This window comes from Melospiza melodia (genome assembly GCF_035770615.1).
Source record: "Melospiza melodia melodia isolate bMelMel2 chromosome 7 unlocalized genomic scaffold, bMelMel2.pri SUPER_7_unloc_1, whole genome shotgun sequence".
Classification (NCBI taxonomy): domain Eukaryota; kingdom Metazoa; phylum Chordata; class Aves; order Passeriformes; family Passerellidae; genus Melospiza; species Melospiza melodia.
The window spans coordinates 10,438,480-10,510,568 of record NW_026948497.1 but is presented as its reverse complement, the minus strand read 5'-3'; the positions used below and the strand labels follow the sequence as shown (position 1 = coordinate 10,510,568).

Here is a 72,089-nt window from a genome sequence, read left to right as displayed (position 1 = left end):
TATTATCTGACTCACTTGAAGAACTTTTAGGAGATGGTATATTTTTCCACAAGGAACACGAATTTTCTGGATCTACTGGATTCTTGTACTGATTCCAGGAAAAAATATCAGACTTCTTCTCTATGTTAGTCACCAACATTTAGTCTAATATTTCATGATCCTCTTCCTTCCAGTGTTTCCAGCTCTCATGTTTAAATGGCCACATCTAAGGACATCTCTTCACTTGACCAGCCTGATCTATGACCTTCCCATTGATCACAGATTTCCTTCTTCAGATGCTCTCTGGTCATTCAAGCGCCTCTCAACTGAATGGCTTCATGCTTTGAACTTTAGGGAATTGTCCAGACATTCTGATTTTCAAATATATATCACATTAGACAACAACCTAATTGTCATTATATCTATCACAGAATTACATTTTTTATGTCTCTGTCTAAAACTGTTCCAGAACAGAGATCTCCTGGGGATGGTGGACATGTCAGATGCTGCTGGGACATCACAAAGAGCTGAAGTAAGAGCTGTGATGGTTATTAAACTGTTCAAATGTTCAACTTGTATTTGTTGACAAGAAACCTTCCTGTGCCTCTGAGTGTCACCAGACCCTGAGCCCAAAGGACACAAACCTGATGAGTTGTGGTTCCCACTGCAGGGGCTGCACTTGGACCTTGGCTCTGCACAGGAGAGCTCTTCATCCCCTTTCTCTCTTTTCCTCCCTCTGGTCATGGAGGGAGCTCCTGAATTCAGCCTGTGACTCGTGTGTGCAAAGAGCAAATCTGGGCAGAATTGGAGGAGGGAGGGTTTGGGGGGAATTTGGGATCTGTGCTGGGCACAGAAGGTGTTTTCCATTCCTTTGAGAGTGTCTTCTGTGCAAAGTGGATTTAATATCCAGCAGAGGAATGGCTTTTGCATTTGATGGAGCTGTGCCTTCCCTTGGCTTTGTTGGCTGACAAGAAATGAACATCCCTCTGTGTCTTGGGCAGCTCCTTCTCCAAGGAAAGCAGGTGGGAGTTGGAGCCAAGGAGCTGAAAGCTGCAGGTGCAGCCTGGGCTGGAGGGAGCTCAGATTTGCACAAGGCTGCTCTGAGTGCCAGGGCTGGGATGGGGTAAATGGTGGGGTGGGAGCACGGACAGAGTCACATTGATTGTCAGCCATGGAGGGTCTTGATTTTCGTATCTATTCAGACTGCATGAAGAGGTACTTAGATTCAGTGTCAGCTGGAGATTACACGTATCAATAAATTAACAGGAAGAAGAAACCTAAATTAGACCTAGGAAATCTTTTCTCACTGTCTCTTTAAATAGAATCTATTCAACTTGAATACACTACTGGAATTCGTTTAATTAACCACAAATATTTGAAAATTAAATCAAATTACCCCCAGAGGCTTGGCTTGTTCAGGTGTTCTGAATGTTAATGAGCCCTGGGACACTGAATTCCTGCACCCAAGAGCTGAAGGCTGAACAAGTCTCTGGAGCAGGAAAATTCAGCAGCAGCCTCCAAGGTGCTGAGGATGTCAGCAGCCCCCACTGAGGCCATCCCTGCCCAGAGACCGTGGGGGAATGGGCAGACAAGGAGAGCGTCCCTGAGCCTGGGGCAGCACAACTCAGAGGCAGCAGCGGCTCCAGCTGGGCAATGGAGTGTGGAATGTGGCTGGGAAAGCCCTGCCTGGGCTGTGCCAATCAGGACACACAAGCCCTGACTCCCATCCCCCAAAGCATTCTCTCAAGGAGACATTTAAAGGAATTACAGTTGTTTGTGTATTCTGAGTTGGACTCACTGGAGAAATACCAACAAGAGATTCTCAAGAGCTGAAAAATATCTAACAGGCTTTACTGACAACTTCAGAAAATCAGAGAAACTTTCGCAAATGGTTTATTATGACATTGTAGTGGTTTTTGTTTGTTAATTGAAGATTTTTCTAAACTTGAGATTTCTTAATTAGTGGACTGATGAGTGTTGTGGGTTTTAGGGTCAGTTAATTATATATGGGTTTTTTTTGTTGTTGTTGTGTGTTAGGATTACAGGAAAGGTAAAGTAGGCCTAAAATTTTCAGAGTAGAAAGACAATTTTGTTATAAAGAATTTTTAAAAGAAAAAAGATTGTAAGAATTAAAATAAACTCTTCCGAATATTTTTTTTTCTTTACAACTTTGTCTTTTTTATGACAATGGAAACAATGTAAACTTAAAATTTCTAATTAGTTTACTATCTCTAGAATAGTCTTTTTAGTTTACTTAGGGAGAGAAATTTTTCTTGTTAAGTTTATGAAGAGTTTTTATAAGGGGAAAAATTAGTTTTTTTGTGGTTCTTAATTCTCTCATGCATAACAGCTGTCTGGGGAAATTTGTTATTATGAATCTATTTTTATAATTGCTTCAAGCTTTTTTACAGCTTGTTGATGGGCCATGTAGACCTATTGTGTTTTGTTTTAAAGATGAGTTATTTAAAGGAAAATGTTTTCATAATTTACTTTTAAAAGTATTTTTAACTCTGGAAATGAAATTACATTTATTTTAACATTTGTTTTTTTAATAAAGAGTTTTTTGTTTGATATTGTTTTGACTATTTTAATTTTTTATCGTTTTATGTGTAATAAAGAAAAAGAGTTTTTTCTTTATAGTTTAAAAGCAGATTTTACTTTTAGGTTCAAGGTATATTTTTCTGTTTTATTTGGGATTTAATTTCTTCTTTACTGACTTTGATGCTTTTATCTTTTTTTTTTTTTTAATGTTTGTATTATGTTTCTTCCCTTACTTGAGTGACGATTGAAGTATTGATAGGATTAACACCGGACCAGCCAGTAACTTTTGGTGGAAGTTGTGTTCGGATTAGTTTTATGGTTGGTTTTTTGGTTTTCATGTGTTTAATTTTAGTGGTAGGGTTATTTTGTATGGGTTGAAGGTTGTAGGAGTTTTTAGTTTTAATTGTGTTGGGGGGGTGGGGAGAGACTTGACAGTAAGATTTTAATAGCTGTGGGTTCCTTTGTGCTGCTTGGGGTTTGTGGCCTCTTCTGTTTTCCTGTTTGTTAGTTGTTGGGGTTTAGTTTGGTTTGAATGGGGCCGATGGGGAGGGGACAGCCTGGTGAGGGGAGAAGGGGCTCAGCCCATGGCAGGGCTGCTTGGTTTGGTTTGGTTTGGTTTGGTTTGGTTTGGTTTGGTTTGGTTTGGTTTGGTTTGGTTTGGTTTGGTTTGGTTTGGTTTGGTTTGGTTTGGTTTGGTTTGGTTTGGTTGAGATGCGGGCCGGGGCCAGGGCCCACTGCTTCTTTGTTGACTGAAAAAGAAAGAGGAGGTTCCTGGATTTTTTTGTCTTTAACATATGTGTTTTACAGAGGCGTGTTCAGTATCTTAGTGGTTTAACAGGTTGTCAGTTACACAAAAACTTTTGTACTACTTTTAAAAATTCTTCTCATGTCAGACTATGACAGATATTCAGTCAACAAAAAACACTTCTCAAGGCATTGACTCGGCCCTTTCAACTTCACAAACTCTAAGCCCATTCATATACTTGTTAATCAAAATTTGCAGGAGCACAGAAACAGAAGAAGAAGACACAGAAAGAGAGAAAAACATAAAAGATTTAGGGAAGCACACACAGAGCTACCAACTCCTGCATTCCAGCAGTGGTCAGATGGAAATTCCAAGAGGAGGTAGGGTCAAGATGTATGCTTGCCTTGTGGCCAGTCTTCAATTCCCCTTGATCTTGCTGGGCCCTTCACCCAGGTGGGACTTGGGCTCATTTGGTCCCTCAGGAGCTGGGCTGGGGGCTGCAGAGGTGGCTGTGGAGCATTGCCTGTGCTGTGCCAGGGACTGGCAGACACTGCTGGGCTGGGATAGAGGCTCTGGGGGGATTGGGGTTCCAGGGCAAGGCAGTGCTTGGGTTCCAGGGCGGGGCAAGGGTGGACCTGCCCCTTCCTCCCCTCACATGCAGTGTTTCCAGCCAACAATCTCCTCCAGTCTGTCACAATGGAAAATATTCGAGGTGAAATCCCAATTCTGGCCATGGGCACCTGGATGAGAAGGAAAGTTCTATTCCATAGCCTTGAGCCCCAGTGTTTGGAAGGCAGGTGTGAGCCTCACTAGGTCATGGCCAGCCAGACTTGTCATGAATGGCAGATTTTGTCTGGAAGCATTCTTTGGACATAGGGAATTTTAGATGTGGAAGCCCAATCTTGGCCATGAGTGCCTAGAGAAGCAGAACAGTTCTTTCCCATAGGAAGGAAAGCACACAGCCTTCCCCAGTGTTTCGAGGACCAATGAGAGGTGATCCTTGTGAAACCATTGCCAGCCAGACTTGTCCTGACCATATTCCTATGGGAACAATCTCTGGATATAAGGAAATTTGGAGGTGAAATCCCAATTTTGGACACAGGTTCCTGGAGGAGGGGGAGAGTTCTTTTCCATGGCAAGAAAAGCATGGAATCCCAGTGTTACAGCAGCAGAAGATAAGAGACCCTCAACATGCCAAGGTCAGCTGGACCAGTCAGGTGGCCCCTGGGAGGCTGAACCAGCGAGACCTGTTCTGTGTTCCTTGGTTTTGTGGGCCCCCATAGAGCCAAAATGGATTAATGCAGCCCCACAGTGCCAAAATGGGGACTTGTTTCCATAGAGTCCCACAGTGTCACAATGGTCCCTTTGATTACGAGAAGTCCTGTAGTGTCAAAACGGACTCTTGGTTCAACGTGGTCCCACAGTGTCACAGCGGTCCCTGGGTTCCAGAAGGCTCTGCAGTGTCACAATGGTCCAAATGATTCCATGAGGCCTTGCAGTGTCACAATGGTGTCCATGGTTCCCCAGGCCCCACAATGTCACATGACTCCTCTATTCCATAAGCCCTGCAATGTCACAATGAGCCTTTGGACCCTGGGGGTTTGCAGTGTCACAATGGTCTCCTTTGGCTACACAGTCTCACAATGGATCATTGATGACATCAGGCCCTGCAATGTCACCATGGCCCTTTGGTTCCATGCAGGCCTGCAGTTTCACAAAGGTCTCTTGGTTTCACTAGGCCCCAGAGTATCACAATGATGCTTTTGGTTCTGTGCGGACCCCCAGGGTCACAATGGTCTCACTGGTTCCACAAGGCCTCACAGTATCACAATTCTGTGCTTATTCCATGGGGATTCATAGTGTCACAATGGTCTCCATGATCCCATGAGTCTCCTCAGTGTAGCAATGGTCTACTTGGTGCCATGGTGCCCCACAGTGTCACAATGGCCCCTTGGGTCCATGAGGCTGTAAACTCACTTAATAGTGTCTCCATTGTTCCATGGGGCCTTGCAATGTCACAAGTTACCTTCAGTTCCATGGAGTCTTGCAGCGTCACAATGGCCCCTTGGTTCCATCACACCCTAAAGTGTCATAATGGTCTCCACAGTTCCATGAGGCCTCGTGGTGTCACAAATGGACCCTTGGTTTGCTGGGGTCTCACAGCGACACAATGATCCCTACATTCCATAGAGCCACACAGTGTCAGTACAGGCCCCTTTGTTCCATGAAGACCAGCAATGTCACAGTGGTCTCCACGATTCTGTGAGGCCCCACAGTATCACAATGGTCCCTTGGTCTCACAGGGCCCCGCAGTGTCACACTGGTCCCTTGGTCTCACAGGGCCCCACAGTGTCACAATGGTCCCTTGGTTCCATGGCCCTCTGCTGCTGCATTCCCCCCTCCCCTTCTCAGGCTGCCCTGCCAGCTGAGAAATGCTCCTTGGGGCTCAGCCTTGGCCAACAGCCCCTGGGCTCAGCTCCTCTGCAGCTCATCACAAACACTGTCTGCTCCAGGCACTGCTGCTGCCCAGCCAGCTCCTGCTTTCTGTAGGAGCAGCCCTGGGAACTGTTTTTGTTCCCTCAGCGGCACAACATCCCTGTTCTCACATTGCCAAAGAAATCTGTTGATGCCAAGTGCAGCCAGGATGAACCATTGCTGGGACTGAAGCCCCTCTCTTGGGGCCCTACAAACACTGTCAGGACCAGAGTGACTCTTGCCAATGAACTTTGTGCTGCTGTCCCTTAATATTAAATCTAGTTTTTGCTGATCCCTTGCTGGGGATTTTTTAAGCACTCTCAAGGCCTTGTTCATAACAGGGTGGACGAGCCCTGGCCCAGGCCCTGGCCCTGGGGGACACAGGGACGCTGCCAGGGGCTCCCTGTCCCCCTCTGCCACCCCCAGGGCCCTGGCCCCCCGTCCCCATGTCAGGCTCTGGGGTCAATCTTGTAATGAATATCTCTGTTCACTAAACCCCAATATGGGCAACCATGTGATTGAGAAATATATGGGCAACTATGTGATTAAGAAATATATGGGCAACCATGTGATTAAGAAATACATAACCCAAAATAATATATCAGCTATTGCCTGTGTAGACATTACCCACGCATTGCGCAAATATTAACCATGCGAAAAGCTAAGTTTTAGGAACTAAGAAGAGCCAGCCGAGAAATAGAAATCAGCCAAACACCACCACTATATAAGGAAGGTGAGAGTTCCGAGGTCAAGAGTACAGGCTTGAGGAAGACTTTGAGCCTTTATCCAGCGACCAGCAGGGGATAGAAGAAGACCCTCTAGCAACAATTGGAGCATGTGCCAAGGGAAGAACACGTATACGGAAATGGACTAGTATAAGAAGGGGTCTTGTTAGATACTGGGTGCGGCTGTTGGTGGAGCGAAGACTACCCAGTCGCCCAGCGCTGCTTTGCTTATTACCTTTGCTTGCTATAATTAATAAATTCCAATTGGACAACTTGACTCGTTGCAGAGTTAAATTTATACCAGATCTCATTGAACATCCTCTGGGGGAGGCTGCGGGGCCGGGGGCGGAGGGACCCAGGGGGACAGGCGACCCCGCTGTGCACGAGCAGGGTTGGACTGCTCTGGGGGAAGCTGTGAGGGACCCCGGGGCAGAGTGACCTCCCCAGTGACCTCACACAGCCCCTGTGATGTCACACAGCCCCTGTGGTGTCACACAGCATCCTGTGATGACACAGAAAATGCTGATGTCAAAAAATCACAATGTGATGTCACTGTCTGTTCTGTGATGTCACAGCCTGTTTTATGATTTTACACAGCTACCCAGTGATGTCACAACCCACTCTCTGACGTCACAGAGGCACCCTCCATAATGGTAGGATCTTCTCTATGGCCTCACACCCTACTCTGTGATGTCACAGCCAACTTTGTCATGTCACAACCCTCTCAGTGATGCCACAAAAGCCTCTCTGTAATGTCATTCTGCCACTCTGTAATGTCACAGCACACACTTTGACCTCAAAGCCCACTCTTTAATGTCACACAGTCATACCATGATCTCACACAACCCACTCTGTGCTGTCACACAGCCCCTTGCTGACATCACAGCTGCTCTGTGCCTCTATGACACAGCCACAGAGGTGCTGCTGTGACACAGCCCCCTCTGGGCCATCCCACCGCCCCTGCCAATGCTGAGCCCCTGTGAGCTCTCTCTGTGCCCTGCTGGTGTCCCTGAGAGGCCCCAGCAGTGCCCCAGCCCTGCTGGGCTGTGCACAGGAGCTGCTCCTGGCCAGAGCTGTCTCTCTGCAGCGCTGCCCTTGCCAGGAGCTGCCTCTGGGCCAGGAGCCCGGCCCAGCTCAGTAGCACAGACACAGCTCAGGGACTTTAATCACCCTCTGGGGCTTTGGTGCTCTTTGCATCAGACCCAGTCCCTCAGAGAGGGCTCAAAAGTTTTTTCAAGAACTCAAAGTGAGATTGAAACACTGAAGATTCTTGTTCTTTAAAAAGATCCTTGTGAGGCACAAGACTGACAAAGTGTCCCCAGGTTCCAGTTAGAGCAGAACACTGGAAGCAGTGGTGACAGCTGGGGATGAACAAGGGAAAGGTGTCTCTGGTACTAAGCAAAGCTGGATGTGTTTCAGGAATGCAAAGGGGCCAAGTCCTGAGCCCCAGCCCCTGGCCAGGCAGATCCTGTCCCTCCCTACTTGCTTAGGGCTCTTCCTGGGATGGGCACTGGCATGTGGGGATGTGCAATGCCAAGGGCAGGACCATGAGGCGGCCCCTGCCAGGCTGCTGAGCAGGGACAAGGAGGCAATGAGGCCCCAGCCCTGCAAGGGTCACTTGTCTCCTGCTCCTGCCTCAGGCCCAGGCCCAGGAGCCATGGTCAAAGTGCCGCCCAAGTTGGCTCTGGCAGGGCTGTCTTGCAGCTGCTGCCCATCCCTGTGCCCTGTGCAGCCCAGGCTGTCCTACGGTGTCCCTGCCCTGCGCCTCTGTCCCTGCAGGCTGTCGGCATCCCCTGACTGCCCCACCTGGCTGGGCCCTTTCTGTGCTGACAGCTCTGCCTCCTGCCTGCCTCTGCCTCACCACGCAAAGCCTTGGCCTTGATATCAAAAGGATTAATTCAATTTTTACTGTGCCTGTGAACTTTTAGCACAGGAACAAGGCATGCAGGGGCTGCTTTCCCAGCAAGGATGGTTGGAAGAGAAGACATCTGTCTCAAAAATGTAGCGACAGAAAATCGAAGGACTGAATCTGGGAACCTAGGGTGGGTTTTATGGAAGTGAGTAAATTGTAATACACACTTGCTGATGCTGGTAGAATAACATGTCCACATAAGGTTAGAAGTTATCCCTCACTAGATCTCAGGCCTGAATAAATGATCCCTTCTTAAAAAGCAAATTAGTGTTAACGGGTCTTATTCTGATATTTTGGAGATTTGGTGATGGTGAGGCCTCACAGAACAAGGAGTCAACTGTGACACTGAGCAAACTCATGGAACAAAGGGTCCATTATGACACAGCAGAACCCCATGGAACCAAAATCCATTTTGGCACATTGGTGCCACATGGAAGCAATGGTCCATTGTGATACTGCAGATCCAAGGAGACCATTGTGACCCTGAGAAACCTCTTGCAACCAAGGGGCCATTGTGACACAGCACGACCTGGTGGAACCATGGCTCCGTTGTTAAACTGCAGAACCTCACGGAACCAAGGTGACTGTGTTCTACTGCGTAACCTCATGGAACAAAGGGTCCATGGTGACACTGCAGAACCAAGGAGACTGCTGCTGGCAGTGTGACAGCTCATGGAACCACACATCCCTTGTGACACAGCAAGGCCTCATGGAACCAAGGGTCCCTTGTTAAACTGTGTGGCCTCATGGAACCATGAGCCATTGTTACACAGTGTGGCCACATGGAACCAAGGGGCCACTGTGACACTGCGGATCCAAGGAGACCATTGGGACTGAGGAACCTCATGAAACCAAGAATCCATTGTTCCACTGTGGGGCCCTGTGGAAACAAGGGGAGTATAGGGACATTGTGGGGCCTTATGGAATAATGGAGACTGTTCTGTCACTTTGGGACCCACTGGAACCAAGGGGCCTGTAGAGCATGGCAGGGCCTGGTGGAATCAAGGGGACTGCAGGGAACACTGTGGGTGTCCATGGGATGAAGGGTCCATTCTGACACCGTGGGACCAGGGATACCATTGTGAAACTCTTGGGCATCATGGAACCAAAGGTCTATTGTGACACAGCAGGGTCTCATGGAACCATGGAGGCCATTTTATACTTGGAGGCCTTGTGGAACCAAAGGGCCATTGTGGCACTTCAGAGCCTTGTGAAGCCAAGAGGACTATAGTGACACTGTGGGGCTCCATGAAACCAATGGTCTGTGGTGACACTGCAAGGCCTTAGGGAATCATGGAGACCATTCTGACACTACAAGGCCTCATGGAAGCAAGAAACCATTGTGAGACTGTGGGGTCTTGGCAGGCCAAGGGGCAGTTGTCACACTGTGCGGCACCATGGAACCAAGGAGTTCATTGTGACACTCCAGGGCCCCATGGAAAGAAGGATTCATGGAACAGTGCAGGACCCCATGGAACCAAAGGTCCATTGGGACATTGCGGGGCCTCATGGAATCCTGGAAGCCATGATGACATTTGGAGGACTTTTTGAATCAAGGGGCTCTGCAGGGCCTCATGGAACCAAGGAGACCCTTCTGACATTGTGAGGCCCCATGGAACCAAGGGTCCACTGTGATACTGCAGCACCAAGGAGACCCCTGTGACACTGCCAGCCCTCATGGAAGCCAGGGAGCATTGTGACACAGGGGACCTCATGGAACCAAAGGAGCATTGTGACACAGCAAAGCCTCATGGAACCAAGGGCACAATAGTGACACTGTGGGGCTCCAAGGGACCAAGGGGGGATTCTTAAAGTGCAGAATCAATGAGACCATTGTGACACTATGAGGCATCAAGGAACCAAAGGCCATTTTTACACAGGAGGACGTCATGGAACCTTGGAGGCCATTTTCACACTTTGAGGCCTTGAGAAACCAAAGGGCCATTGTGGCACTTTGTGTCTCCATGCAACCAAGGAGTCCGATGTGACACTATGAGGCCCTGTTGGGCCAAAGGACAATTGTCACACTGTGTGGCACCATGGAACCGAGAGACCATTGTGACACTACAGGGCCCCATGGACCTAAGGATTCTTGGAACAATGTGGGACTCATGGAATCAAAGGTCCATTGTGACTTTGCGGGGCCTCAAGGAATTAAGGGAGGACAATTGTGATACTGTGGGGCACCATGGGACAAAGGGGCCATTGTGATACAGGTGGGCCTCATGGAACCATGGGAGACCATTATGACACACGGGGCCTCATGGAAACAAAGGAGCATTGTGACACAGCAAGGCCTCAATGAATCAAGGGGAGACAATAGTGACACTGTGGGGCTCTATGGGACAAAGGGGCCATTCTGACACCGGCTCAGGGAGTCATGGGTCCATAGTGACACAGCAAGGCCTTATGGAACCAAGGACACCATTGTGACATCATGGAAACTCATGGAACCAAGCGTCCATTGTTAGAGTCCAGAACCAAGGAGACCATTGTGACAGTACAGAACCTCAAGGGACCAAGATTCCATTGTTATGCAGTGGAACCAAGGAACCACTGTGACACAGCAGGGCCACATTGGTCCATGGAGATACTGCGGATCCAAGGAGACCATGGTGATGCAGTGGAACTTTGTGGAACCAAGGGGCCATTGTGAAACTGTGGGGGGCCCGTGGAAGCAAATATTCATGGTGACACAGCGGGGCTGCTTGTGACCAATTGTCCATTGTGACACTGCAGATCCAAGAGACCAGGGTGACATTGTGGCAGTTGATGGAACCAAGGGGCTGTTGTGACACACCAAGGCCTGGTAGAACCAAGGAGAGCATTGTGGCAGTGCAGAACCAAGGAGGCCATTTTGACAGTTTGGAACCCAGTGGAACCAACGGTCCATTGTTATACAGAGGGGCCTCATGGAACCAAGGGGCCATTGTGAAACTGTGGGGCATAATGGAGTCAAGGACACCACTCATACTGAAATCCCCTGGATAGACACTTCTGAACACAGTTTTGAGTATTTGAAAGCAGGTGTTCTTTATTACAGCATGGTGGTCACTTGGGCCGTCCTTCCTCCATTGGAGTGCACTGAGCATTGAATGAACAGAGTTTTTATAACACACACTGATTATGTATCCATTAGCTATCCCCACTTCCTTTGTGTTTATTTTACATAGTTGCACCCCTTATCACAAATCCTTTCATGGTTCTTTGGGTTTTGTCTTCAACATCCAGTGTCCTTTTGAGGTGGCTGTTCCTCGACCCCTCCTTTTGAGTAAGGGCAATATTATTGTTCTGCATAACTTCTGTTTTGTCAGCCTTGCAGAGCTGAGCTGGCATCCTGCTTGCATTTCTTGGGACTTCTGTTTGCCAAAGGTACATCCTCAATTAGTTTCTCCAAGGCTGGGCTGTTCTGTTCTACTGTCCTTGACAAGAGTAAATGTTGTTCTGTTCTCCTGTTCCTGTCTCAGTGCTCGCCCCACATGAGGTGTCTGCAACTCCCCCAACCTATGGGCCTGGGGTGGGCAAGTGTTCCTGGGGAACAGGGATGGGACAGCTGGGCTGGACTGACCCAAGGGATGTTCCGTTCCATGTCACACCATGATCAGCAATCAACTGAGAGAAGCAGGGGGACAAGGGAAATAAGGGATTAATTTTTTTTTCAGACATTTTTCTTTCCAAACAGCACCAACACATGGAGAATCCTCTCCTGCCACAAGGTGGTTAAACATTTTCTGATGATAGGAGATTTCCTGTGAATTTGCTTATCTTCTGTTTATGGCTTTTTCTTTTTGAGGTTGGTTTGTTTGTAGGGTTTTTGTGTTGTTGAAGGTGGGTCTTGCTTTGGTTTTTTGATTGGGTTTGTGAGTTTTTTTGGTCAGGCTTGGGTTTTTCCCTATTGAACTGCCTTTTTTTCTGATGCACAAGTTTTTTCTGCCCTTTCTTGGGGCTTACTTGGCGCCTGATGGCAAGATAAATTTACCCAACTCAGTCATCTTGCCCAATTACGTTTTGCTGTCACCATTAACTAGATGAGTTGAGTCACAGTCACACATCAGTTCAGTCCCTGCAATTTGGCAGCATCCACAAAGGAATTGAAAGTACATTTCACGGCACTGTAGAGACAATAGAAATATTCCACAGTGGTGGCCAAGGGCTGGTCACTGAGGGATGTCACCAGGGCATGGCTGCCAAGAGGACTCTGTATCATGGATGATATTTGACCCTCATTGTTTAGCCAAATTCCCACCCAGCCCACGTTCCACTCCATCAGCCCAGGTCTCTCCAGTCTGGCTCTGAGGAGACCACAGCAGACCCTGTCCCAGGCCTGGCTGAACTCTGGGCACACAACATCCCCTCCTTTTCCCTCCCACATGGGTTCTGCAGTCTCTGCCCTGTCCTGCCAGTGCCTGGAATGGCTGCAGGAGGATTTGCCACATCCCCTTCCCTGCTGAGCCTGAGCAGGCTGTGACTCTCCCAGTCCCCCTCCCTGCCCTGTTTGCAGACTGGTTCCATGTCTGCCCTTCCCAAGTGCCCAGGACCCTCTGGGATGGCTCTGGCCTTTCCAAGGGGTTTGAGAGAGGTCCCACAGTGACACTGCCCAGCCTTCCCAACAGCCCTGACACCAAAGGCCTTTTCAACCTCCCTCAGTTCCAGGTCAGTGCCCAGAACACAGCACAGTCCTGTCAGGTCCTTGGGCTGGTTCAGAAGGGAGGCAGCTCTGATTTCTCCCCACAGACCCTCACTCTATCCAATGTCTATCTATGCAGTCCATGGTGGCCCTGAGCATTTTTTCCTGGAGCCTCCCTGCCTGGGATATTTCTCTCTGTGCAGTCCTCACCACAACACCACAAAGAATTCAGGTGTTCACCCAGAGGACGTTACTCTCAGAGTGAAGTGGCCTCAAGGCCCTGTTTGTGCCACTGGAACTGTGCCAGCCCCAGGTGCTGCTGATGGTGTTTGTGCTCACTGGGGTTCCTCTCTCCCCCCACACACGATGCACTGCTGAGATCTCCTCAGCACAGAGCAAACATGGCCTGCTGGCCTGGTCACTTGGTGTCCCTCCGTGCAGGGACAAACAACCTCCTGCAGGTGGGGAGAGGCCAGTGCTGGCAATGGTGGTTGCAGGGGCTGGTGTGGGACAATTGCCCTGGCCCACCTTCCCAGGCTGCCCCAGAACAAAGACACAGCCCAGGCCCTGCTCTGCTGCTGCCTCAGGTCCATACCAGGAGCTCTGGCTGTGTCAGGACACTGCTGTGAGCCCCCCCCTGCACACTCCGACCCTGCCCCAGGCCCTGGGCTTTGCTGTGCCAGGGCATTCCTGGAGCACATTGCTGACAGCAGCTCTGGAGGGGAGCAAAGCCTCCCTGCCCTGCCCTCAGGAGATGCCCTTTGGTGCTGGAGCTGCTGTGCTGGAGCCCAGCTGTGTCCCAGCAGTGCCCACGGCCTGGCCCTGCCTGTGGCCACAGCAGGGACACGCAGCAGGACAGTGACCAAGCTGCCAGAGCACTCTGGCCTTACAGCCACAGCAGGGCTGGCAAGGACAGGGTGCAGTTGGGCAGAGCAGATGTGGGAAGAGCCAGGGCCATTATCCCTGGCTGTGCTGCTGTGCTGGGAGGCTCTACCCTGCAGCCCTGCTCACAGGCACTGCCCCTGCAGGGAAAGAGAAGGGCTCAGGAAGAATTCCGGGCACACAGGTCAGGGCAAGCACTTGTTTTTATTTAAATCTCAAGGGAAAAAGCCTCTTGCAAGTCTTCATATTTCAAAAGAAGGTAGATGTTAATGTAGAAATGCTAAGTGCACTACTGCAGTATTTTGTAAAAAACATACCAACAATAGAAAAAAGTTACCAAATAAAAACAGAGACATAGGGGAAAAAAGGATGAGATTCTAAAGAGTTACATTCTGAAGGCTCTGCATCAGAAAATGGTTCTGAAATGCTTCTGAAAATACAGTACAATCAATTTTCTCAGAGCCTCCTTGAGCTCCTGGTTCCTCAGGCTGTAGATGAGTGGGTTCAGGGCCGGAGGCACCACTGAGTACAGAAGTGACAGGGCCAGATCCACAGATGGGGAGGAGATGGAGGGTGGCTTCAGGTAGGAAAAAAACCCAGTGCTGAGAAACAGGGAGAGCACGGCCAGGTGAGGGAGGCAGGTGGAAAAGGCTTTGTGCCGTCCCTGCTCAGAGGGGATCCTCAGCACAGCCCTGAAGATCTGCACATAGGAGAAAACAATGAAAACAAAACAAGCAAAGAATAGAAGAGCACTTAGCACAAGAAGCCCACGTTCCCTGAGGTAGGATTTGTAGCAGGAAAGCTTGAGGATCTGTGGGATTTCACAGAAGAACTGGCCCAGGGCATTGCCACGGCACAGGGGCAGGGAAAATGTATTGGCTGTGTGCAGCAGAGAATAGAGAAAGGCACTGGCCCAGGCAGCTGCTGCCATGTGGGCACAAGCTCTGCTGCCCACGAGGGTCCCGTAGTGCAGGGGTTTGCAGATGGACACGTAGCGGTCGTAGCACATGACGGTCAGCAGATAAAACTCTGCTCCAATGAAGAACGTAAAGAAAAAGAGCTGAGCAGCACATCCAGTGTAGGAGATGTTCCTGGTGTCCCAGAGGGAATTGTGCATAGCTTTGGGGACAGTGGTGCAGATGGAGCCCAGGTCACTGAGGGCCAGGTTGAGCAGGAAGAAGAACATGGGTGTGTGCAGGTGGTGGCCGCAGGCTACAGCGCAGATGATGAGGCCGTTGCCCAGGAGGGCAGCCAGGAGGATGCCCAGCAAGAGGCAGAAGTGTAGGAGCTGCAGCTGCCGCGTGTCTGCCAATGCCAGCAGGAGGAAGTGCCTGATGGAGCTGCTGTTGGACATTCCTTAACTCTGGGCATTGTGGACTGTAGAAACAAGACATTGAAAAGCTGAGACCAAGCTCTTGGAATCAACCCTCTAGGGTTATTTTAGGAATTCCCTCAAAACTACTTCTCTACCTGTGGGGAAACTTCACTCAATATGTTTATTCTTGAGCTTGGGTTTATGCTCCTGATTTACTGATTCATCTTAAGCACTGCTCTCAGCCTGAACCCTGGGGAAGCCCACAGGGAAAACAGGGCTCACTCAGCCCCATTGCAGTCAGACTTGCTGGTCCCCACACAGGTGCACTTTGCCCATTCCACCTCCCTCTAGTTCAGGGTGATCCAACATAAACTGAGCTTGAAAAATTAAGTAGAGCTTTTAAAGACTCCAGTTTAAAAGTCAATTTCTCTAAGCCCTTCTCTCTTTCCCTACAGAGCTGGACAGGGAGGGATGCCAAGGGTTGGTCTGGCTCTCTGCTGCCTCGAGTTGTGCCTACTGCGAGCTGTTTCTCTCTATCCAAGCCCTGTCCCTGCCAGTGCTGCCAGAGCCCAGCCCAGCTCTGGGGGCTCAGCTCTGCCCTGCAGACCCCTCTCAGCACAGGGCACTGCCCAGGGCCATCTCCCTGGCTGCAGGGCCTTAAGGGCAGGGCAGACAAACAGAGATGCTGCAAGCCAAGGGTGCTGCTGCTGCTGTCTATAGGGAGAGGAGGCTGAGGAGGCACTTTCTGAGGGAGATCTGAGGCCCATCTGCTGATGGCCAGGGTGACAGTGCAGGAGTCTCAGTGACACAGCCAAAGATGACAGCCCCTTTCCCTTCCCTTCAGGAGAAAGCTGAGACCAGCCCTGGCCATGCAGCACCATCTCCAGAGCAGGAGGAATCTGCCCTGATGGGGGTGGCTCCTTCCACCTCCAACTTCTCCCCTGCAGCATCCATGGGGAGCTGCCAGGCAGGCTGAGAGCTGCCCCTGGCAGGTGGCACATGCCCTGGTCTGGCCAAGAGCCCTGAGGGCTGCAGGAGCTGCTCTGCAGGACAGCCCTGGGCAGCCCTGGCTGAAGCCCCAGCTTCACCCCCTGCAGCCATCCCTGGCAGCCGGAGCCGTCCTGCCCTGTCCCTTTGACAGTGCCCAGGGCAGCCCCGCCCTGCAGCACATCCTCCTCCTCCTGCTCCTGTGCCAGAGAGAAACTGGGAGAGTCCTCCTGACACATCCCCCAGGCTGTGGGGTGTGCTGGCTTCAGGAGATCCCTCTAGGAGCACAGGGGACATTGCCCTGCACCCACACACTCACCATGCACAGGGCTGTGAAGATCTTTCCCCAAGTGAAGTCTCAGCTCAATGTCTTCCCAATCCTGATTGCCTTCAGCCTGTCTCTGCCTGGCTCCTGTCCCCTCAGTGCCTGCAGGCAGAGCCCTCAGCCCTGCTGGGCTGGGAGAGGAGCTGGCCCTGGCGAGAGCTGTTCCTTTAAAGCTCAGCAGCACAGACACAGCACAAGGACTTTAATGAACCTCTTGGGACTTTGGTGTTGTTTACATCAGACTCAGTCCCTGAGAGAGTGCTCAAAAACTTCTCAAGAACTCAAAATTAAATTGAAACTCTGAAATTTCTTGAAGATTTAATGGTTCCCACTGAGGAATGCGACTGAGAAAGTGTCCCCAAGTTCCAGTTAGACCAGAACCCTGGAGGCAGTGATCACAGTTTGCCTTCCCGTGTTTTTGTTGGAAAGCAATCACTGTGCTTGGTCTCCATGGAACCATGCCAGGAGCAGCTGCTGAGCTCAGAAGCCATTGCAGCCCCTGCCCTGCCCCAGAGCCCCTTGGCAGGGTGGGCTCCTGCCCTGGCTCTGTGTGCCAGGAGCCGGCAGCGCTGGGTGCAGGGAGCCCAGGGAGGGCACAGAAACGCTGGGTGAGAAATGCTGGGGCACAGCGAGATGGGCGAGTGCAGCCCGCCAGGGCAGAGGAGCAGCACGCACAGGGGGCACAGCCTGCAGGACAGATGGCCAAGGGGAGAAAACAACAAACTGCTCAGGAGGGTGGAGAACAAACTTTTAGTTGCAAACTTCAGAGAATGAGGTACTTGGGAAATCTTAAACAGCATTGAATTATAGTAAAGCACTTCATATAGCACTGACTTAGCAAACTCTAACCTGTCCAATTGCAAGTTAACCAAATTTTGAGAAGAGGAAGTCAGGAGAAGAGAGAGAGGGAGAGAGAGATCCACACTCAGCCTTGGATCTCAGCTGCTGTGAGCTCTGGGGCCGTGGGACATGTCAGTGTAACACCCGTGTCACAGCCTGACCTGCTCTTGTCCCTCTCCCAGGTGGGGTTTTCAGGGTGCCAGGGGCTTGGCAGCCACTTTGGGGCTGGGCCAGAGGCTGCAGTGGCTGGGGTGGGGCAGTGACCACCCCATCTTTGCAGAACTCTCCCTACCCCCAAACACAGACTGGAGATGTCTGGGGCCATTCATCATTTCTCTGCTCTCCAGCACTGAGGCAACGGACTCTGGATACAGCTCTGAGCTTGTGCCCAAGACAACCACCCCTGGCAATGGGGCTCCATGGAGCTGCTCTCAGGAAAGACCCCCAAGAGGTGGGGAGTGCCCCAAAACTGCCTCAGAAACATGAGAGACCTCAAAATCTCATCAGAAATGTGGATTTTTAAAAAACTCACTCAGTAATGGGCTCCCCATCACTTCATCATACCCAAACTTTGGCTGTCTCATTTCAGACCCCAATCCACCTCCCCAGTCCCTACCCCAACTCATCCCACTACTCCTGGACATCAACACCCCCTTCCCAAGACATATTTCCCCCATTTTCCACCTCTCAAACACCACTCCACCCATCCAGCCCCACCCAATGCCCATCTCAACCCTCCTGATTTGAAGCCATCTTTGCTCAATCCCCTTCCAACCCCATTCCATACCAAAGAGCAGTGGAATCAAGGAATTTTGGGGTGGGATTGAGTAGTTTTCAGTGGCATTGAGGTGACAGATTGAACCCTTGTCGAAGGAAGGGGACCTGGACACCAGGTGGTTCATCACAGGTCCGTTTATTGAAGAAAGCATCAAACATTTATACAGCAAATAATAAACTTATGAATATTCTGCAAGCCAAGCAATCTATTGGTTAAACTATACCATGAACTCTTCCTCATTCCTTAGGGGTTACATCTCTCTTTTCTCATGTCTCTTTCACTATTTGTTATTATACTACTGCTAGGCCCAAGGACACACTATCTCACAGGTGCAGGACTTGGAATGAACCACGGCTTTGTACTGTTCCAGTTTCTAGCAGCTAAATTCCCAACATCCCCTCTTGTCTCTTTGAGTGCCAAGAAAAGGGAAACGAGTACACCAAATACCCCCCAAAATGCCAAATTCTCCCAATTATTTCCCTGAATCTCAGATTCCCCTGAAACACAAGCAAAAAGTGAGGCTTTATATGCCTTTGATGAATTTATTGATTTTTACCCCAATTTCCTCTGGTTTAAAGGGATGAAGATGAATGCAAAGAAAATTAGGGCCAAAATAAAAGAATAACCAGCCCAGTGTCTTCCCAACATGGATCCCAGGGAATGTGGATCGCCAGGGCTCTGACCAATGTGGGTCCTCCCATGGGGGATGAAGCTGGAGCAGTGCATGAAGCTCCTCCTGCAGTTGGGGCACTCACAGGGCTGCCCTTACTGGTGACTCTGTTGGTGTCGGGTAAAGAACGAGCGGTCTGAGAAGCTCTGCCCACACTGGGGACACTCGTAGGGCCTCTCCCTGTTGTGGATGCGCCGGTGCCTGATGAGGGTAAAGTTGTGCTTGAAGCCCTTCCCGCAGTCAGGGCAGCGGAAAGGCCTCTCCTCTGTGTGAATGCGCTGGTGCAGGAGGAGATTGGAGCTGGTCTGAAACTTCTTCCCACTCATAGGGCCTCTCCCCAGTGTGGATGTGCTGGTGCCTAACAAGGTGGGAGCTGCACTTGAACCCCTTCCCGCATTCAGGGCAGGTGAAGGGCATCTCCTCAGTGTGAATCTGCTGGTGGCAGAGGAGGTCAGAGCTGGTGTGAAACCTCTTCTGACACTGGGGACACTCGTAGGGCCTCTCTCCAGTGTGGGTGTGTTGGTGGGTGACAAGGACGGAGCTGCAGCTGAAGCCCTTCCCACATTCCCCACACTCGTAGGGCCATTCCCCGATGTGGATCATGTGGTGGCTGATGAGGTGGTTGCTCTGCATGAAGCTCTTCCCACACTCCAAGCACTTGTAGGGCTTCTCCCCATTGTGAATCTGATCATGGGCCACCAGCTCTGAGCTCTGGCTGAAGCTCTGTCCACCTTCTTGGCTCAGGGTGGGTCTTTCCTTCTCAGAGAACCCTGGGCTGGGTTTGGAGCCCATCCTCCTGTGGGATCTCTGGAACTTTTCCTCCCCATTGGAATTCTGCACTGTGGCACTGCTCAAAACAGCCTCTTCCACGAGGTTCTGGTGCAGGGATTTGTCCTCCCTGGTCTCCATCCTCAGCTCCTTCTCTGGGGTAGGAAGGACAAGGAGAGGAATGGATTTGCCTCCATGCCACAGGCAAGGGGAAGGAGATCCCCCCCGTGCATCCCCAGCAGGATGGCGTTGGCAGCAGGGTTGTCCTGCAGCCGGGGGCTATGTTGGGCTGGGAGATGGAGCAGGAGAGAGGGGGAAAGGGGCACTGACTTCCTCCTCACCTGCCTGGGTGTCCCAGGGCATCTTCCTCTTCCTTGTAGCCTTCTCCTCCTCCATTCAGCCAAGGTTTGGGAATGGGAAATCCTGGTTTGGGAAAAACATGGTGTGAATCCCTTGGATTGGGAATTCCTCCCAACCAAATCCATCTCCAGAAGTCATCTGGTGTCCATAAAAACTTCCAAAAATCAAGAAAAAAAAAAAAAAACACCAGGAGTGTCCCATTTCCAGTCTCATCCCTCTGGGTTTCTGGTGGTTCCCCTCCTCAGGAATGCTGGGAATCCCATGGGTCCTGGGGATCCCTCTCTCCAGGGTCCTGCTTAGTGATGCTGGGGGAATTTCAGGGTGCCCCTCTTCAGCGTCCCCCCACTCCAGCCACTTGGAGGTCCTCTGTCTTCCCACCACCCTGTCCTGGATTTGGGCAAATTTGGGAGAAAACCTCCAAAAGGGTTTTCTCTAAAAAGCAAATTCAAGCAGCCACTCCCCCAACCAGATCAGGAAATTATTTCCTCAGAGAAAATGGGAAAAAAACCTGTTTATTTAACAGGCAAAGTATTCATCAGCAAAAAAAAATGAACAATATTAAACAATAAAACCTCTTGCTGCTCCAAAAGAGATGACAAACTCAGAAAGTCCCTCTGTGGGCAGTAGCTCAGCTCAGTCTCTTATCAGTCCCTCTGGCACTGGAAATGCCACAGCCCAGGCTCAGCCTAGTGGGCCACAGGTGCAAGCTGCTGGTGCGGTCGGGGTGTTCAGTGCAGAGCAGGTTTAAACAACTCCAAAGAAAAAGAAAAACCACAGTCTAGGGAACTTCTCTGCCTCAAGTGATCTAAAAACTAACTAAAAGCAAAGGAGAGATCTTTCCTGCTGTCTGTCTGTCAGCAGACAACTGATACCTTAGGTTTTAAGTTTTTCTATTGTGTTTTGGTGTGCAGCTTTTAGCTGTATATTAAGTGCTACTAATATCTTTTCACAGAGTGGTGAAGACAAAACAATCCTGTTCTAGCTGGAGACTCAAGGACAAGCTCTTCAAACTTCAGGCCCAAAGCATAAACAACATGAAAAGAGGAGGGCAGGCAAGCAAGCAAGGAAGACAAAACTTCATAATTTGAAGCTATTGAAGCTATTAACTGGGCAGTTAACTCCTATATATAAATGTACTAAAATTTACAAAAATGTGAGATCTCGTGACCAAGCCCTCTTTTGCTCCCATCTCAGAGACATCCAGGCAGAGCCACATCTGTGGCTCCAGTACTCCCAGGGTGTGACCTTTGAAGGCACTACAATAAATATCTAATTTACTCCACTTAACTCCGTCTGGCCTCTATTCCATCTCCTTAAGGCATCACAACACTCCAGGAGCCGGAATGTGGAGGAGTGAGTGCAGTATCTGAAAACAAACTGCAGCTTCTTCCTCCTGCCCTTCACTCTCAGAGCCAGCCTTCAAGGTGCAGAACTCATTTCTGGGCTAAACGGACTGATGGGGTATGAGCATCATGAAGCCACCCCAGGACACGCCCCTGTCAGGGTCAGGGGTCCCATCCCCGCCTCATCTCCGGGCTGCCGGGGGTCCCTCAGCTCTGGTATCGCCCCTTCCCCTCTCCCCGCCCCAGGGGTCCCCCGTTCCACAGCCTTGGCTCTCAAGGGGATCCCCAAAACCAATGTCCTGCCCCGTTTGTACCAGGCCATCCCCACATGGACCCCCCGGGACCCCCCTGAGGGGTGATCGCGGCTCCTCTTGCCCCGAAAAAGCTCCTCTTAGGCAGCCCGGAGATATCCAGGGCTCGAGTCCGGGTTCTGCTGGCTCCGAACACTCACCAAAAAAATCCTCCTGGAGACCCCTGGCTGGAGTTATTTGGGAATTTAGCTACTTGAGCTGGGCTTCTTCTGGGACTTTCAGCAGCCTTGTGTTCCTCACCTTGGAGTGAATGAACCTTGTCAGTCTTGCTGGTATCATTTGCTCCCTTTCCTCCAGTGATTTTAACAAACTTTTCAAGGAAGGACAAGAAAATATTTTCTTTTTCATTGGCCATCCAAAAAAGCCATTTTCCTCATAAGTTCTCCCATAAGTTCCCCAGGATGAAGGAGGGACTGTGTCCAAGTTTCCAAGAGTTCTTCCAGAAAGAACCACAATCTCCTCAGAGGAAGGAACCATGCTGTTGTCAAAGGCACTTGGGGTCAAAGAACAGTGCCTGAACTCACTGTGCCAAAATATTGTTGCAATATGGTTAAGAATACTGGTAGAGAGATGCCTCTGCCCCAATTAAGGTGCTAACAAGACCAAATCCAAAGTAGATTTTATTAAACAGTAAATGTGAAGTAGAGAGAGATATCGAAAAAAGGGAAAAGGAGGGGAGAGCAAGGGAGTGACAGGGACAGAGTGGAGCAGGGCAAGTGTGACATTGTCCCCCGTGTGTGTGTTGCCATCCCACGGTGGGGGTTTTACAGCTGAGCCAGTTTGGGTAAGGGGGGTGGTGTTCACCCCCTGAGCAGTGATTACCCCACTGTTTCAGGGTGCAGTGTAAGATGTAACCAAATGCATGTTTTCAATCCCCATCTTCATCAACTGTTAGAAACAGGTGGGGCAGTGTTCTTTATCTCTTCCATGACTCAGCCCTGATAACGCCCTCCAGGGGAGATATCTTCTGTGAATGGGCCATTGAGTGTCACTGCAGGACTGATAAAATTCCATCATCCCATTGTGGGATGCTCTGCCCAGGGGGAGGATCCAAGCATTCCTACCTGGATATAAGCTGAGGTATGAAAGACCAGGAGCTGCTTGCCTACTGGATTCCCAGAGGACAAGATCTCCATAACCAGCACTGGACCTTCAGAGGAAGACCAGACCCTTCTACAGGATCACTGCTTTGACAGAATCACGTTTATCACTCCAACAGGACTGCACCCACCATTTAATGGGACTGCTGCCACCACCCTGACCAACAGGGTGTCATGTTATATCCTGACTCTGTCAGTTTAAGGCAGTGTTTCTGTATCATTGCCTTGGTCCTAATTTTCTTATTAAATTGTAATTCTGACATAGACTTTCCCTCATGTTTGCCGTCAAACCAGTACAAAACTCAATGTGCTCATCCCTTGTTTTCCTCCCAAAATAAAATTTCCCATTCCCAAACCTTCACCTGATGGAGGAGAAAGCTGCGAGGAAGAGGAAGATGCCCTGGGACACCCAGGCAGGTGAGGAGGAAGTCAGTGCTCCTGTCCCCCTGTCTCCTGCTCCATCTTCCAGCCCAGGTCGGCCCCCAGCTGCAGGACAACCCTGGTGCCAATGCCATCCTGCCAGTGATGCACTGGGGGGATCTCCTTCGCCTTCCCTCTGGCACGGAGGCAAATCCCATCCTCTCTTTCTCCTTCCTTCCCCAGGTAAGGAGCTGAGGATGGAGACCAGGGAGGAAAAATCTCCACATCAGAACCTTGTGAAAGAGGCCGTTTTGAGCAACTCTAGTGCAGAGGAATCCAACATGGAGGAAATGCCACAGAGATCCCACAGGAGGAGGGGCTCCAAAGCCAGCCCAGGATTCTCTGAGGAAGAAAGAACCACCCAGAGCCAGGAAGGGGGACAGAGCTTTAGGCAGAGCTCAGAGATGGTGGTTCATGAGCAGCTTCGTGTTAGGGAGAAGCCCCTCAAGTGCTTGCAGTGTGGGAAGAGCTTCAAACAGAGCAAGCACCTGGTCAGCCACCAGATGATCCACACCGGGGAATGGGCCTACGAGTGTGGGGAATGTGGGACGGGCTTCAGCTACAGATCCACCCTTGTGACCCACCAAGGCATCCACACTGGGGAGAGGCCCTATGGGTGTCCCCAGTGTCAGAAGAGGTTTCACACCAGCTCCAGGCTCCTCCAGCACCCACAGATTCACTCGGAGGAGAGGCCCTTCTGCTGTCCTGACTGTGGGAAGGGCTTCAACCACAGCTCCCACCTCATCAGGCACCAGCGCATCCACACTGGGGAGAGGCCCTACCAGTGCGCCACATGTGGGAAGAGGTTTCACACCAGCTCCCATCTCCTCCTGCATGAGCGGATTCACACAGATGAGAGGCCATTTTGCTGTCCCGACTGTGGGAAGGGCTTCAAGCACAACTTCACCCTCGTCAGGCACCGGCGCATCCACACTGGGGAGAGGCCCTTCAAGAGTCCCCAGTGTGGGAAGAGCTTCACCCAGAGCTCTCACTTGACAAGACACCAACAGAGCCACCAGTAAGGGAGGCCCTGCAAATGCCCCAGCTGCAGGAACAGCTTCATGCACTGCTCTATCTTCATCACCCATAGGAGAACCCACATTGAGAAGAGCCCTTGTGATCCATTTTCCCTGTGATCCATGCTGGGAAGACACCTGCCTGTCGTCCTGCCCCTGCCCTTGATATGATGTGGGATTGAAGAACATGAGGGTCTGGCCATGGCCCTGTCATTACATTCACTCCCACCTCAGGTTATTGCCAGGGGCAGGAAAGGAACTCTCTATGTCTCTTTCCCTAAGGAGAGGAGTGCCCTTTCCAGGCAGGGGGAAATTGTGGCCAGGGAGACCCAATAAGTTGTGTTTTAGTTTTCCCTGTAAAGTTTTATTTATCCCTTCTGTTATCAATATTGTTTCTGTTCTGTATGTTTCTTATCTCGTTGGTGTTCCCAATAAATTGTTCTTATCCCAGCCTGGGATCTTTGCCTTTTGTTCTTTCCACAAGAGGTGGGAGGGCAGCGAGGGCAGTGTGGTTTTAGCGGGAGCAGGAAATTGGGGAATCCCATTCCTGAACCCCGGCCCGTGGAAACCGAGCATCCCAGCTGGTCCCAGCCCTGGTGGCCATGGCAACAGCCTTGGGAGCGGGTCCCTGGCTGGGGCTGCGGGAACCTCTTCCCTCTGGTGCCCAGGGACAGGAGTGGAGGGAATGGCTGCAGCTGAGTCGGGGCAGGCTCAGGTTGGATGTCAGGAAAAGGTTTTTGCCCAGAGGCTGCTGGGGCCCTGCCCAGGCTCCCCAGGGAAGGGTCCCAGCTCCAGGGCTCTCTGAGCTCCAGCAGTGTTTGGACAGTGCTGCCAGGCCCAGGCTGGCATTGTTGGGGTGTCCTGTGCAGGGCCAGCAGTTGGACTGGGGGATCCTGATGGGTCCCTCCCAGCTCAGCCAATTCTGTGGTTCTGGGATCCCATGAGCCTGGGGATGGGACTGCCAATGGTTTCCATGGCAACGGGCTCTGGCTGCAGGCCTGAGCTGGAGTCCATGGCAACCACTCCAGGCATGGGGTCTCCATGGAGCTGCCAAGGGACTGAGCATAGCAACAGGGGGCTGGTGATGGTTGCCCTGGAAACAGACCATAGCAACAGGGTCCTGGTGATGGTTGCCTTCCACGGATCAGATTTATCACAGACCCTCAGAGGGATTCCATGGGGACTTTCCAAGAGTCTCCAGGCTGTTCCAGAGCTGGAATGTCACAGGCACAGACAGGGGCTCCATGGAGACCTCCCAGGGCTTTCTGGGGATGGTAATGAGCTCTTTGGTCAGAGGCAGTCATGCCATTGCATTGTGAGATCCCAGGGCACCTTGTGCTGCAAAGGCACCAATCTGTCACAGGCACTCACGGGGGCTCCACAGTGACATCCCAGGAGTCCCCAGGCTGCCAAAGAGCCGGGATGTCCCAGACACTCACAGGGGTTCCTGTCATGGGCACAGTGGGAGCTTCAGGCAAAAGCTTTATTTCTTTATTGGAAAAACTCCTGCTAAATCATGACGTGGAGAAATGACACTGAACAGCCACCATGGATCCTCCAACCCCTGCAGGGCCCCCAGACTTCTACAATTCCTTCAATGAGAGGAGACTGTAAGTGACTGGATCCAATCCCAGCCCCAGACTTTGTCAAAGGTGTAAAGGACTGGAGAGGTGGAATTGAACCTTTAACCCAATTTGTCCCACAGAATTAATGATGGGATACCCGATAAATTCATATAAATATTCCTCTAATTGATTCTAATCATGATTAGAAGAAAGAACTTAACCACATTCATTTACTCCACAGTTCAGGAGCTATAACTAATATTAGAATAAAGTGCTCTAGGAAGCAGTTTTGAAGTCAACAGGGCCCTGCTGGAGTTGTTGGAGCCCATTGCAAGCAGAGCCTCCTGCTCCAACAGGAACTGCCTTTCCTGTGCCATGAGCAGGGCAGATCCCGCTGCAGGAAAAGCCCCAGACCAGCCCCAGCACAGGGAAGGGCTCGGGCACAAGGGCAGAGCGCCATGCTGGGAGCTGTGCCAGGGAGAGCCTGAGGCACCAAAGTCACCTTGGCAGCAGCAGCTGCTTGCAGGCCATGGCCAGAAGCCTCCCTTGGCAGCCCGGCCTGGTGGCCACCACTGCAGAGCTGCTGCCTCAGGGCTCATTCCTGGCTGGGCTCTGAAAAGCCACTTCTGCTCCAGGAGCCTGACTGGGAAGCCATTGGCCCCAGCACCTTGGGGAAGAGATATTAATGACAAAATTCTTAATGGCAGCAGAGCCAAGGCAGGGGCAGAGGAAAGGGGAGAGCCAGGCCCAGGGGACAGGGCTGCCATGGTGATGGCTGTGAGGCCACTGCCCCTGCAGCAGCCTGGCTGCCCTCAGCAGACATTCTTGCCAGAAGCGCTGTGAGGGCACCCAGCACATCAGAGAACACAGAGAACGGGAATTCTGTCCTTAGGGATGAGAGGGTTTCAGTGGGTCAGGTTGCAAAAAAGTCCCGCTCTTGGACAATTCCTGGGATGGGGAATCCACTTCTCTGGGAAATCAGCTGCAGTTTCGACCCACCCTCATACTTGTAAAATATTTCCTCCTTCTAAGATATATAAATCCACCCTGATTCAGTTTAAAGATATTGCCCCTTGTTCTGTCATTGCAAGATTGTGGAGAAAATAACTTTGATCACTATTTTTCCATTTTCACAGACCTTGGAGAAGACACAAAAATCTCCCAGGATGGGGTTTGGAGGCCTCATGACAAAAGCAGCTGGAAGAGGCTGAGGGCTCTGGACTCAGTGGTGTGCAGACTGAGGGTAGAATAGGAGCAGCCTGAGAGGGATGGAAGGGTGGTTTCAGAGAGGCTGGAGCTTTTTTTTCATAGTGGGAATGATCTTGAAGAAGCCATAATAGCACCAAGGGCAGCTTGGGAGGCCCAGACTGGACATCAGGAGAAAGTAATTCCACTGCCCGGGCAGGGCTGTGGTGCAGCACTTCCCCAGCAGGAGCCTGGAGCAGGCCAAGGCTTTGTGTGGGCAGGCAGAGGCAGGCAGGAGGCAGAGGTGTCAGCAAAGGAAGGGCCCAGCCAGGTGGGGCAGCCGGGAGATGCCGACAGCCTGCAGGGACAGAGGTGCAGCTTTGCTCAGCATCAGAGACACCTTTCCCTTGCTTGTCCCCATCTGTCATCACTGCCTCCAGTGTTCTGCTCTAACTGGAACCTGGGGACACTTTCTCAGTCCTGTCCCTCAGATGAATCTATTTATATTATGAGAAATTTCAGTGTTTCAATCACTTTTGGAATTCCTCAGAAATTTTTGAGCACACTCTGAGGGACTGAGTCTGATGCAAAGAGCACCACAGCCCCAGAGGGTGATTAAAGTCCCTGAGCTGTGTCTGTGCTGCTGAGCTGGGCCGGGCTCCTGGCCCAGAGGCAGCTCCTGGCAAGGGCAGCGCTGCAGAGAGACAGCTCTGGCCAGGAGCAGCTCCTGTGCACAGCCCAGCAGGGCTGGGGCACTGCCAGGGCACCTCAGGGACACCAGCAGGGCACAGACAGAGCTCACAGGGGCTCAGCACTGGCAGGGGCTGTGGGATGGCCCAGAGCGGGCTGTGTCACAGCAGCACCTCTGTGGCTGTGTCATAGAGGCACAGAGCAGCTGGGATGTCAGCCAGGGGCTGTGTGACAGCACTGAGTGGGCTGTGTGAGGTCACAGATTGGGCTATGACATCACAGACTTCTTTGTGTGAGGTCATTGAGCAGCTACAGCATCATAGAGGGGATTCTGTGACACCACAGAGAAGGCTTTGACATCATGGCATGGCTAGATGACATCCTAGAGAAGCCTGTAAGGTCAAAGTGTGTGCTGTGACATTACAGAATGCCAGTATGACATTACAGACAGGATTTTGTGACAACAGAGATCTGGCTGTGACACCACAGAACAGACAATGACATCACTTGGTGACTTTTTGACATCACAGAGTCTTCTGTGACATCACATCACAGCTGTATGACATCACAGAGTGATACCGCAGAGCTGGCTCTGACACATCACAAGGGTGTGATGTGATATCCCAGAGTGGGCTGCGACATCACAGGAGGCTGTGTGATATCCGAGGGGCTGTGTGACATCACAGGGACACTGTGACATCACAGGGGCTGTGTGAGGTCCCTGGGGAGGTCACTCTGCCTCGCCCCCCTCACAGCTCCCCACAGAGCAGTCCAACCCTGCTCGTGCTCAGCGGGGTCCCCTGTCCCCCCAGGTCCCCCCGGCCCCCAGCCCCGCAGCCTCCCCCAGAGGATGTTCCACGAGATCGACCCCAGAGCCTGACACAGGGACGGGGACCAGGGCCCTGGGGGTGGCACAGGGGGACAGGGACTCCCCGACAGCGTCCCCGTGTCCCCCAGGGCCAGAGCCTGGGCCATGGCTCCTTCACCCTGGTACGAACGAGGGCTTGAGAGCGCTGAAAAAATCCCCAGCAAGGGAGCAGCAAAAACCGGATTTAATATTAAGGGACAGCAGCACAAAGTTCCTTGGCAAGAGTCAGTCTGCTCCTGACTGAACACTTCAGGCACACGAAGGAAACAAAGCAACAACAAAACCAAACAAAATCCAGTCAATCAAACCAGAAATCAGGCATGAACTCTTCCTGGGTATGTGTGAGACACAAGGACAGTGAGGGCAAAGATAAAAGGAATTTGGCCCAAAAGCTTAACAGAGGTCAAACTTAACAGGACTTTACTTATACCTTAACTTTAACTGGTACCTTCAACTCCCCAATTTAGCAAAAGAACAGCACTTAACACTATTTAATCTGACTTAAATCTTATGAGTTAGAAATTTAACAGAGGAATTACACTTAACAATCCTTAACTTAGCTAATAAATTAAATGTAACAACTTAAAAAAAGGGCAACTCTTGGCAGCATTTAACTTCGTTTAGACCTCGTGACTTATATTACTTACTGATATCTGGATATCTGACTGACTCAGCTATCCAAGGCACTCCAGCCCCTCAGAGAGCAGCATTTCTGCCACATTTCCCCAGCACAAGCACTCCTGTGTGCACACAGATGTCGAAGGAAGAAGACCAGGACACCAGCTGGTTCATCACAGGTCCGTTTATTGAAGAAAGCATCAAACACTTATACAGCAAATAATAAGCTTATGAATATTCTGTAAGCCAAACAATCTATTGGTTAAACTATACCATGAACTCTTCCTCATTCCTTAGGGGTTACATCTCTCTTTTCTCATGTCTCTTTCACTATTTGTTATCCTACTACAGCTAGGCCCAAGGACACGCTATCTCACAGGTGCAGGACTTGGAACTAGCCACGGCTTTGTACTTTTCCAGTCTCTAGCAGGTAAATTCCCAACACACAGACACAGAGTCAGTGCAAGGCACCTGTGAGCAATGCCCCTGAGGGCAGGAAATGCTCACTGTGGATCCTTTGCCATCTCCCCAGCACTCGAAGGGTGTAGCCTGGAGGAGTGGGGGGATCGGCCCAGGCTCAGTCGTTGTTCAGGATGCCTGAGTGCAGCAAACGGGAGAGTTCCCGGCTGGGAGAGGCCCCACTCAGAGGGAGTCGCTGGCCCAGGAGAGCTCCAAGGGCTCCTTTTGGAGCGCTGTTTGCAGGGCCCCAAGAGAGGGGCTGCAGTCCCAGCAATGGCTCATCCTGACTGCACTTGGCATCAACAGCTTCCTTTGGCAGGGTGAGAACAGGGATGTTGTGCCACTGAGGGAACAGAAACAGTTCCCAGGGCTGCTGCTAAAGAAACCAGGAGCTGGCTGGGCAGCAGCAGTGCCTGGAGCTGACAGTGTTTGTGATGAGCTGCAGAGGAGCTGAGCCCAGGGGCTGTTGGCCAAGGCCGAGCCCCAAGGAGCATTTCTCAGCTGGCAGGGCTGCCTGAGAAGGGGAGGGGGGAATGCAGCAGCACAGGGCCCATGGAACCAAGGGACCATTGTGACACTGTGGGGCCCTGTGAGACCAAGGGACCATTGTGACTCCGTGGGGCCTCATGGAATCATGGAGAGCACTGCGACACTGCTGAGCCTCATGGAACCAAAGGGACAGTACTGACACTGTGTGGCTCCATGGAATGTAGGGATCATTGTGACACAGAGAGGCCCCATCAAACCAAGGGGCCATTGTGACACTGCAAGACCCCATGGAGCCAAAGGTCCCTTGTGACATTGCAAGACCTCATAGAACTTAATGGAGAGACTACTTGGGCACTGCAGAGCCTCATGGAACCAAGGTCCCTTTTGACACTGAGGGAATTCATAGAATCATTGGGACACTGTGAGGCTCTATGGAATAAGGAAAGCATTGTGACACTCTGAAGCCTCATGGAACCAGTGAGACCATTGTGACCCTGGGGATCCTCACTGAACCAAGAAGACCATTGTAATACTGTGGGGCCTTGTGAAACCAAGAGGCCTTTGTGACACTTCAGGGCTGCATGGAACCAAAGGTCCAGGGTGATATTGCAAGGCCTCATGACCTCAGTGGTTCATTGTGACACTGGGCAACCAAAGGAGACCATTGTGACACTGCAGGCTGCATAGAAGCGAGGGGCCATGGTGACATTGTGGAACTCCATTGAACTAAGAGTTCATTGTAACACTGCAGGCTTCATGGAACCAAAGCTCCAGGGTGACACACAGTGGCCTCCTGTTATCAATGGTCCATTGTGACACTGTGGAGCCAAAGGGAGACCATTGTGACACCATAAACCCCCAGGATCCAAAGGCCCATTGTAACATTGCAGGCTGCTTGGAACAGAGGAATCATGTGTCATTGTGGGGCCTGGGGAACTGTCGGGATCATTAGCTTAGCAGAGTGACCCCGAGAAAAGTTCGAAAGTCTCTTTTCCCAGCCCGGTGCTTGAAGAAGGAGTCAGGGCTCTTCATTTCTCGGTCTCAAGGTTGTTGATTTTATCTTATCTATTAAAAATTTTCTAGTGCGCTGCCGAGGTCAGCTCACAAAGACAGTACGAGGCATTCTGCCTGCCCACAGGGCGGTGTTATGTCTTTATAGAAAAACTATGGATACAATGTTTACAATTTCCAAAACGTATCACCTATGTTAGACCTTTAGCTTCTACTCTAAACCAATCTGTAAGTGCCAACAACACAGCAGAAGATGGAGGCCAAGGAGAAGGAGAAAGGCTGGACACACTTAGTTCACTCCATCTTGCCCCCATACCAAAAACGCAAAAATCTACTTTTCCACCCTGTGAAAACTTCACTAATGTTCTATTGAAACTGTTGTGGCTTGCTGATCTTCATACAAGGTTGGTAATTTGCTCCACGGGTCATAATCAAAACCACAGGGGCATTTTGGGCCCTGTGCCAGGGTCTCTGAGACCCCTGACAGGGGTCTTGGCTGCTCAGGACAGCCAGAGGGATGTCCTGGGTCCTGACAGGGAACCACAGAGACCATTGTGACACTGCAGGGACTCATGGAATCATTGGGACCATTGTGACACTGTGGGGCCTTATGGAACCAAGGCGCCATTGTGACACTATGGAGCACCATAAAGCCAAGGGAACACAGAACAGGTCTGGCTGGTTTTGCCTCCCATGGACTGCCTGACTGGTCCAACTGATCTTGGCATGTTGAAGGTCGCTTCTCATCTGCTGCTGAAATACTGGGGCTCTGTGCTTTCCTTCTGATGGAAAAGAACTGTCCTTCTTCTCCAGGCACCCATGGCCTGAATTGAGATTTCACCTCCAAACTTCCTTTTATCCAGGGATTGTTCCCTGGAATATTGCCAGGATAAGTTTTTCTGGCAGTGGTTTTGCAAGGGTCACCTCTCATCTTTCCCCAAAACACTGGGGAAGGCTCCGTGTTTTCCTTTCTACGGGAAAGAATTGTGCTGCTTCTCCAGGTGTCCATGCATGACATTGGTGCTCCACCTCCACAACTCCCTAGATCCAAAGACTGCTTCCTGACAAAATCTGCCATTCCTGACAAGTCTGGCTGGCCTTGGCCTAGTGAGCCTTTCAGCTGCTTTCCAAACACTGGGTCTCTGTGCATTCCTTCCTATGGAACTGTCCTTCTGAGCCAGGTGCCCATGGCCAGAATTTGGGTTCCCTCTCTAACATTTCCTGTTGTGAAAGACTGGAGGAGATTGTTGGATCAAAACTTTTCATGTGTGGGGGATGACAAGGCAGGTCCAGCCCCTGCCCTGGAACCCCAATTCCCCCAGAGCCTCTATCCCAGCCCAGCAGTGTCTTCCAGTCCCTGGCACAGCACAGGCAATGCTCCACAGCCACCTCTGCAGCCCCAGCCCAGCTCCTGAGGGACCAAATGAGCCCAAGGCCCACCTGGGGGAAGGGCCCCGGAAGACCAAGGGGTATTGAAGACTGACCACAAGGCAAGCACACATCTTGACCCTGCCTCCTCTTGGAATTTCCATCTGAACACTGCTGGAATCCAGGAGTTGGTAGCTCTGTGTGTGCTTCTCTGTATCTTTTTTGTCTTTCTCTCTTTCCATGTCTTCATATGTTTCTTTGCTTCTGCAGATATTGAATAACATGAAATTGAACAGGCTTAGAGTTTGTGAAGTCAAATGGGCCAAGTCAAGGCTTTGAGATGTGTTTTTTGTTGATTGAATGTCTGTTGTAGTTTGACATGAGAAGAATTTTAAAAAGTAATACAAAAATTTTGTGTAACTGACAATCTGTTAAACCACAAAGACACTGAACACGCCTCTGTTAAACACAAATGTTAAAGATTAAATAAACCAGGAACCTCCTCTTTCTTTTCCAGTCAACAAAGAAGCAGCGGGCCCTGGCCCCAGCCCCCATCTCATCCAAACCAAACCAAACCCAAACAAACCAAACCAAACCAAACCAAACCAAACCAAACCAAACCAAACCAAACCAAACCAAACCAAACCAAACCAAACCAAACCAAACCAAATGAAGCAACCCTGCCATGGTCTGAGCCCCTTCCCCCCTCCCCAGACCGCCCCCCTCCATTGGCCCCATTCTAACCAAACCAAACCCCAACAACTCCCAAACAGGAAAACAAAAGAGGCTACAAAACCCCAACCAGAACAAAGTTGGCCACAGCAATTAAAATCTTACCATCAAGTCCCCTCCCCCAAGACAATTAAAACTAAAAACTCCTGCAACCTATGACCCATGCAAAATAACCCTACAACTAATATTAAACACAATAAAAAGCCCCAAAGCAGTCATAAAAGCAATCCTAATAAAACTCAACCACAACTTCCCTCCACAAGTTATCAGCGGGTTAGGTGTAAATCCTTTCAATCATTCAATCCTCCCTCAACTGAAAAAAAAATACAAACCAAAACAAAAAACCATAAAACCATAAAAGTCAGTAAAAAGTTAAATCCCTCCCCCAAAAAAGAAGAAAAAATACCTTTATCTTAAAACTAAAATTTTCTTATAAACTATAAAGAAAAAACTCTTTTTCTTAATAACACATGAAACTATAAAAAAATTCAAATAATCAAAATATTTCAAATTAATCAAAGAAAAACCTGCCTGGTAAATAAATAAATGTTAAAATAACTGTAATTTTACAAAAAGTTTAAACAGGGGGGAGAAAAAGTAATCCAGTATCCCCAAGAGAAGATCTCTATTGTCAGAGATAAAAATAATTTTAAAAGAAAACAATAAAAACTTTTACCTTTAAACAGCTCATCTTTAAAACAATACCCCTTAAGTTGACATGACCCATCAACAAGCTGTAAAAAAGCTTGTAGCAATAAAAACAATACCACAATAACAAAGATCCCCACACAACTGTTATCCATGACAAAACTAAGAACAAAAAACAACCTATTTTTTCCTCTTGTAAAAAAATCTCCATAACCTTAACAAGAAAAACTTCTCCCCACAGTAAACTAAAAAAATTCATTCTAGAAATAGTGAACTGACTAGCAATTTCTAGTTTAGTTTCTTTACATTTTCAGTAAAATGAAAAATATGTAAAGAAAAAAAAAGTATTCTAAAAATTTATTTTAATTCTTATTACCTTTTATTTAATTTTACTTTTAATAAATTTTTATTTACACCCTTTTAAAATTTTAAGCCTACTATACCTTTCTTGTAATCCTATCTCACAACAAGATAAATACATAAATAATTAACCAGCACTAAAACCCAACATATTCATCAGTACATTAATTAGGAAATCTCAAGATTAGAAAGATCTATAATTAACAAACGAAAAGCACTACAGTGTCATAAAAAACATTTTGCCAATGTTTCTCTGATTTTCCAAAGTTGCCAGTAAATGCTGTTTTGTTGTTTTGAGATCCTGAGAATCTCCAGTTTGTACGACTCTAGGGAGTCCAGCTCACAGTACAGAAGCAATTCTAATTCTTTTCAAATGTCTCCTTGAGAGAATTGTTTGGCGTTTAGGGGTCAGGGCTTGTGTGTCCTGCTTGGCACAGCCCAGGCAGGGCTTTCCCAGCCACATTCCACACTCCATTTCCCAGCTAGAGCCGCTGCTGCCTCTGAGTTGTGCTGCCCCAGCCCCAGGGACGCTCTCCTTGTCTGCCCATTCCCCCACGGTCTCTGGGCAGGGATGGCCTCAGTGGGGGCTGCTGACATCCTCAGCACCTTGGAGGCTGCTGCTGAATTTTCCTGCTCCAGAGGCTTGTTCAGCCTTCAGCTCTTCAGTGCAGGAATTCAGTGTCCCAGGGCACATTAACATCCAGAACACCTTAACAAGCCAAGCCTCTGGGGGTAATTTGATTTATTTTCAAATCTTTTGTGGCTAATTAGATGAATTCCAGTAGTGCATTCAAGTTGAATAGATTCTATTTAAAGAGACAGTGAGAAAAGATTTCCTGGGTCCGATTTAGGTTTCTTCTCCCTGTTAATTTATTGATACGTGCTATCTCCAGCTGACACTGAATCCAAGTACCTCCTCATGCAGTTTGAATAGATATGAAAATCAAGACCCTTCATGGCTGACAATCAATCAGACTCTGTCCCTACCCCCACCCCACCATTTACCCAATCCATGCCCTGGCACTCAGAGCAGCCTTGTGCAAATCTGAGCTCCCTCCAGCCCAGGCTGCACCTGCAGCTTTCAGCTCCTTGGCTCCAACTCCCACCTGCTTTCCTTGGAGAAGGAGCTGCCCAAGACACAGAGGGATGTTCATTTGTTGCCAGCCAACAAAGCCAAGGGAAGGCACAGCTCCATCAAGTGCAAAAGCCATTCTTCTCCCTGTCTCTACCCTGCCCCTGATCCCCACAGCCTGTCCTGTTTCCATCATCCCTCCATTGCCAGGCACTTTCTGGGACAAGGCAGCTCTGCTCTGGCTACAGAGGGAGGTGGAAGTGCCACTACTGGAGTGGGAAGCACAGCTCATCAGGGTTTGTGTCCTTTGGGGGTCAGGAACTGCTGAGACTCAGAGGCACAGAAAGTTTCTCTTCATGGCCAACAGATTATAGTTGAACAGGATAAAATTTAATAACAATCACAGCTATGTGCAACCTCCCAGCAGTATCTGATGAGTCCACCATTCACAAGTGATTTCCATACTAAAATTATTTAGACAAACATGGTTCTATGATTGATGTAAACACAATCAAGTTCTTGGATCAGGATGCTCATCCTGGAGTGGGTGTAAAACAGCTCGAATGATTCCTGATTTGCAAAGCTGTCAGTGGTGGATGGAGAAGGGAGGTCAGGCTGATTTTGGTCTTGAGGAAATGCTGAAACCAGCCTGACTCATTTCATCTCCTCCTGTCCCAGGTGGGTATCCTCTTTCCCCTTCCACCCATTGGCTTTTTTTTCCCACCAGCCCCCGGTGAAGAGCCTGGCTCTGTGTTCTCCATCCCCTCCTTGCTGGCACTGCCAGGCTGGCATGAGGAGCCCCTCAGCCTTCCCTGCTCTGGGCTGGACCAGCCCAGCTCCCTCAGCCTCTGCTCACAGCCCAAGGGCTCCAGCCCCACCTTGGAGGCCCTTCCCAGACCCTGCTCCAGCTGCCAGACATCTTTCCTGCCCTGGCCAACCCAATCCAGGCCACAGTGACTGGAGAACCCACGTCCTTGATGTCCTGGTCACACAGCCCTGGCCCCTTGTCCCCATGTCAGGCTCTGGGGTGGATCCTGTGGAACATCCTTTGGTGGAGGCTGTGGCTCCAGGTGGGCCAGGGGGATCCCGGGGGACAGGGACCCTGCTGGGCATGGACAGCATTGGACTTGTTGGGAGAAACTGTGAGGGGGAGCTGGGGTGGAGTGACCAACCCGGTGACTTGACACAGCCCTGCTGGGATGTCACACAGCTGGTCTGTGATGTCACAGCCTGCTCTGTGATGTCACAGCCCATTCTCCAATGTCACACAGCTGATCTCTGATGGTTGGTCACAGCTGGTCACAGCCAACTCTGTGATGTCATAGTCTGCTCTGTGATGTCAGACCTCTGCCCTTTGATGTCACAGATGGCTCTGTGATGTCACAGGGGCAGTATATGATGTCATAGCTGCTCAAACACCTCACATAACCCGCTCTGTGATGTCAAAGCCCACTCTGTGACCTCATGTTACCAGATGATAAATTGTCTCTACCAGGTGAGCTGACGCCTTGACCTTGTTCTCCAAAACCCCAGGCCTATGGAAGCCACACAATGCCCATTGTGTGAGAAAGGGAACTGGAACAGCAGCCTCAGTGTCCTGCCAGCTCAGCCAGGCCCTCTGGAACATTGGGGTCCACGACCACCAGGGACCACCAGAGAGACCCCAAGACAGAACAACACTTGGGTGAAGGGGAGGGGAAACAACAACCCCTGCAGTGCTACAGGCTGGGGACAGAGTTGCTGGAGAGCAGCCAGGCAGAAAGGGACCTGCAGGGACTGATGGACAGCAGGCTGGGCATGAGGCAGCAGTGTGCCCAGGTGGCCAAGCAGGCCAATGGCTCCTGGCCTGGATTAGGAATGGCATGGCCAGCAGGAGCAGGGCAGTGATTCTTCCCCTGTGCTGGGCACTGCTTGGGCAGCATCTCGAGTGCTGTGTCTAGTTCTGCGTCCCCTGGGGTGGGGAATTAGAAGAAATTTGTATCAGGAAGAGTAAAGAAAGCAAAGGTGAAGCAAAGGAAATGCTCAGGGCAGTTTGGGGGTGGCTGCCAGGCAGCCCTGGCTCTGAGCAACAGCGTCTGCAGTGGCACAGGAAACTCCCAGCTGATGGGAACAAACTTTCTGGCTGACTGCAGAGGCCCGGACAAAGCTGAGTGGTTTCCCTGGTGTCCCCAAGCCCTTGCTGGCCCCAGGGGCTGATGGCATTTGTGCTCCCTCAGGTTCATGTCCCCACACCAACAGCATGGGGGTTCTCCCCCTGCTCTGTGCAATGCAAACAGGGGCTGCTGAGCCAGTGCTGCCATGTCTGTCCCTGTATGGATGGGGCACCTGTGTGCGCTGGGGGAGAGGCCAGGGCTGCAGAGGGGGGATGTTGTTGGCAGCTCCATCAGGACGCTCTGGGACGCTGCCCTGGGCTGTGCAGCGCACTGGGGATGGATCAGCCCCTGCTCTGCTGCTCCTTCCCGTCTCCCCCAGGGCCCTTGCAGAGCCCCAGCCATGCTCTTTGCCCCCAGCCTGCCCACGGCCAGCCTGGGGCTGCTCACAGGGGTTTCTGTGCTGAGCATTAGCCTGGCTGTGTTCTTGAGAGAGCCTGGGCAAGGAGCCTGGAGCCCCCAGGGCCTGGCCTGAGGCGTCAGCGCTGCCCCAGCAGTGCCCATGGCCTGTCCCTGCTGCAGCCCGGCACTGCCACCCCCAGAGCACTCAGGCCCTGTAGCAACACCAGGGCCACCAGGGCAGCGGGGCAGGGCCACGGCACCCACAGTGGCAACACCAAGTTCTGCTGCTGCTGGGCACAGCTGCTGAGCCAGCACTGATCTGCCCCCAGCTCTGCACACAGACATTGCTGCTGCAGCTCACAAGATGGCAACAAAAGGGCATCTCTGCAGAAAACTCTGCTCGCAGATCCTTTACTTCATTTAAAGGCACTGAGAGCACAGCCCCTCATTGACAGAGTCTGGGGTCACAGGGAGGGTGCAAAGAAACAAAAGGAGAAATGGCACAAAAAATGATGTTTATTTGTGGACAATACTTAAAAAGTAAAACAAAAAAAAATAACCCTCAAAATGATACCAAGAAGAACTATCAAAGATAAATTGTATTACAAATGGTTTGCAAAAATTTGTTAGCAGTTTAATGTTCCTGAAATCATCCAGTCATCAGTCTCCACACTGCAGCTTTGGGCTCCTGGTTCCTCAGGCTGTAGATGAGGGGGTTCAGGACTGGAGGCACCACCGAGTACAGAAATGACAGGGCCACATCCAGGGATGGCGACGAGATGGATGAGGACTTTAGGTTGGCAAATATGCCAGTGCTGATGAACAGGGAGACCACGGCAAGGTGAGGGAGGCAGGTGGAAAAGGCCTTGTGCCATCCCTGCTCAGAGGGGATCCTCAGCACAGCCCTGAAAATCTGCACATAGGAGAAAACAATGAACACAAAACAGCCAAATACCAAACAGGAACTTACAGCAATGAGCCCAAGTTCCCTGAGATAGGATTTGGAGCAGGAGAGCTTGAGGATATGTGTGATTTCACAGAAGAATTGGTGCAGGGCATTGCCATGGCACAGAGGCAGGGAAAATGTATTGGCTGTGTGCAGCAGAGCATTGAGAAAGGCACTGGCCCAGGCAGCTGCTGCCATGTGGGCACAAGCTCTGCTGCCCAGGAGGGTCCCGTAGTGCAGGGGTTTGCAGATGGACACGTAGCGGTCATAGCACATGATGGTCAGCAGATAAAACTCTGCTCCAATGAAGAACACAAAGAAAAAGAGCTGAGCAGCACATCCAGTGGAGGAGATGTCCCTGGTGTCCCAGAGGGAATTGTGCATGGCTTTGGGGACAGTGGTGCAGATGGAGCCCAGGTCGCTGAGGGCCAGGTTGAGCAGGAAGAAGAACATGGGCGTGTGCAGGTGGTGGCTGCAAGCTACGGCGCTGATGATGAGGCCGTTGCCCAGGAGGGCAGCCAGGGAGATGCCCAGCAAGAGGCAGAAGTGCAGGAGCTGCAGCTGCCGCGTGTCTGCCAATGCCAGCAGGAGGAAGTGTCTGATGGAGCTGCTGTTGGACATTTTCTGTGTCTTGGCATGGGAATCTGTAAAAAAAGGAACCATGGAATAGTTGGGTTTGGAGAGGACTTGAAATATCCCAGCACAGCGTGGGGGCACTTTCCCCCCACTGCCTGCCCAGGGCTCTGCTGCCTGGAGCTGTCCCTGCCAGCAGCTGCTTCCCTGTGCCCAAGGCTGGGCCCTGCCAGTGCTGCCAGAGCCCAGCCCAGCCCTTGCGGCTCATCCGTGCCCTGCAGACCCCTCCCAGCTCAGGCACTTCCTAGGGACAGCTCTGCTCTGCAGGCTCTGATGGCAACATCACAGCAACCCTAAGGAGTCTGGAAAAGTGACACTGATGCTGCCTCTAAGGGCTCCTGTGATTATTTCTGCATTGCCTGGTTTATTAAGATCTGAGTGAAAATATTTTGATTCTTCTCCGCATGAAATGAGAGATGAATACCTATGGGCAATTTCCTATAATGGCCACCCAGCGTAGTAGAATATAAAAGCAGGATTTTCCCTTTTATGCAGCCGTTAGCTTGCTGTGCTCCCTGTATAATCTCCTTGGAAATGTCATGCAGTTAAATGTCAGGCTGGGAGCAGTCCTGAACAATGCAGCAACCTCCACACACAAGGAGACACTTCCAAGCCTTACCAGCTGTCTCCTCCCACCCAGATCTTGTCCCCCAGTGCTGGGAGCCGGTCCAGGGCTGGCTGAGAGCTGTCCCTGGCTGGCAGCAGAGTCCCTGCCCCAGCACAGCGCCCTGGGCTGCAGGACCCTGCTCTGCAGGACAGCCCTGGGCACCCCTGGCTGCTCTGCACAAGAGACAATCAGAGAATGGACTCACAGGGTCTGTAGGCATTGGGATGTTCCAGCTTTAGGAGATGGCTCCAGGAGCTGCAGCTGCATTGTCCTGCAGCCAGAGGTTCCTGTGCCAAGGGCTGGCAGTGATTCTGTCCCAGTCACTTCTCAGCACCTTCCCAGCCCTGACTGATTGAAGCTCTCTGTGCCTCTGTGCTGTGCCTGGGGTGGCTGCAGGCAGTGCCCCAGCCCTGCTGGGCTGGCAGAAGAACTGCTCATCAAGAGAAATGTGCTTTTGAAGCTCTTCTTGGTTACCAGGAGCTTCCTCTGTGCCAGGAACCCAGCCCAGCTCAGCAGCACAGACACAGCACCAGGACATTAATGAGCCTCTGGGGCTTTGTGCTCAGGCCCTAAACATCAGTCCCTGAGAGGGAGCTGAAGAAACCTCTCCAGAACTCCAAGGCAGAATCCAATTCCAAAGTTTCTTGGACTTTTAATGGGTCCCACTGAGGAGCACAGCTGAGAAAGTTTCTCCAGGCCCCAGGCAGAGCAGAGAACTGGAGGCAGTGATGACAGGTGGGGACAAAGAGAAGCCAAGTCTTGGTGCCCTGGGGCACAGCAGCAGGGTCTGTGCCACCAAGGGCTGTGAGGAGACACCTTGTCCTGAGGCCCTGGGGCCTCCTGGCACAGCCCCAGCCAGGCTGGGCACTGTCAGCCCCTTGTACTGCCCTCAGCATCCCCCCCTAGCCCACATCCCCGTGGCCTCAAGGATGGCCTTGAAAGAGTCCCAAGGCTCCCTGGGGAGCCTTGCTCAGGAATGGCCCTGGGGGCTCCTTCATGCTCCAAGAGACTGCAGGTTTTTTAAAGAACTTTGGGTTTGGCTTTTGCCTTGGAGTCTCTGAGAGGTTTGTGCAATCATGGCCTCCAATTATCTGCAGTAATTATTCCCTGGAGAGGCTTTGTCAGTAACAACACTCAGTGGGGCTCATTAATACTACAGGGTACTTCAGTCATTTTAAGGTACTTGGTGTTTCCCTTTTGATACACACTGTGTGAGAGGTTTTACAATCATGGCCCCAATTATCTGGTTTATTGAGTCCCTGGGGACCTTTGTACTGACACTCAGTGGGGCTCATTAATGCTTTGATATACTCAGGGTTTTTAAGGTACTTTATGGATTTAAGTATACTTTTAGGTACTTTTAAGGAATTACCTTCCAAAATTGAGTGTCTGAGAGGGTTTTGTGCCATCCTGACCTCCAGTTCTCTCCTCCAAAGAGTCCATGAGGAGCCTGTTGGGAATCTTCCCTCTTTCTGTTTTACAACAAAGACAAAACTGAAAGAATTTTGTAAGACTTTCTAAAAGCATCTAAACAAACATGAGACAATTAACAATACAACAACAACTAGGAAAATTAAATGTCCTGTTTTAGATAGACATCATTCAACCCTTTTATCCCTTGGATTGGAAGAGTTTATTGAACCAGTCTTTGTTTTCCACTTGAAGCTTCTTGAACTCTTCATTCAGTACTTGAATGCTCTTGTGGATTGACTCGCTGTGGCTGGAGAGGTTCATGCAACACATGCCCTCAGAGTCTACACAGCCATGCCCATGTGCCCAGAGTTAAAACTCTATCACCGTTCTGCAAGGTAGCATGTTTGATGGTCTCTCTGTCTGAGAGCAGGCCACTCAGTGTGAGGGAGGTAGCATTGATTTGCTTACTTAACAGGCACCCAGGATGGTCTGCTTGTCCTAAAGCTTTAGCTGCAGGCACCCAAGGTAGTCCAAATTGGGGGTGCTGCCATCCAATACCTGGATTAAAGCTTTCAAAGCCATCTCTTTGATATCATCCAATACTTCTCTGGGGATTCCTGCTACTTGTTCATCCGGTAGGCTGTGTTTTCTTTCTCCAGCTAGATGGTTGATTGTCAATTCCGCCCTTGCCTCATTATTAGCATACTCATTGCTATTAGCATAATAAACACTTCCATCCCTCTTCCCACAGGGTGTATTCTGTAAATGACAACAACATAATATATTTTAAATCATAGGTTTCAGAATTTTGAAGCACCCTCGGGGTTCACGTCGGTGACCTGAGCCATACGTGCTGCCGGAAGCCTGGAAAGCTGCAAGAGCGCTCACGAAAGAGGTATGAAAAGGCAAGCAGCATATAAGTTATCCGCCACGTATCTAGAATGGCGAGAGGTAAAGGGGATAGATTTGTTATTAGCCTACGGATACGCTGAAGAAACTTTCCTTAACCCACATGAACTCTCAGAATGGAGAAACTGGGGATATACTGTGGGAAGCAGTGTTAGAAGATGATAAGTCAGCAAAGAAACCGAGCAAGCCATGGCGGGTGATATACAATACACTTCAGCATGTCTCTGAGTGCACAGCAGCAGCTGTGGCTCAGGGCGGCTGCGAGGCTGTGCTGCTCCGAACTCGGCATGGGCGCTCCGCCATGGGGAGCAGCCGCGGCGAGCGGCCGCCTGAAATGCTGCGCTGTAGCGGGGGCAGCGGCGGCAGCCGCAGGGGGTTTCGCCCCCTCCGACACAAGCGCCGCGGGACCGGAGCGCTTCTTCCAGCGGGAGCGCTCTCCCTCCGCCCCGCAGCCGGCAAAAGCTTCAGTGTGACACCTAACAGCTTAATAAATGTGACTCTTGTCAACAAAAGAAAGATTTCTACTGCAATTAAGAAGCCAGTGATAATAAACAAAGGACACCGAGGACCATTATGGTCAAGACGTTTTTCACCTAAGTTAAAAGAACTTTTTGTTTTTCCTAGCAGAGACTGTGAAAGAGACTTTAAATATCAGAAGCCCAACTAACTCAGTCAGTAGAACATTAAACTCTGGAATTATATTTTGAAAAAATTTAAAAATGTTAAAAATGTGTAAAAGTGGTTGTAGAAGTAAGATGTAATGAGTGTGTTTTTTGTATTTTTTAAGCCTTGTTTAGATGTAATAAAAGTAAAAGCAAGCACTGAATTTAAAAGAATTTTTCCACAGGTATACCTTGAACAAACTTCTTATGTCTAAGTGCATTCAAGTATAAAAATGCTGCAGCAAATATGTGAAGAAACTTGTTTAATTTAGTATTTTAGAATCAGGCCTGTAAGTAAGTTATAGTAAATGCTATATTTTATTTCTATAGTAAGTATTATCCGTTGCTAAGTAGTTTAAGTTAAATTATCTATTAAGTGCCATTAAATGTTAAATACTGTTAAGGTTTAGTTTTGTTAAGTTTATCTCCTGTTAAGTTAAGGTGTTATTAATTTTAAATAAAGCTAGATTGTTTAAATTATATTAGGTTTAAGTTATGTAGAATTTAAAGTCAGTTAAGTTTTGTTAAAGTTTTGTTAGATTTAAGTGATTTTACATGTAAATTGTGTTGATTTAAAAATCTGTTAAGTTTAAGTAAAGATAAGTTTAAGTAATGTTAAGTTCTATAAGGTTTAAATATTTTAAGTTTAAGTATTTTAAGTCTAGGTACTATTCAGTTAAAGTGATGTTAGATAGATTTATCCTTTTACGATAGGCATTTATTTTTATGACTTGTGTGCGAAGTTTTGTTGTGAACATCAGAGAAACTCTAGTTAAAAAAGGACAATCAGAAGCATTTGTGAGTAGAGCCATTCCTGTTTGAATTATATCTGCTGTCTGAGAATAGAAAGCAAACTGACCAGACAGTTGACATGGGTGAAACCTGCCCACATGTTACTCCTTTAGCTTATTTTTGTAGGTTGTATTAGCACACCTGAGTTTTGTTTGAGCCTTGTAGCACATAGAATCCTTTTTGTATCTGTTATATAGCATATCCTATAAAAAGTGACAGCCTTTTTGGTTTGTTTCCCTGGCTTAGATCCCTTGTAAGGGAGAAACCTTGCTAGCTGAGAATATTGTTTAGTTGTTAGAATTGCCTATTTTTGTGTTGCAAAGAGTGTGACACAGTTAGCCCATAGAATTTTGCTTTTCATAAAAAATAAAAACAGGGGAAGTGTTGGGAAATTTAGGAGGCTGGAGATTGGAAAAGTACAAAGCCGTGGCTAATTCCAAGTCCTGCACCTGTGAGATAGCGTGTCCTTGGGCCTAGCTGTAGCAGGATAACAAATAGTAAAAGAGACATGAGAAAAGAGAGAAGTAACACCTAAGGAATGCGGATGAGTTAATGGTATAGTTTAACCAATAGATTGCTTGGCTTACAGAATATTCATGAGCTTATTATTTGCTGTATAAGTGTTTGATGCTTTCTTCAATAAACTGGACCAGTGATGAACCACCTGGTGTCCTGGTCCCCTTCCTACCCCCAGAGAGAAGAAGATCCCTCCCCCAGAAGTTGGGTGGAGTTGAAGTAACATGAGGCCTAACCCAGGCTGTCTGTCCCTCTGGGTTCGCCACCAGCATGGGCCACAGGCTCAAGTAGCATTGCGCTGTCCCTCCCAGACCCACGACAGATGTCCCCACTGGATCCAGGGGCCACTCTGGGGGCCAGGCAGCAAGGGAGAGAACCATGATGTCAGCACCGCTGTTGAGAAGCCGGCGGAGGTGGATTTCCAATGGCGTCGCACCAGGAACAGACAGGGTACACAGCATCTTGGGACGGTCCTTGGTCAGGACAGCAGTCCAGCGAACTTGAGGCGGTCCAGTGTATCCAAAGCCACCAGCTACACGCAACCGGTCAGCTGTCCTGCAAACAGAAGACTTAAAAGGCACAAGTTGAGCAAGTTGCGTCCCTTTCGGGATCGTGACGGGAGGGGGTGGGTGTGGAGACCATGACACAAATCTGCCCTGTGAAATCTGCATCAATGAGCCCCAGGGGCACAATGATGCCCTGAAGGGTGGCACTAGATCTCCCCATCAGGAGAGCACTCATGCCCCCACCCAAGGGATCAAAGGAATCCAGGGGAACCTTGTGTATTTTACAAGATTCTAAGACAACTGTTGCTGTGGTGCAGACATCCACACCTTCTGATCCACGGGTGCTGGCTACAAGCTGGCAAAGGAGACCTCCATCGGCTGCAGGGTCTGGAGAGAAGCTTGTGTCTGGGCACGTCCCTGCTGCGCGCTCTGCTTCACATTTGCCGAGCCTGGTAAAGCCTGGCCATTAACATGAACAGTCCCCTTGCAGTATTGGACATGTGATTCGACCTACCACACCGACCACATAAGAACATGGGAAATCTGAACTTCTGTGCTTTCTTCCTCTGCTTCTTGCCAGCTGCGCAGTCCCCTGCTGTGGCCGCCCACCCTGCGGTGCTGCCCAGACTGGCTGCACAGCGGCAGCCACGTCAGCCAACTTCTGACCCAAGGGGATGATGTCCGCACAGGTCTCCGCCATCTGAGAGACAGTAGGAAAACCAGGCAGAGCCACTATGACCCTCCTACAAGCATCATTCCAATTACACTTCACATGGTTTTCAAACACAATCCTCTTTGCCACAGGATCAGGCACCTGCCCCTAATCAGATGCAGTCAGCCTTGCCGCAAATGCCATGAAAGGCTCATCATCCCCCTGGACAATGGTTGCAAACGGCTGCCTCGGAGCAGCCATTTCCAGGGTCTGAACAATCGCTGCCATGCCCAATGTGTGGCACTGATCAAGCACAAGGGGATCGAAGCCAACGTGCCCCTGAGCATTTTCATAAAGCCCTGTGCCCAGCAGCATGTCAGTGACATCCACACGCCTGGGGTTCTGCGGCGCCAGCGCAGCATTCTGCACCACTGCTTGGGCCGCCAAACGAGCCCACTTGGTCTCAAAAACATCAAACTGCACAAAGTCAAAAAGCGAATGTGCTACACGACAGAGGTCATGAGGTGTCAGCACATCCATAACAAACTTCCGGAGAGTCTGCATAACCTCAGCAGACTCCAAACCATGCTGAGCAACCACATCATGGACTTCCCTCTCCAGCTTATACACAAGCGGTTCATGTGTGTTATGAGTAACACCCCTGAGCATAGGGAAAGCCTGGGGACCTTCCAACAAAGCCACAGCACCTGCCGTGTCCCGGCCCTTGGGCCCCACAGGGACAAGAGGAGATGATTGACAGAATGCCAGCTCAACACCACTTGCCCCTGCACACCTTGCAGCCAGAGAAGCCCCCTCCATGACCCAGCAGATGCCATGAGGAGGCAGGCTCAGACATCTCATCGGACTTGGTTTTGGCTGCTTGCCAGAAACGCTCAGGGTTCCTCGGACGCACGGTCACCTGGCACGAGGAAAGTGTCCACAAATTCGGTGAGGAAGCGCCACGGCCCCAGGCACCCACCGGCCTCCCACCTGCCATGTTGGCATTCACACTAAAGGTAAATACCTCAGCGCCCTGTCGCGCCACAGCCCTGGCAGGGGGTGCCTTGGCGGGCACAGGTGCCAGCACGGCCTGCAAACCCAGTGTGGACTGGGACAATGTGACAGTGGTCACAAGGGTTTTCAGGATGAGAGAGAGACAAGAATGTTGACTCCATGATCAGAAGGCTTGATTTATTATTTTATTATATATATACTATATTTTAACTGTACTAAAAAGTAATAGAAAGGGAAAGGTTTCTCGGAAGGCTAAGCTAAGTATACAATCGAAAAGAATGAATAACAAAGATCTGTGTCTCATCAGAGAGCAAGAGCAGCTCTGCCGTGAGTGGTCAGTAAATCCAAACATCCACAGGAGGCTAATCACGGATCCACCTGTTGCATTGCACAGCGGCAGATAACCATTGTTTACACTTTGTTGCTGAAAGGTCTCAGCTTCAGGAGGAAAAATCCTAATGAAAGGATTTTAATGAAAAGTTGCCTGCGACAGGATGAGACCAGCGCGGGGCCCCTGTCCCCGACATGGAGGAGGGGAGGGGTGCCGAGAGAGGTGCAGCCTGTGGAGCCGCATCACTGCAGCACGGCACAAGGGAGCCTGGCACCGCCAAATCCACCCCAAGGGAACCATTGCCATTCCCCAGTTGGACCTGTCCCCTAGCACACCGTCCCAGGGTGGGGAGAGAGCTCCACATTGCACAGAAACTCAAACTTCCCCTCGTCCATGTCCGAGACAGAAGGGCTCCACTGGGAACTCCGAGGGGTACAAGAACCAGACCCCCGCCAAAGATCCTCACACTTTTTCCACCGCACCAGCAGTGACCCCACATCTACGGTGCAATCATCAAAGAGGGCCTCCATGGGGCGGACCCCCACAAGAGACCACTCCTCCTTGGAGAACGGCTTTGCAGAGTCTGAAAAGAGCCCTCACAGAAACAATCGCTCAAAATCATTCCAGGAAATAGAAACCTGTTTCCACTCCAGGACCCCCCCTCCAGAGATCCAAAATGAGGAAATCCTCCTTGAAACCCACAGCAGTTGCCATTACCCCAAGAACAGCAGGCAAAGCACCAAAGAGGGGTGACAATAAAAGCTCACCGGCAATCTGCACTTTGTCTCAGCCTACGCTGCAGTACATTTGGCCGTCACCAGATGTCACTAGAGGACAGAAAAGAACAGAAGCACACGTGGCTGTTCTCAAGGTGAAGAAAAAACGTGAAGTTTATATTCTGACTCCAACATTTATAGTTTTCCAAAAGTGACAGAGGATTGGATGGTGACAGTGACACCTCTCCAATGACACTGATTAAACCAACAGCCCTTCAACTCTCTCCTCCTCCATAAAAGGAATGCGAAACAAGGAGTTATTTACAAGAAAGTGTGTGAGAAAGTTCAATACAAGAATGTCAACATGAGAAGGCTTAGAAAATCTTAAAAAACCAGGATGACACAAGTTGGGCTAAACTTGGCCACTGGTGACTGCTTCTCTGGTGACTGCCCCTGCACCACTGGGGCTCACTTTTTTCCTTCCTATGGAGACCATTGTGACACTCTGGGGCCTCGTGGAACCAAGAACATCTTTCTGTTCTCTTCGAACCAAGAACATGTGGCCCAGTTGGGCCTCACGGTCCCAAGGGGCCAGTGTGAAGCAGAAGGGCTTTGTGGAACCAAGAGGCTATTGCTGCATTTCAGGGCCTTGTGGAGGCAAAGGGCCATTGTGATGCTGCAGGGCACTTTGGATTCATGGAGAACATTGTGGCATTGCAAGGCCCCATGGAATCAGGGAGACCATTGTGACCCTGCAGGGCCTCATGGAAGGAAGGGGCCATTGTGACACTAAGGGAAGTTGTGGAACCAAGGGAATCATTGTTGCACTACTGGGCCCCAATGGAACCAAGGGACCATTGGACAAAGTGGGACTTCATGGAACCTATAGACCATTATGGCACTGTGGGGCCTTGTGGAACAATGGAGACCATTAAGATCCTTAAGGACTTGTGTAATCAAGTGACTGTTATGACACCTGAGGGCCTCATGGAAGCAAGGAGTCATTGTGACACTGCAGGGCCCTGTGGAACCAAGGGAACATGAAATAGGTGTGGCTGCCTTGGCTTCCCAGGGGTCACCTGACAAGTCTGCCTGACCTTGGAATGGAGAAGGCCATTCCCATCTGCCCCTGAAACATTGGGGCTCTGGGCTTTGCTTTTTACAGAAAAGAACTGTCCATTTTTCCAGGCATCCATGGCCAAAATTCCAATTCCACCTCCAAATATCTGTATATTCAAGGATTGCTGCCAGACTAAAGTTGCCAGGACAGACAAGTCTGGCTGGTCATTGACTCTTAAGTGGCAGCACTCATCTATTTTCCAAACACTGGAAAGGGCTCTGTGCTTTTCTTTGTATGGAAAAAAAATTCCACTTTTCCAGGCACAAATGTTCTAAATTAGGACTCCGCATTCGTGATTTTAAATATCCAAGGGTTGCTCCAAGCAAACCTGCCAGGACAGACAGATGAGGCTTACTTGGCCTCTTAGATGGCTGCCGTTCATCAGCTCCTGAAACATTGGGGCTCTGTGGTTTCCTTCCTATGGAGACCAATGTGACATTTGAGAGCCTTGTGAAATGAAGGGGCCATTGTGACACTGCAGAGCCTTGTGGAACCAAGGACAGCATTGTGGCTCTCTTTGGCCGCATGGTCCCAAGGGGCCAGTGCAAAGCAGCGGTGTGGGAGTTAGCCCAGCTGTAACTCAGAGTCAGACAGATTTTACCCTGGAAGAACTGGGCGTGAGTTTCAAGTTCTAGGAATCTTTCCATTTACTTAGGGTGAGCTTGAAACTTTTCCCATAAGCCTTTAGTGTTGTTATGCTAAATTGTCCAAGTTCTACTCCTGTATTGGTTTATTGGTTACTTGTTTCTTCTATATGGTTATTGTTCTAGTTTTCTAGCCCCAAGTGTCTATCTTGTGACTTCCTCTTTGTCTCAGGTTTTAGGATACTGCCCCTCATACCGTGCTTGACTTCTCCATGTTTATTGTTTTTCACCCTGTAATTAAAGTTCTATTTTGGGAAACTCCATCAAACCCACTCCTTTTCATTTTTGCCACCTTCGCCCTGCTGAAGTCAGGGACTCAGAGAGGTTTGTTGCAGCCACCCTCATTGTGACATTTGGCACCCGAACAGGCACCATGACATTCAGGCCTCCCTGTGTCAGTCATGTCAGCTGGGGTTAGCTGATGGATAGGTCAGTGTTCCCCGGGATTTTGGATTGTGCCAGGCCTGGCGGATTCATTGTTGCTTCAAGGGACCTCGGCCCGGGATCGGCAGGGGCAAAAACGATTTGACCTGTATAGGATTGCATGTGGGTTTGGGGAAATGCAAGACATTTATTGCCCATTTTGCCACTGTGTTTTACAATATGCACCCAAGTCCCATTATTGATTTGGTGTGTTCTGGTGACTGTTGCCCCTAAGGTGGAGAAGGAGAAAAATGGGCAGCTAGATGTCCAAAGTAGAAAGGAGCATATATGGATGCTTTAAGTTAATTCTAACAGATCGTGACAAAATATTTTCAAAGAACAAATTAAAATCAATCGTGAGGTGGATCATTAAAAATTTCCCAGATGTCTCTGCTGATGAAATCCATGCCAGTGAATTTTAGGACTCAGTGGGACCTAAACTGTACAACCTTTCGATCAAAAGGGAGCCCATTGCAGCCCACATGCTCCCCATCTACCACACCATCCTTGAGACCCTTCACCAGCAAGCAATGTCTCAAAAACTCAATCCGTTGGTCACTCCTAACTCAGGACCTCCCCTTAAACATGCCTTTCTCAGACCTTCCACAATAGTCCAAGATGGCAATGGCCACGCAGTCTTGGAGCATCATGCCCTGCAGACTCAAGATGGAAGGAGCCTGAATGTGGCTTGGGAGCCGGATCATCCTCCCTCCATCTGGTGTCCTCCACTTCCTGCTACCACAACCTTCTCTTCTGCCCCGAACAAACCTCCAGACTCCATCTCCACAACTGTGGGTCATGTCCCTACTGTCAATCATTCCACTTTCACCCTGGGCAATGCCTCCAGAACTCTACCCCAGAAGTCCTCCATTGTAAATCAAGGCCCTTCCTCCCCAACACCTGACAAAATGGCAGTGCCCTTTGCCTCACCCTCCAGCAATAATATAACCCCATGGTCAAATATACTAAGCCCAACTGTCACACTATTTCTAAACCAAATGTTTCTCCTCCAAGTTATTCTTCCTCCCTCATTGCCCCCGTATGCTATGAAAGAAGGGGGCAGAATCCCAGGTATCAGCCATTGATTTACAGGGAAATCAAGGATATGTGTAGGGCAGCTAAAGACCATGGAAGGACTTTGTTTTAATGGCCAAATGAGGGCCATGTTTACAGCACATCATAACTCCCTATGATTTAAAATGTATTAGGACCATGTTGTTGTCGCCTACAGAATACAACCTGTGGGAAGGGGGATGGAAGTGTTTACTAAATCAATTCATAGCAGACTATGCTAATAATGAGGCAAGGGCAGTGTGGAGAGATTTATTCATAATTGGTTAGCTGAGAAAGGCCATACTGACATAATGCCACTGGTTAAGCTGAAGGAAGAAAGTCAGCAGTCAGCAAGCTGAAAGGAAAGGTCAGCAGTGACCTTGCTGCAACATGAGGATAGGGAGTAGAGATTAGTCCTGAATATATCCTGAGAATATGTAGAAAGTATCAAAAATAGAACCATAGGAATGCAAAAGTAGGCGTAGGTGCTGATATGTAACTGACCAATCCTGAGCTCAACTTTTGCAATATGTATGAAGCTCATTATTAACTGTATTTAACCCGCCGTACTGATCAATAAAATTGGGCCTGTGATGATCAAATTGATGTCCTGGTTCCCTTCCGTCGACAAATGGTGGAGAATGCTGACAAAACCGAATCTCTGCCCTTTTTTCTCGGATTAAAAGAAAAAGGGGATTACGCCATGGTCAAGGAAGTTGGGTTTGGGTCCTTGCAGCCGGGATGGTGCCGGAATTTGAAGCACCCTTAAGGTTCACAACGGTGACTCAAGCCAATACGTGTCCGCCGGAGCCTGGAGAGCTGCAACAGCGCGCGCTGTTTAATAGGTATGGATAGGCAAGCGGCATATGATTTATTCGCTGGTTATTTAGAGCGGCGAGGGATAAAAGGGATAGATTTAAAAAAGGAGTTACCAGGGTTATTAGCCTATGGCCATGCTAAGGGTATCTTTTCTAATCCTCATACAGTTCATGAGCTAGCAGAGTGGAAGAAGTTGGGGGAAATACTGTGGGATACAGTGCTAGAGGATGATAAGTCAGCAAAGAAATTAGGAAAGTTATGGTGGGTGGTGTATAACACGTTACTTCAGCAGGTCTCTGAGAGAAAGGCAGCAGAAAGGGCGACAGAAGCTCATAAGAGGAATATAGGGTATGGTCGTGAGGATGATCCCCTGGCACCTTCTGTAACTAAGGTACTTATGCCTAAGAGTCCCCAGCAAAGTGGTGTGGAGGATTTTTCTATAGGCGCAGAGGAACCGTCTACACCTTTCCTGTCAGAGGGGGAGGGCGAGTCGGATGGTGGGGGTAAGAGCAAGCCAGCTTTGCCTCCGCCACCAGCTTCAGGCGGGTCGGATGGTGGGGGTGGGAGCAAGCCAGCTTCGCCTCCGCCGCCAGCTTTGCCTCCGCCGCTTCCTCTCAACGAGCCGGCTCTGGTTACAGCTTCGGTGGGGGAAGGGTCCATTTCCCCGCCAGAGCCAGCTACAGCGGGGGGGCGGATTGCCCCCCGCAGGCTGGCTCCGCGTGAGCCGGCTCCAGTTTCACTGTCAGCTCCAGCGGGGGAGGGGGGGCTCCCGCTTCCCCCGCACGAGCCAGCCTCTGCTTCACTGCCACCCCCGCGCAAAACCTCGGTGTCTGCACCGAAGCGCCAGCAGCATAGCACCCTTAAAGGGCCAGATCCCATCCCAGGGGCACACCGTGATCCATGGGGGGAGATGGCTAAACAGAGGAGGGAAGCTTGGACTTCTTTGGCGAAAGAAGTAATGCAAATGGGGGATGGTGAGGCGGTGGAAATAGCTTCTAGTCTTGCATGTCCAGTTACATACACACCACAGTATGATGCACAGGGGAACCTTACGCATAATATAGCAGAATATACTCCCTTAGATTGGAAGCTGTTAACTCAGCTACGTTCTACGGTTAGTCAGTTTGGAGTAAAAAGTGAACCTGTTAAGCAAATGTTAGATTATCTTTTTAATACTCAGGTTTTATGTCCAAATGATTTAAGAGGAATAGTTCGGTTGATATTCACTCAGCATCAGCAGTTATTGTTTAATGCACATGACGCATTACATGGAGTAATAGTAAAGGAGCTGATTGGCTTAGGGGCATTTTTACATTCAGAGGCACAGATGATATCGGGAGCAGATAAACTTACAGAGTCTAAGCAGTTAGTGCATGCTGCAATAGACATGGTTAAAGAGCCAGGAGGGTTACCGGCTTATATGGGCATTAAACAAGGTAGAGAAGAATCATTTGGAAATTTTATCGATAGAGCAGCTACTGCTATAGATCGGGCTGGTGTTGCAGAGCGCTATTGAAAACGTGTGCCTTGCAAAATAGCAATCCAGCAACCCAAAGAGTGTTAGCTACTTTAGGGGCAAACTGGACTATTGAGGAAGCATTAGAGCGAATGGCATTAATGCCAACAGCTTCACAGGCATTTATAGCAGAAGCCTTGAAGGAATTAGGATTAGGGTTGCAAAAGCATAGTCTACTCAAAATCAGGTGTTAGCTGCTCTTGCTCCTCTCCAAAGCGGCTCACTGGCAGTCACGTAAAGAGGCTCGAGACCATTCATCAAGTGTTACCAATACAGCAATGAGGGACAGACACAAGTTGCCGCCCTGACATCGGAGACACCAGCTGCTGCCGTAACATCGCTGCTACCTCCTGTCTGCAACCCGCAACAACCGGGAGCCTCGGCTTGGACTTATCAGCAGCAGTAGACGTCACACTAATGACGAACCGGCCTGAGAGGATACCCACTGGAATAAAGGGTCCTCTTATATTAAATGGACAAACATGGGGAGCATTATTGCTGGGACGTTCCTCTATAACTATGTTGGGATTATTTGTTTTGCCTGGTGTTATCGATGCGGACTTTACAGGGGAAATACAAATTATGGCTTACACCCTTTATCCTCCGATTAAAATTACAAAAGGACAACGCATTGCACAATTGGTACCACTGTCACAAATGACATCAGGAATACAATCATTTACTGGGCAAGCACGGGATGAAAAAGGTTTTGGCTCTACTGGTGTTACCCTTTTAACTGTGGATTTACAAAATAGACCAAAACAAAAGGTTGAAATTACCTATGGGCATCAAAGCATAACCCTTTATGGATTATTGGATACAGGAGCAGATACTAGCATCAGTTCTCCAGAAGCATGGCCACAACATTGGCCTCTATTTCCCTCATCAAACATGCTCACAGGAGTGGGAGGATTTACATTGGCAAGCAGGTCGCCGTCTTTGTCTGTGTGCATTGAGAATCAACAAATATCTGCTGTGTTTTCAATTGTTCAACTGCCTCCTACAGTTTCCTGCTTAATTGGAAGGGACATTTTAACACAATTGGGAGTGGTGTTAACTAATACGCGCCCTTCGTGGTAATTGCCATTGCTTGGACTTTCCCCATTCCACTCACCTGGAAAACGGATACACCGGTGGTGGTTAAGCAATGGCCATTAAAAGGGGAGAGTCTTATGCATGCCCATGAATTGGTACAGGAACAATATACGAAAGGGCACCTACGAATGTCCACAAGCCCTTGGAATACACCTATTTTTGTAATCAAAAAGAAATCAGGGAAATATCATTTGATACATGATTTGAGGGCTGTAAATGACCAAATGGAACCAATGGGGGCCTTACAGCCTGGTCTTCCAAATCCAGCTATGATTCCAGAACACTGGCCACTTTTAATTATTGACCTAAAGGATTGTTTTTTCACTATTGGCCTGCATCCTGATGACATGAAGAGATTTGCATTTACTTTACCAGCAATAAATCGTGGGGAACCAGATAAAAGATTTGAATGGACATCTATTCCGCAGGGCATACGCAACTCTCCCACTTTATGTCAGCTTTATGTTGATGCTGCATTACAGCCACTACGTCGTAAATGGCCAGCAACTATAATATATCATTACATGGACGATATTTTGTTTGCACAGCAACAGCCATTCTCCTCTTTACAGATTAACACCATTAAAAATACTCTTGCTGCATATTCACTTGTTATTGCTGCAGAGAAAATTCAGACTACAAAGCCCTGGAAATATTTGGGATGGACTTTGATGGATCAAATAGTGATACCACAAAAATTGGAATTACAATTGGACATTAAAACTCTACATGATGCACAGAAGTTGCTGGGAGACTTACAGTGGCTGAAGCCTCTTGTGGGAATACCAAATCACTTATTAGAAGCCCTACGGCCTTTGTTAAGAGGCGTGGACCCTACTACTCCTGTACACCTGACAAAGGAGCATCATCTTGCCTTGCAGCAAATTAGTAACTGTGTACAGCAAGGGTATGTGTCTCGTCGACAACTCGACCACCCCATTGACCTTACTATCTGGAATAGCCCTTGCCACTTACTTGGTGCTCTCTCTCAGTTGCAAAAGAAAATGGGGGAGATACGGGTGTTGGAATGGTTGTCACCACCGCTACAGCACAAGAAAACAATATCTTCAAAAATTAAACAATTGGCTGCATTAATCAAAAAGGGGCGTCTCAGAATTCTTGAAGTGGATGGTAGAGAACCTGCTAATATTAGATTGCCTATGGAAAGAGAAACCTTGGACTGGTACTTGATAAATTCAAAGAATTTACAAGAAGCATTATTGATGTCACCTGCTAAAGTAGAGACTAGTAAATTAGTGCCTAGAGTTTTGCAATGGATGACAGAATGGAACTGGATTACTCGACCTTTGAGAGAAGAAAACCCCATAGAAGGAGCTATTACAGCTTTTACAGATGCAGGAAAGAAATCAAGGCGTGCTGCTGTTACCTGGCAAGAAAAGGGACAATGGAAGCATCAACTCCTCACAGCAGACCCTGCAGATAGCTTACAAACTTTGGAATCGTTAGCAGTAGTATGGGCGGTGTCCAACTCACAGGAGCCTTTAAATGTGGTCACAGACTCTATGTATGTTGCAGGAGTAGTCAAACGAATAGAGGAAGCAGCAATTAAGGAAGTGAATAATAAACGATTGTATGAGTTACTGATACAGTTAAGGAAAGCTTTACGGGAAAGAGCAAACGGTACCCTTAAGCAGTATATTGAAAAACATCAAGATTTGGCAGATCCACAAGCATGTTTGGCTAAGGTTTTGTATGTGATTAACCATTTATGCATTTTTGGGGAAGATGATACCCCCCCTGCAATGAAACATCATCCGAGGTCAGGTCAGGAAAATACTAAGGAAACAGAGGTCTGGGTTAAGTATAAGAACCCAAGTACAGGATTATGGGAAAAACCTGCAAAAGTATTATATTGGGGTCGGGGGTATCTTTGTGTTTCCTCACCTACAGGGCCTTTGTGGGTGCCTGCTAAGTGGACTAAACCTGTTTTTGATGCAGCCTCTGGTGAGTCACCTTACGGAGGAGGACAAGGAGCGGCTGGGGAAGAAACTGCTTCTAGTCCTACAACCACTACTGTTACAATTGAAGGGGTACTCGGAAGCGGTGGACAGAGCACTGACACGTCACTACCGGACGGCCCAGGAGTTGATTGGTTTCATTGACTCAATATCAACTTTTCACTTAACAGATCCAGCGAAACTACATTGCCTTGACTGTCACAATCCACATTGTGCTACCTGGATAGCTCTACGTTGTGGGGGTTGTAAAAGAACTTTTTGGATAGAACAATCATTATTACGGGATTTGTGGTGTCATACTTGTGAACACGAGCATACGTGGGGAAAAAGCTGGCAAGATGAATTAAGGAGACAAACAGGACAAAACGCATATATAGCTTTAAATCTTTATGAGTCTCCTGAACAGAAGGTTCTTGCTTATTATCGATGGGAAATACAATGTATTGTGAATAGAATTAAGGTTCAAAGTAAATCACGTATAGTTTCTATAAGGTGTAGGAAATTAGTGCCTTTAACACAGCATTCAGTTGTAGGACCCTTCCAAGGGGATCCTGATGGAACATTAGATTGCTGCATTGATAAGTTGCAAAAATTAAGTTTGAAAGTGGCAGGACCAGTGAAATTAGGAGCAGCAAGATTGAAGACAGATAAGAAAAAGAAGGCAAAAAAGAGAACGGTCTCATTTGAATAGGGGTATCAGTGATTGCTAATTAATTTTCTATGATTAGAACACTTTTACAATTGTGGGACCCTCAGGAAGATATAGTTGTTGAGGAGGATAACGAACAAGAACTACGATTACGAAATAAGATACACCTTGTGTTAAAGAAAGACCTTGAGCTGTTAGCCTCATATAGTAAAAAGGCTGAAGAGGCTTTGCGATCACCACCATTGAATTGGTTGCTTTGGGTTGAAGAACCAGAATTTTATACTGGTCCTTACTTACATTCGCTTCCTTGTTATGTTTGCAAAAAGGATAAAGATAAATGCTATGCATGGGTAGCTTTGCATTGTGCAGATTGTAATCAGGTTTATTGGTATCCACAGAGGTCATTGGGATATTTATGGTGTACATCTTGTTTTGGAAAGTGGATTCGAAATCATATCTGGGTTAGAGCTCTTGAACAAAGTACTGGCCTGCCAGGACGGACAGGATTACAGCTCTTTGAGAGTGCAGAACAAGTGATTATAGCATATCTTAGGTGGAAGATACAGGAAAACCTTAGAATATTTGAAATTACTGAAGCCTCACGCATCATAGCAGCTCGCCGCAAAGCTGATTTGCCTTCAAACTTACCTCATGCTATACCTGTGAGCAAGGATGCTGATTTAGAATTAGATCAGTATATTCAAGAATTGACTCAGCCTTACAATAGACAATCTAGCAAACCAGGGAAAAGACAGCAAAGAAAGGAAAAACAATGTAAGCAGAAGGAAGAAAAGGAGAAGCAAAGCAAGCAGAAAGAAAAATGAGGTTTGTTTTTGTAATACTGCTCAATGCTGTAGCAAGTGAAGCAGTAGGAGTAACACACTTTAGTCAACCAAGGGAAAATTTATGGGTAACACTTGCTAATCAAACTAACCAATCATCACTTTGTCTTAGCCTTGGAGGACTCACTAACCCATTTCGAACATGCCTGGTGGGACTTCCGGTGTGGTCTCCTGGAGAATTTTGTAGTTTGATAAACAATCAAACCTTATGTATGTCTAACATGTCAAACCTCACATTGCCGGTGCAACAAGGGTATACTGCAGGTCAGAGTGATGGCTATCGTCAATGCTTACTAATCCAATCACTTAACACCTCTTTGCATTCTCCTCCTGAGGAATTGGATCTTTTTGGAAGTACAAATGCCAGCATATCTAACACTACAGCTGGTGGATGGTTTAGCTTCAAACTTTTGGGTGCTCAGAATTTAAACCAACCTAAAGAAACATGGGCCACCCTAGATTCATCCCTGAATGTGAGTGAATTCTCTCCACAGCATTACAGTCAATGTAACGGCACAAATATCACAGCACCAATGAAATTAGCCACAGGAATATTTTTGATTTGTGGAGACAGGGCATGGAATGGTATACCAGCTAAACCACAGGGTGGACCCTGTTTTTTGGGAAAATTGTCACTGTTTCATCCTAATGTGTCCTTGCTAATGCAGCTGAGTCAAAATTCAAACAGGAAAAAACGTAGCATCCATGACTTAGACTGCAGCAAGATAGGAGATCCATGGTTTTGGGGCACATTCAAACAGGTGGTGGTTTCAACTATCTTACCAGGAGGATCTGCCAATAAAGCCATGAATTTAGCAAAACAATTAGGATGCTGGGCAAGGGATGAGCTGAACAAGACATCACAAATTCTAGACATGTTAACTGCAGATGTGCAAAGTGTTAACCATGCTGTTTTGCAAAATAGAGCTGCTGTAGATTTTTTGCTCTCAGCACAAGGACATGGATGTGAAGAGTTTGAGGGAATGTGTTGCATGAATCTGTCTGATCATTCGGTGTCCATTCACACTAAGATAAAAGAATTACAACAGGGACTTCACAAACTTAAGGAAGAAGACGGTTTAGGAATTGACGAATGGCTTAAAGGCTTGGGACTCGGACCATGGCTGAGGAACCTTGTGATCTATGCTATAGGACTGCTGGGTGTAATCTTACTGTTTTTGCTTATTTTGCCTTGTATCTTTAACTGTATTCAAAACATGGTCAGCCGTACAATAGCAAAAACATGGCAAACTAATCTCCTTGCACAAGAAGAAAACGGGGGAAATGTGGAGAGTATTATTAATAATTGGTTAGCTGAGAAAGGCCACACTGATATAATGCCGCTGGTTAAACTGAAGGAGAAATGTCAGCAGTCAGCAAGCTGAAAGGAAGAGTCAGCAGTGACCTTGCTGCAACATGAGGATAGGGAGTTGAGATTAGTCCTGAATATATCCTAAGAATATGTAGAAAGTATCAAAAGTAGAACCATAGGAATGTAGAAGTAGGCGTAGGTGCTGATATGTAACTGACCAATCCTGAGCTCAACTTTTGCAATATGTATGAAGCTCATTATTAACTGTATTTAACCCACCGTACTGATCAATAAAATCGAGCCTGTGATGATCAAATTGATGTCCTGGTTCCCTTCCGCCGACAAGCAAGATATTAGGAAGGTTAAAGCTTAAGAATGGAGCTCTGTGTGTTGTGTTTTAAGGCTTACAAGCAGGTATTGTATTCGAAATAAGCAAGCATTGTTTTAAGCAAAGGTACGTGTGCTTATGGTGTGTGAAAAATTGTAAAAGTTTAGTAGTAATAAAATGGTTCTAAAAATAGTAATACAATTAGAGTAATAATAATTTGGACAATTTGAATTAGGACAATACAAGACAACAAATACAAAGAGTTACGGACCTCTGGGTACCTTTTTCTGGGCAGCATGAGCCCGAAAAAGGACCCCCGCTAACAAAGATTAACCCTTAAAAACAATAGCCCATTGCATATTCATGCACTTCATACATGATGCATAAATTCCATTCAAACACAGGATTCTGTCTGGTCAGTGTCAGCTTCTTCCTCTGAATCCTAACAGCACCTTCGAGGCAGGAAGAAGTTTGTTTCTTCTGGTAAGAGAGCAATAAATTATTTTTCTCTGAAAGATTCAGGTGTCCTGTGGCTGCTATCTCGCTGGAAGTCCTTTCTTTAAAAAAGTATCCTACGTGGCATCGTTTCTATTTTAACAATTTTTATAACCTAAAACTATATTTAACATGGTACTTAAGAGAATTAATACAGCATTACTTTCTAACACAACACATAAAATATTCATTTAATATTTGCGAAAAGCCAATCATAAAATACAGGCATTTTCACATTTACCATATGTATTTTGGTGTATTGATTAGTAGTGCTGTATTAACAGTTTAATAATAAATGTAGTCTTGTAATTAAAAGGTAACTTTTGTAGTTAAAAGAAGAACTATGTCAGTGAGGTTTTTTTAAAGGAAGGAATGAGACACTCGCATCAGATAGCAGCCACAGGACACCTGAATCTTTCAGAAAAAAGAATTTTTTGCTCTCTTACCAGAAGAAACGAACTTCTTCCCGCCTCAAAGGGGCTGTTAGGATTAGAAGGAAGAAGTTGATGATGGCCAGACAGAATCCTGTGTTTGAATGGAATTTATGCATCATGTATGAGGTGTATGAATATGCAACGGGTTATTGTTTTTAAGGGTTAATCTTTGTTAACCGGTGCCCTTTTTCCGGCTCGTGCTGCCCAGAAAAAGGTACCCGGACATCCATAATTCTTTGTATTTGTTGTCTCGTATTGTCCTAATTCAAATTGTCCAAATTATTATTACTCTAATTGTATTACTGTTTTTAGAACCATTTTATTACTATTAAACTTTTAAAATTTTAAAAACAAGTGATTGGCGTTTTTCACAGGAGTTGAGTCCCAAATATATTTTGGTGTCGCTGAGAGAGGTATTTTTAATTTATTTGATGAAGGGGGTACTTTTGGATCTCTCAGGAGTGCAAAGGGGAGCAGGGGAAGCGCTGAGTGCCTAGAGTGGGGGGATGCTGGAGAAAGGGGACCCTGGAACACCTGATGTAAAATTTCAATAGCGAATGTGAATTTTACTTCTATACCTTTTATTTTAAAGCAAGCACGCAGCGCTGGGTGGCTGGGGAGTCACTGCTCCACTCATAGCACACACAGTTCAGTAAATTATATATACTGTTTTTAAGCCTACAAAGCATTTTCCAATATGCTTGGTTAGTCCAAATTAGCAAATATCAATAAGCTGGGAGCAGTAATTTCACAATATTTCTAGGTGGTCATTGATTGCTATCCTTCTTGTGATTGTCTGGAGGGAGGCCTTGCACTGGTGTCTGCTACATGATTTGTCAAGTGCATCAAGCTTTTTATTATACATAATCTTTTAATTGCTTTGTTACAATATCTCTTAGCTTTACCCCAACTTCCTCTATTTTATTCTAAGCATCAGTCGTCTTGCTGCCTCATCTCTTTTGCTCTACTATACTTCTTTGATTTTGATGCTTTATTTGTCTATTTGGTCAGAAAGTTTCAAAACCTTTCTTTGTGTCTTGTTTTGGACACAGCAGATAGAAGCATTTGCTGATTCCATTCCCAATTGGCACGTGTCACAAAAACAATTTCCACAGAATCAGGGGAGGGTGAGCCCTGGGACCCCCAAAACCCCCTCAGCATGCCTGAGCAGGACCCGGGAGAGGGGGAATGCCCACGACCCACAGGCCCTCCATCAGCTGTGAGAAGAGGGACCCCCATAAGCCCAAAATAAGGACACTGGAAACAGGGCACTCCTGGGAGAGGTTTTTGGAATTCCTGATTTTTGGAGGTATTTCTGGCCACCAGACACTCAGTGACTTCTAGAGATGGACTTGGCCAGTGGGACCTTCAAAGCCAATGTCCTGGCTTAGGGCAATTTTGGGAGGAAAAACTCTAAAGGTGTTTCCTGTAGAAGAGCAAAGTCAAGTGGCCCCTCCTCCAGCTGGTTCTGGAAAAGTATTTTCTTTGAGAGAAGTGGAAAAAAACTGTTTATTGAACAGGCAAAGCACTCACCAGCCCCAAAAATGAACAGTATTAAACAATAAAATCTCTTGCTGCTCCAAAAGAGATGACAAACTCACAAAGTCCCTCCGTGAGCTGTAGCATGGCTTGCTCAGTCTCTTATCAGTCTCTTATCAGTCTCTCTGGTGCTGGAAATGCCGTGGCCCAGCCCCGGTGGGGCACAGGTGTGAGCACCTGGTGCTCTTCTGGGTGTTCAATCCAGAGCAGGTTTAGATGGGTCCAAAGAAAAGGATAAACCAAAAACCACAGTCCAGGGAGCTTCTCTTCCTCTGCTAGCTCAAACTGACTAACAGCAAAGGAGGGCTCTGTCCCGCTGTCTGTCCATCTGCAGACAAGAGAGGAGCAGGAATGTGGAGGAGTGAGAGAGGTTCTGAAAACAAACTCCGTGCTTCTTCTTCCTCCCTCTCTGCTCTCAGAACCAGTGTTAAAGGTGCAAAGCTTATTTCAGACAAATGGGGATACGAGCATCATAATTTCACCACTGGGACCCCCAAAAGACCCTCAGCCTGTGTAAGCAGGACCCGGGAGAGGGGGAATGCCCAGGCCCCACAGCCCCCCCAGCAGCTCTGAGAAGAGGGACCCCCATAAGCCCAAAGTGAGGACACTGGAAACAGGGAACTCCTGGGAGAGGTTTTTGGACTCCTTGATTTTTGGAGGTATTTCTGGCCACCAGACGTCCGGTGACTTCTAGAGATGGACTTGGCCAGTGGGACCTCCGAAGGCAATGCACTCACATCTTGTTTTTCCCCCAAATCAGGATTTCCCACTCCCAAACCTCATCTGGATGGAGAAGGCTGTGAGGAAGAGGAAGATGCCCCAGGGCACTGAGGCAGGTGAGAAGGAAGTCAGTGCCCCTTTTCCCCTCTGTCCTGCTCCGTCTCCCAGCCCAGCACGGCCCCAGCTGCAGCACAGCCCCACTGCTGATGCTGTCCAGCCAGGGATGCACTGGGGGGATCTCCTTCCCCTTCCCTGTGGCACGGAGGCAAATCCCAGCCTCTCCTTGTCCTTCCTCCCCCAGGGAAGGAGCTGAGGATGGAGACCAGGGAGGACAAATCCTCACAGCAGAACCTGGTGGAAGAGGCCATTTTGAGCGGCTCTAGGGCACAGGAATCCACCGGGGAGGAAAAGCCCCGGAGATCCCTCAAGAGGAGGGGCTGCAAACCCAGCCCAGGGTGCTCCGAGGAGGAGAGACTCAGCCTGTGCCTGGAAGGCAGCCAGAGATCTGGCCAGAGCACTGAAGTGGTGGTCCATCAGCAGCTTGATGATGGCAAGAAGCCCCACCAGTGCTTGGAATGTGGGAAGAGTTTCGGCAGGAGCGACCACCTGCTCATCCACCAGAGGACCCACACCGGGGAACGGCCCTATGAGTGTAGGGAATGTGGGAAGAGCTTCAGGATCAGCTCCCACCTGATTGTCCACCAGAGGATCCACACCAATGAACGGCCCCACAAGTGTGGGGAATGTGGGAAGAGCTTCAGGATCAACTCCAACCTGATCGCCCACCAGAGGATCCACACCAATGAACGGCCCTATAAATGTGGAGAATGTGGGAAGGGCTTCAGGAGGAGCTCCAGCTTGAAACTCCACCAGATGATCCACACTGGGATACGACCCTTTGTGTGTGGGGAGTGTGGGAAGGGCTTCCGTGACAGCTCCCGCCTGATCATCCACCAGACAATGCACACTGGGGAGTGCCCCTACACGTGCTCAGAGTGTGGGAAGAGCTTCATTGAGAACTCCAGCCTGATTCTGCACCAGAGGATCCACACTGGGGAGAGGCCCTACAAGTGCAGGGAATGTGGGAAAAGCTTTAGGCAGAGCTGCCATCTGAATGCCCACCAGAGGATCCACACTGGGGAGAGGCCCTATAAGTGCAGGGAATGTGGGAAAAGCTTCATCGACCCCTCCGGCCTGAGTGTCCACCAGAGGATCCACACTGGGGAGAGGCCTTACAGGTGTGGGGAATGTGGGAAAAGCTTCAGTCAGAGCACTAGGCTGATTCTGCACCAGACGATCCACACCAGGGAGAGGCCTTACAGGTGTGGGGAATGTGGGAAATGCTTCAGGCAGAACTCTAGGCTGATTGCCCACCAGAGAATCCACACTGGGGAGAGATCCGATGAGTGTTCTGAGTGTGGGGAGAGGTTTCAGAGCCGATACCGTCTCCTCAAGCATCAGCAGATTCACACAGAATAGAGGCCCTTCTGCTGCCCTGACTGCAGGAAGGGCTTTTAGAAAAACTGCACTCTCGTCACCCACCAGTGGATCCACACTGGGGAGAGGCCCTGACAGTGTCCCAAGTGTGGGAAGAACTTCTCCCAGAACTCTGCTGTGACCCAACACCAAGGGAGGCAGCAGTAAGGGATGCCCAACAAGTGCCCTGTGTGCAGGAAGAGTGTTGCCTTGATTTTTAAAGATATTCTGAGCCTTCTAATGTTTACATTCTTGTAGCAAACTTTCTCAAACACTTTCTGTAAATAACTTCTTGTTTGGCATTCTTTTATAGAAGAAGAAAAATATGATGGACTGTTAGTTTGTCCAGTGTCATTGGAGAGGTGGCACTTTCACCCTCCAATCCACGGTCGCTTTTAGAAAACTGTAAATGTTGGAGTCAGGAAATAAACTTCCCTTTTCATCCCCTTGAGAGCAGCAGTGTGTGCGCTCGTGTTGTTTTGTGTCCTACAGTGACAGGAAGAGCTTTGAGTGCTGCTTCAACTCCATCCCCCATTGGGGACCCCCACTGGATGGTCCACAGTGACCCTCGCTGGGCGGAGACTTGGTCATCCATGATCCTGGTGATCCATGTTGGGAAGACACCTGGCTGGTGGTCCCCACATCTTCCTGGCTCTCCTTGGGCACTTGGACACGGCCAGAGAAAAATCCATTGGGATGCAAACAGACATCAGAATTTCATAGTGGACAGCACAGTTTTTTACTTTCGACCCCAAAACAGTCTCACCTTTTGCATCCAGTCATTGCTTCGAGTGGCATCCAGAATTCCAAATGGTGTTGGAGGTCTTTTCCAACCTGAATCATTCCATGATTCTAATTCTCTCTGGCCCACCAGCATCTTCCACAGCCAAATGGTGATTGACTGGGGCAAAACCCAGGATTTTGGAGACAATGGAGTGGAAATCTTTCTAGAAAAGGTCCTTTCTACCCGCCCAGGCACACGGATACTCAGCCAGCATGGACACATAAATGCTTTTATTTTGGCCTTTATTTTCTTTCATTTTTCATTATCCTTCACCCAACATTGGGGTAAATATAAAGACATTCAACTAAGACATGGATGGTGACATTGTGGGACTTGGGTGGGGACATGGTAGGGATGGGGACAAGGACGTGGGTGGGGATATGGTGGGGATGGGGACAAGGACCTGGGTGGGGATGTGGTGGGGATGTGGACAAGGACCTGGGTGGGGATGTGGTGGGGATGGGGACAAGGACATGGCTGTGGATGGCGATATTGGGCATGGGAGGTGTCACAGATAGAGATGGTGACATGGGGCTCTATGGCCATGGATGAGGAAATGGGGGACATGGCCATGGATGGTGACACAAGTGGCCTAGAGACAAGTCCATGGGTTGACATGTCCATGCCATGGGGTGTCCCATGGCCAAGGACAACACATCCCCACCACCACCATGATACTGTCCCTTTCATGCTGCCATTTATTCCCTGCTCCTCCCCATTGTCACCCCACTGTGAACCCAGCCAGGGACAGGGGTGACATTTGGGGACACTCCTGTCCCCACTCCAGCACATACCTGGGGCCAGCAGAGAAGGGGATGAAGGACGACGGGGACCGTTCCTTGCTGTTTTCCAGACTGAACCTCAGAGGACTGAACACCTGGGGTGACACCAACACAGTCACACCGAGGGGACACAGCTGTCACCACCATGGTGACAGGGACACCTCATAGGGTGGCCCTACCTCACGCTTGGGCCAGAGGTCTGGGTTGTGGTGGGTCCCATAGATGCTCATCAGGCAGATGACCCCTGGTGGGATGGGAATGGCCACTTTAGGGACAGCAGATGAGGATGGGTGGTGACACTGGGGACACCCTGGCCATGCCATACCCTTGGGGATGACACGGCCATCGCGCAGGGGGATGTCCTCGGTGCAGCGCCGGGACACAGCAGTGACAGGAGGGTGCAGCCGCAGGCTCTCCTTGATGCACATGGTGGTGAAGGGCAGCTGGGACAGGTCGTCCCTGGGGACAAGCGGGGGTGGCATCGTGTCCCCAAGCCACATGACCGGGGTGGCCCTGGGTAATTCTCACTATTCAATGTCTGCAGTGTCCCGGCCAGCCAGGAGCTCCTGTACCTGCTGGCGGCATCGCTCCTGGTGCTCAGGATGGCCGGCCAGGTTGTAGAAGAGCCATGCCAGGCCACTGGCCGTGGTGTCATGGCCTGTGGGGACACTGGGTGAGTGAGGGGACACTGGAGTGGCTCCTCCCCAGTGGCACCTGGGAGCTCGTGCTCACCCTCAAACATGAAGGTGTCAGCCTCAGCCGCGATGTCCTCGTCCGACAGGGTGCGGCCATTCTCGTCCTGCAGAGGCAAGATGAGCCGCGGGCCACTGGGGCCACCAGTCTGTGGGCCACCTGGGGCCAAATCCCATCCATGGCCACCACCCTATGGCACCACCATCCCACTGGCCACCAGCTCTATGGTCAATGCTGCCCATGGCCACCACTGTTCCCCTGTAGCCACCAGTCTATATCCAAGCCTCCCATGGCCACCAGCATCCTACTGGCCTCTATGGTCAATCCTTCCATGGCCACCACCACTCTCTTGACCACTTTCATGCCCCATGGCCACCACCCCAGCCCCACCTTGGTGAGCAGCAGGATGTACTCGCTGGGCTGCCTGTACCAGGGACCATGTGGGGACACTGTGGCCACCAGCATGGATGATAGCAGGACCATTGGGGCCACCAGAATGGCCAACAGGGACAGTGATTGGACAGGATGGCCAGTGGGGACCATGGCAGAGCCAGCACAGCCACCAGGATGGCCAGCAGGGACAATGGTAGGGCCACCAGGATGGTGTCATGATCCGCTCGTACAAGCGAGGGTCATGATGGTTTGTTAACTGATCTGAGTGCAAAAGCAACACGGAAGGGGATTTTGGTATTAATCAAAACAAATGCACCTCTTGTTGAGTGCCCACAGCAGATGTGATGGAAGGATAAGAAAGGAGAATAAAGGAGAGAGAGAGAGAGAGAGAAAGAGGGGAGGAATAGCTGCCAGTGGAGAGATGAAACCCTCGTGGTCCAGCCAATAGATCCGTCTTGTCACGTCAGGGAGAATCTCAAAGTCTTGGTTCTGTTATAGTCCTCCACCAAGGGGGGGAGCAGGTAAGTCTATTGAAAGCACCGAGAGGGAACAGGTGAGTTTACAGACAGTCCATGTTCTCAGCAGTGAGTGAGACCAATTGTTTTCTTGGTCCAGGGAACACACCTGCAGGCAACACTTGGCAAACATCTGGCTTCAGTTCGGCCAGGCCCCTGTGTTAGAGTTATAGGGGTCTCAGTCTCAGCCCTTGGGAGGGGGCTTCAGTCTCCATCACAGCGGTCGTGAGGCAGCTGAGGGAAACCTCAGAGTGTCTCTTACAGATGATCAGTGGGGACAGGTGTCAATCACTCCTGGCCGTGGGTCTCATAGCTGAAGATGCACTTCTGGAGCGTGTCCAGGGTGAGGAGGCTCAGGGGCTGCAGCTCCTCCAACTCCACCGGCCCCCACCAGCTGCCACTGCTGCTGCCGCCCACTTGGCCTGCGGGGAAGGGCTGGGTTGGGGAGGGAACAGGGAGGGGATCAGGGACATGGGATAAATTTGGGGGTGGGACAGGGGTGGGAGAGGGGGAGGAGTTGAAGAGAAGGTGTGGAACAGGAATGTGGTGATAAATGAGGGGTGGGGTTGGGGTTTGGGGGCAGCTTTGAGTTTGGGGTATGGGACAGTACAGAATTTGGGTACAGGACGGGGCTCGGGGTGCAGGGCAGGACTCAGGATGCAGCAGTGGGTGCAGGACAGAATTTTGGGTGCAGGACTGTCCTATGGTGACGTTATGATGCTTGTATCCCCATCCATGTGTTCTGTTTATGCTGGATATTATGTTCTGTGCCTTCAAGACTGGCTCTGAAGAGCGAAGTTTTGTTTTGGTTTTGTTATCAGCCGCTCCCCCACGGCTGGCGGGACACAGAGACAGGGCAGTGCATGGTGCTGCTTTTGCTTTTTCCTTGGCTTTTTGCTTTGCTCTTGCTTTTGTTTATGCTCATTACTTAGTTTAGCTAAGCACTCCGAATTTTTCCCTGGACTGTTTTTCCTTTCTCTTTTTTGGAACCACTCAAACCTGCTCCGGACTGGGACCTGGGAAACACTGAGAGTTTGCACCTTGTGGCTGCAGCAGCTGCCCCAGCACCGGAGGGACTGATAACAGAGCGACCACTCCCAAGAGAGACTTTCTGAATTTGTCATCTTTTTCAGAGTGGTGAAAGAGTGTTGTCACCTGGTATTGTTCATTTTGTGTGCTGGGGGTGCTTTGCCTGTTAAATAAACAGGTTCTTTCCACTTCTCTCCAGGGAATCCTTCCTGACCCAGTTGTGGGGAGGGGCAATGTGCGTTTGCTTTCTGGAGGAGCCCCTTTGGAGGTTTTCTCCCAAATTTGCCCCAAACCAGGACAAAATTTGGTGCCCAACGTGTGGGGCTTGAGAGAGAGTGGAAAAAACCCTGTTCTGACTGCATTTTGGTTGCCATTACTCTGTGTTGGTATAAAGCAGTTAATGGCCATGTTTTTTGAATTCATAATGTTTCTTGGGGTGGAGGCTTGCATGCATTTCTGGTCCCCAGGTGCAGAGGATCATTAATGGGACATCACACCATGATTAATATGATAAGGGAAACCAATTTATTACAAAAAGCAAGCCGTATTTATATTGTTCTCTATTGTTCACACCTCAAGCTGATACATGATTGGTTAAATCCTTTTTACGCATGCATTTTGATATTTCAGTTAATTTTAGTTAGTCTTTCTTCTTCATGCATCTCGCTGTGGTTTTCTTGTCTGCCTTTGCATCCTGAACCGTCTGCTGCTGAGCGTGTTCTCCTTCTTTTGTGTCCTTCAAGGGCATGGTGACCTCACTCAGGTTCTATGAAGGCTGGATTGTGAACATGTTGCATATGTCCATTGTCCTCCAAAAAATCCTCAGCAATCCTCCCGGTGCTTTCTGGTCATTCAAGTGCCCTTCAGCTGACTGGTTTCATGCTTTGAGCTTCAGGGAATTGCCCAATCTTTCTGAAGCTGAAATAAATATCATATTAGTCAACATCTTAATTGTGTTTATATCTCACAGAATTGCCTTTTCTTTTGCCTTTGTCTAAAACGGTTCCTGTGCGGAAATCTCTGGGGGATGGTGGACATGTCAGATGCTGCTGGGACATCCCAGAGCACTTGGACCTTGGCTCTGCACAGGAGAGCTCTTCATCCCCTTTCTCTCTTTTCCTCCCTCTGGGCATGGAGGGAGCTCCTGACTTCAGTGTGTGACTCGTGTGTGCAAAGAGCAAATCTGGGCAGAATTGGGGCAGGGAGGGTTTGGGGGGACCTTGGGATCTGTGCTGGGCACAGAAGGTGCTTTCCACTGCTCTGAGGCTGTCTGCTGTGGAAAGTGGATTTAATATCCAGCAGAGGAATGACTTTTGCATTTGATGGAACTGTGCCTTCCCTTGGCTTTGTTGGCTGAAAAGATACAGAGGAGCACACACAGAGTTACCAACTCCTGGATTCCAGCAGTGTTCAGATAGAAATTCCAACAGGAGGCAGGGTCAAGATGTGTGCTTGCCTTGTGGTCAGCCTTCAATACCCCTTGGTCTCTCTGGGCCCTTCCCCCAGGTGGGCCTTGGGCTCATTTGGTCCCTCAGGAGCTGGGCTGGGGCTGCAGAGGTGGCTGTGGAGCATTGCCTGTGCTGTGCCAGGGACTGGCAGACACTGCTGGGCTGGGATAGAGGCTCTGGGGGGATTGGGGCTCCAGGGCAGGGCAAGGCTGGACCTGCCCCTTCCTCCCCCCCACACAAAATGTTTAGAGCCAACAATCTCCTCCAGTCTGTCACAACAGGGAATGCTGGAAGTGAAATCCCAGTTGTGGCCATGGGCACCTGGCTGAGAAGGACAGTTTTGTTCCATAGGAAGGAAAGCACAGAGCCTCAGTGTTTGGAAGGCAGGTGAGAGTCTCACTAGGCCAAGGCCAGCCAGACTTGTCAGGAATGGCAGATTTTTTTTGGGAGCAGTCTTTGGATTTAGGGAATTCTGGAGGTGGAAGACCAATCTCAGCCATGCATGCCTGGAGAAGTAGGACAGTTCTTTCTCATAGGGAGGAAAGCACGGAGCCTTCCCCAGTGTTTTGGGGACAGATGGGAGGTGACTCTCCTGAAAACACTGCCTGCGACACTTGTCCTGGCAATATTCCTATGGGAAAAATTTGGAGTTGAAATCCCAGTTCTGGCCATGAGTAATTAGAAGAGATTGACAGTTCCTTTCCTAGCAAGGAAAGCACAGAGCCGCAGTGCTCCAGGAGCTGATGAAAGGCAGCCTTTGACATTCCAACATCAGCCAGAGCTGTCCGGTGGCCCCTGGGAGGCCAAGCCAGCCAGGCCTGTTCCATGTTCCCTCAGTTCCATGAGACCCAATGGTCCCTTGCTTCCATGTGTCCCTGAGGTGCCATAATGCCCCCTTGGTGACACCAGGCCCTGAAGGGTCCCAATGGTCTCCATGGTTCCATCAGGCCCCACAGAACCATAATGGTCTCTGAGTCCATGAAGCCCCGCTGTGTCACCAAGGCCCCTTGGTTCCATGGGCTCCAGGGGTGCCACAATGATCCCCTTGGTTCCATGAGGTTCCATAGTGCCACCACGGTGTCCTTGGACCTGCTGGGACTCTCGGTGTGTTCCCAGACACCCCCAGCATGGTTACAGACACTCCCAGTATATCCCAGTTGCCTTCAGCATACTCACAGTCATTCCCAGTCACATCCACTTGGCCCAGTAAGATTCCACTTTCCACCAGTATGATCCCAGTCACTCCCAGTGAAGGGAACGGACCGGGATGGACTGGGACAGGCTGGGATGGACTGGGACACTGGGATACACCAGGCAGGATACACTGGGATACACCAGGATAAACTGGGATACACTGGGATACACTGGGACACACTGGGATACACTGGGACACACTGGGATACACTGGGATACACCGGGACATACCAAGACACTCCAGGATACTCCAGGATACACCAGGACACCCTGGGATTCACCGTGCCCAGCACTGGGACCCACTGGGAGCAGGATCAGAGCACACTGGGACTCAGCAGGGCCAGAACTGGGGCAAAAGGGATCACAGTGGGACCCACTGGGATATACTGGGAGTGACTGCAACCATACTGGGGATGACTGGGAACACACTGAGAGTGACTGGAGTCACTGAGTCTACATTGGGGGCAACTGGGAAGACTGGGATCACAGTGGATTCCTACCGGGGTCATACTGGGAGTGACTGGGTCTGTGCTAGGGTGTCATGGTTTTGGTTTGCTAATATAAGATCTCTTTAATTTTGAGATTTTTTTTGGCTAATGCACTAAAGAATGTGGTGGGTTTGGTGTTGGTTAATTACTAATACACTTATTTTTGGTTGTGAGATAGGATTAGGAGAAAGGTAAAGCAGGCTCAAAACTTTAAAAGGGTAGAAAGAAAAATTTTAATAATAGTAAGTAAAAAGAAAAAAAAAGGTAGTAAGAATCAAAGCAAACTTTTTAGAATACTTCTCCCCACAACTTTTTCTTTCTCACTGACAATGTAAAGAAACTAAACTTAAGATTTCTAGTCAGTTTACTACCTCTCAAAGAGTCTTTTTTTAGTTCACTTAGGGAGAGAAGTCCCTCTTGATAAAGTTATGGAGACTTTTCTACAAAAGGAAAAAAACAGTTTTCTCGTGGTTCTCAATTTTGTCATGAATAACAACTGCCAGGGGAACCTTGCTATCCTGAAATCTTTCTTATTTCTACAAACCTTCCCACAGCTTGGAGATGGGCTATGTTGATTGATGGGGTATTGTTTTAAAGATGAACTGTTCAAAGGCAAAAGTTCTCATTATCTATCTCTAAAATCATCTTCATCTCTGGGAGCACAGATCTTCATTTTTAGAAGCACAAGACTGTGCTCTTTCTTTGTGCAAACTTCTCATGAGATTACAGCTATTTCAACATCTGCTTACTTTAACATAGAAGCCTTTACCTAATATCAATTCAAACACTTTCATTTCCTTATAGTTTTATGTGTTATAAGGGAAAAGAGTCTTTTCTTTATAGCTTACAAGAGGATTTCAGCTCTAAAAACAAAGCATCTTCTCCCCCTCCCATCTGGGACTTACTTACCTTCTTCTTTATTACCTTTAATATCTTCATCTTGTTT

General features: G+C 49.2%; 1 pseudogene; it reads left to right on the top strand.

Moving 5' to 3' along the window:
* The first annotated feature begins 21,385 nt into the window (after positions 1-21,385).
* LOC134432886 (zinc finger protein OZF-like) lies at positions 21,386-64,009 on the top strand (annotated as a pseudogene).
* Positions 64,010-72,089: the final 8,080 nt, after the last annotated feature.